The 72,089-nt window shown below is 33.3% G+C and overlaps 6 protein-coding genes across 11 annotated transcripts; 2 read left to right on the top strand and 4 right to left on the bottom strand.

Moving 5' to 3' along the window:
• Positions 1-37,383: 37,383 nt before the first annotated feature.
• Positions 37,384-43,490, top strand: LOC108479426 (respiratory burst oxidase homolog protein C-like). Of its 3 annotated transcripts, none has more exons than XM_053023105.1 (12): positions 37,384-38,292; positions 38,383-38,539; positions 38,627-38,675; positions 38,778-38,891; positions 38,972-39,397; positions 39,471-39,854; positions 39,947-40,042; positions 40,157-40,272; positions 40,432-40,477; positions 40,563-40,636; positions 41,808-42,364; positions 43,171-43,490. In XM_053023105.1, exons 1-12 carry the CDS (start codon positions 37,722-37,724, stop codon positions 43,278-43,280), a joined length of 2,700 nt encoding a protein of 899 aa, XP_052879065.1. In that variant the 5' UTR covers positions 37,384-37,721; the 3' UTR covers positions 43,281-43,490. The 3 variants fall into 3 exon arrangements, with proteins under 3 accessions (XP_052879065.1, XP_017637495.1, XP_052879066.1); XM_017782006.2 differs by having other exon boundaries at positions 40,375-40,477; XM_053023106.1 differs by lacking the exon at positions 41,808-42,364 and having other exon boundaries at positions 40,375-40,477.
• On the bottom strand, positions 43,343-48,862 carry LOC108479427 (uncharacterized). 3 transcript variants are annotated; one of them, XM_017782008.2, is made up of 12 exons: positions 48,478-48,862; positions 48,273-48,395; positions 48,065-48,188; positions 47,690-47,823; positions 47,464-47,608; positions 46,812-46,990; positions 46,501-46,741; positions 46,196-46,294; positions 45,821-45,966; positions 45,538-45,645; positions 45,126-45,214; positions 43,343-44,212 (listed from the first exon to the last, which is right to left on the bottom strand). In XM_017782008.2, the coding sequence occupies exons 1-12, from the start codon at positions 48,544-48,546 to the stop codon at positions 43,702-43,704; spliced, it is 1,968 nt and encodes a 655-aa protein (XP_017637497.1). In that variant the 5' UTR covers positions 48,547-48,862; the 3' UTR covers positions 43,343-43,701. The 3 variants fall into 3 exon arrangements, with proteins under 3 accessions (XP_017637497.1, XP_017637498.1, XP_052879067.1); XM_017782009.2 differs by having other exon boundaries at positions 48,273-48,383; XM_053023107.1 differs by lacking the exons at positions 48,273-48,395; positions 48,478-48,862 and having other exon boundaries at positions 47,690-47,837; positions 48,065-48,181.
• A 24-nt stretch (positions 48,863-48,886) lies between these two features.
• Positions 48,887-49,960, bottom strand: LOC108478622 (germin-like protein subfamily 3 member 4). Its single transcript, XM_017781093.2, has one exon. The coding sequence runs from the start codon at positions 49,803-49,805 to the stop codon at positions 49,149-49,151; it is 657 nt and encodes a 218-aa protein (XP_017636582.1). The 5' UTR covers positions 49,806-49,960; the 3' UTR covers positions 48,887-49,148.
• A 1,120-nt stretch (positions 49,961-51,080) lies between these two features.
• On the bottom strand, positions 51,081-53,239 carry LOC108476510 (inositol polyphosphate multikinase alpha-like). Its single transcript, XM_017778725.2, has 2 exons — positions 53,090-53,239; positions 51,081-52,189 (listed from the first exon to the last, which is right to left on the bottom strand). The coding sequence occupies exon 2, from the start codon at positions 52,159-52,161 to the stop codon at positions 51,244-51,246; it is 918 nt and encodes a 305-aa protein (XP_017634214.1). The 5' UTR covers positions 52,162-52,189; positions 53,090-53,239; the 3' UTR covers positions 51,081-51,243.
• A 2,531-nt stretch (positions 53,240-55,770) lies between these two features.
• Positions 55,771-60,261, top strand: LOC108479653 (uncharacterized). 2 transcript variants are annotated; one of them, XM_053022720.1, is made up of 13 exons: positions 55,771-56,095; positions 56,620-56,702; positions 56,801-56,897; positions 56,998-57,222; positions 57,310-57,392; positions 57,489-57,589; positions 57,852-57,975; positions 58,071-58,225; positions 58,405-58,541; positions 58,662-58,832; positions 59,044-59,268; positions 59,621-59,854; positions 60,012-60,261. In XM_053022720.1, exons 1-13 carry the CDS (start codon positions 55,781-55,783, stop codon positions 60,147-60,149), a joined length of 2,088 nt encoding a protein of 695 aa, XP_052878680.1. In that variant the 5' UTR covers positions 55,771-55,780; the 3' UTR covers positions 60,150-60,261. The 2 variants fall into 2 exon arrangements, with proteins under 2 accessions (XP_052878680.1, XP_017637863.2); XM_017782374.2 differs by lacking the exon at positions 56,620-56,702 and having other exon boundaries at positions 56,796-56,897.
• A 3,216-nt stretch (positions 60,262-63,477) lies between these two features.
• On the bottom strand, positions 63,478-67,961 carry LOC128285518 (uncharacterized). The gene is made up of 4 exons (XM_053022984.1): positions 67,796-67,961; positions 67,674-67,753; positions 66,830-67,094; positions 63,478-63,539 (listed from the first exon to the last, which is right to left on the bottom strand). Exons 1-4 carry the CDS (start codon positions 67,959-67,961, stop codon positions 63,478-63,480), a joined length of 573 nt encoding a protein of 190 aa, XP_052878944.1.
• Between the last annotated feature and the right edge of the window lie 4,128 nt (positions 67,962-72,089).

Here is a 72,089-nt window from a genome sequence, read left to right as displayed (position 1 = left end):
TAAAGTGCTAGGTACCCGTAATGATAAGGGAAGGATGAGTAATGTACTCTTAATGGACCTATAACATAAATATGTTAGAGTGTTATAATTACGGGAACACTCTTGATGGGATCTACCTATGTAAGTGGAAGTATGGCCACTTCTAGGAGCTCAAGGGCTTGGTTCTGACAGCACTCATGAAAAGAGGACACAGACATATGGCCATAATAGTGTCCCTAGATACTATGCATTGACCGATGTTGAAATCATTGTGTGAGATGTGTTCGGTTAATCAAATGAAATAGTTGGTTCAAAGCTTAGTCTACCATGAAATTTCTATTAACTTTAACATGTTTTCACTAAGTGAAGGTTCAATCGTAAGATACCTTCATTTATGCAAATTGATTTCTAAGAATATCAAATTTTAAAATATTTTTAAAATAGGGGGAGATTGTTGGAACATTTTCAAATATTTATAGTGTTCTAATAACTATAAATGAATGGGTGTAATTAATCAAAAGATTATATTATTTAATTTTTGAAAAGAATTATAACTATTTAAATAATTTTATTTGAATAGTTATTATGTGTTTATTTTAAAGACATTATTATTCGAGAAAGACACCTATTGATGAAAGATGTCTCTATGAAGAGACATGAAAATTTCTATAAATAGGAATGAGATTTCATTTGGAAATCATACCAACAAATTCTAATATTCTTTCTTTCCTTCCTTCATTTTCTAATATTATTAGATTATTCTATAAAGTATTACTGCAAAAATCCTTTATAGAAATTGAGTTCCTTGTCATACATTGCTCAGTGTGCAGTGGGCTATCCTCGTCAGTGCAAAACGCAAATAGCCATTGGCTTCATTGTATCCTCAGGGTTAATTTGCTTGAAACTCGTTTGCACACCGAAAATAGGTGGGGGCGAATATAACCTTAAAGATAGTGGCTTGATACACGCCTTGGAGCCTTATCCTATTTCTTCTTCTGTTCGAGTTCCGTTCGTGTGTTCAAGATTTTCCTCACCAGAGATTTGTACTAACAGTTATAAAATAAAGAAAATATGTGATATTCATATTCGTTATTATTATAATATTTTAATAAAAATTTAAAAAATAATTTTTTAACTTATTATTAATATTTCATATATAAAGTATAAATTTTAAATATTTTTAAGTAATTTATATAAATTTGTATTATTTAATTTAAATATATAAATTATATTTTAGATTTACAAATGGTTAATTTATAAGTATATGCTGAAAAGAATAAAAATTGAGAAATTATGCTATTTTTTTTTAATTTGCTAAACTATGTTGTTTTTAAGTGAGAAAAGAAAACAAGTCTACGGTGCACTTTTAGCCACGTCAGTTGAAAAAGCGTCTTACAAGACGTATTTTCACTAAAAATTAACAAATTAATTTTTTTGTTATATGATTAAATATTATTACTTTTGTCATTGAGTCTTGGGTTCAATTATTCTCCAACACATATTTTATTTTTTTATTTTATGTTGTTTTAAGTTTTTATATTTTTAATTAATACTTTTGACACATTAGTTATTTTGGTTAGACGGTTAGATTATTATGATTTCATCCTTGACTTTTAGTTTGATTCCTCTTATAAGTATTCTAATATGTATTTTATTTCAAGTTTTTTATTATTTTTAATTAATGCTTATAATTAATAAATATATATTTTAATTCATTTTTAAATTTATAAAATTAAATAATTATTGCAAATATTATTATTTTTAGTAAATATAATTTTATATAAGTAATATTTATCTTTCAATCTATATCATGGGTGTAGTAAATTGACATATTATCTAAGGTGTTATGGCGAATACTATAAGTAAGAAAGGATTGTATGAAACTGTGATTCTACGTCATCCCTATCCCTTTCCAATAGAAGAATGACAAATTAAATTTTTCCTCCTGATTTTTAGCATTTTCAGTTGGATTTGAATTTTTTCAAGAGAAAAATGTTGAATATAATGAGGAAAATCTAATTTATCAAAAATCTAATTTATCATTCTCTTATTAGAAAATAATAAGGATGACATGGAATCACAATTTTATACAATTCCTTCCCTACTGAAAATAAGAAGAGTTTGTTTGGGAAAATAGGGAGCCTTGAGGATTGTAACAATGAGCACTAATGGGTTTCTTTAGAATATGTCAAACCTGTTTGGGCAATAAAGTAATATTAAAATAATGAAAGTTTAATGATAAAGCATAATTTACGAAGAACTTAAATTTGAAACAATCATGAACCATAATTATGAACCACATCATTTCAAAAATGGATTGAAAATGTTTTTGGCCCAAATGGTTGAAAATTTTTGTGCAATAGGTAATTGTTTTAGGTTTTCTGGGCCCAGGTTATTGGATTTTAGGATAAATAAAAATTGTAATTCTATAAAAAGAATTCTTTTTTCATATTATAGCAAAATAATTTTATTCAGTTTTGGTCTCTTATATTTGAGATTTAATTTTATATTTTAATTTTAATATAATTTAGTTTCTATATTTTATAATATTATTAGTTATTTTAAATATTAATTATTTAGATTAAAATATGAAAAAAATTTTATAAAAATACTATTATAACAAAAACTTTTATATTTTTAACATTATGAGTTGAAATAAATGTTTCAAAAAATTCACGTCAATTACTGAAATTATTAATGGTGTTAATTATTTGGCCTAACTAATAAGGTTATAATAACAGAAGGAGAAATTAAATAAAATAAAAATGTAAAAATTAAATCATAAATTTAAGCATAATAGAGTGATTAGTATACTATAATATGACTCAAGACAATATGAACTTAACACAATCATTTATATATATATAGGCATTAAATGTATAATAAAAATTTAATATTCAAATTTTTAAAATTTTTAAAAATTTATATATATAACATATTTGAATTATAAGATTTGTTATTTTGTATTAATTCATAGGAATATGAGGTAAGAATATTTATTATTTAAATTTACTTTGATTTTAATATAAATATTTTGGATATTAGAATTTGCTACTCAGGAGAATAAAGATTTCGAATATTCAATTTCTACAATTTTATTTTTATAAAATAATTTATTAATATTAATATTTTCAAAATTTTATTTAATTCATTTTATTTTTCTTATATTTTATATTTAAATCTTTGAGTGAAAAGATGATAAAAGAAGTAATTGAATAGCTTTCATTTTAAGTATCAAACTCTAAAAAAGATTTAAGTCATGATTGAATTTTGTGTGCAAAGTAGGGGAAATAAAAAAGGGATGTTTTTTTCTTAATGCTAAAAGAATTTGTTGGTTGTTAATTAAGACAAATGTGAAAGTATTATAATCCACGGTTAAGTTTTCCGATCACAATTATTTAGTATTAGTATTTTCAGATGGGACTCCTATTTTCATATAAATAAGAGAAGAAATAGAATCGACGTTACCATAAGGAGGAGTACGATGTCGTGATGATGCAACGAACGACGTCCTGATAAGGCAATATCTCACGCCACGACGTGGCGACGTGTATTCAACTTAAATCCGGTTTCTTTTCCTAGTTAAATTTTATTATATTCTACCAGTTAAAATTTATTATTGTTTCCTAGTCATATTAAGACTTTAATATTAGTCTATTTAAAGATTTTTTGTAACCTTGTTTAGAGAGTTGACAGAATATCTCTTATATGAGATCTGATTAAGAGTTTTGAGGAGAGTTTTTGAAAGAGTTTTGTATTTGAGTGTCGAAACCATTTTCTATTTTGAAAAACGGGAATCGACTTTTTAAAACGAAAGTTTGGAGTCGCCACCAATCTTTTTTGTTTAGGTGTGATTGGATCACTTAACAAAACATTTTATTTTATTAAAATATTAATTTTGGCCTACGTAATTTGAGAAAACGGGTTCGGGGGTCGGTTACGTACGAGGAAGGATTAGCACCCTCGTTACGCCCAGAATTGGTACCAAATTGATTAAACAATGTCCTTATGTCTAAAATTTAAAAGATATTGTGATTTCATTTAAAACGTTTGAATAACTCGAATTGGACACTAAGATTTCTTTGTTCCGAAGAAATAGAATATCACATCCAGCAAGTTAGGATACGACAACTTAAACCCTCGAAATCAAAATCACCTCATGGTTTCCAAATCTCACGTATTGAAATTTTAAATGGGTATTCGGTTATTTGGTCAAACGGTAAATCGAAACCCAGCACGTTAGGCCACGATTTCGCGAATTTCCAAACACGAAACATTGCCTTGTTTTGAGGAGTTTCCAAATGAGCAATTATAAAACCCGTTCAAAATATATTTGTTTGGTTTACTTAAGGGTAAAAGCAATCGATGTTGAGCGAAAATTTGGAATTTAAAATTTAAAATAATAATAATCATACAAGCATAATATGGAGCATGAAATAAAAAACGTGGCAATAATATTACATGAATAATCAAAAGTAATAAGGAAATACAAAGGAACAAATTAGGGTACATGGAATGGCAACATATCATAAACTATATAAATACTAATATTAATACTCAAAGGTCAATGAATTAAAAGACAATTTTAAAAGAAATATTATGATACAAGCAAGATGTAACAAGTAAATAAATAAATAAAGGATGAATCATGTGAAGAAAAAGAAATTGGATATCATCTATATACAACCAACAAATTACATGTAAAAATTTAAAAACAAGTAGTATATGAAAAAAATAGATAAAAAATAAGGAAAATGAATAATATATCAAAGGGTAATGTATGCATGAATTTTAAAATGAATATTAGGAAAAAGAAACCAGAACACATTCTATATAATATACCAACTTAAATAAATAATTTGCATAAAATGAAGAAAGGCTTATTGTAAAAATATATGTATATGCAGAAAAAATAATATAAAATGTCTAAAATAAACAATAATACATAATGAAATAAGGTCTTTAAAAAGGGATAAATTATATATATATAGATTTTAAAAAAGAAAATACAAAACACAAATAGATTTATTTAAGTAAATATATATACACAAAATAATACAAAAACAAAGATATATACCCAAAATGTATAACATATTAATGCATAAAATTATTTAAAATAAATATCATATCAATTTTCAAAATAAAGAGATATGTATAAAAGAAACTTCAAAATACAAATAAAATTTTATAATAGAACAATTTAAAAGTTTACACAAATTAAAACAACGTAAGGTCTATGAAATAGTTTTAAAATACTATATCAAGAAAAAAATTTAAAACGAATAAAAATAATATATATAGCAAATTTTAGACGGAAAAAAAGAGAAAGAATTACAAAGAATAAAGCATAAACTAAAAAACTCAATTGAAACCAAAATAAATTTAAAGGAGAATTTACAAATTAAGAAAATTATTAAAACAAAGTCAAAGGCTAAAAAGGGATATGCTCATATAAACAAGGATTTAAAACGCAAATATCCCAAGTCTTGAGACGCAGCATTTAAAGGAGGACCTAGATGAAGTAGCGCATAAATTCCAGACATAATTTAAAAATAAATAAGATGCAATCAAGGCTTAATCAAAAGCCAGCGCAAATGGGAAGGGACCTAACGCAATAAACTTCCCTTTTGGTTTATGCATAAAAGAAAACTCCCCTTCCCCAAAGTTATCTGTCGTGAACCAAAAGGGAAAAAAAGTTTTCTCCCTTTCTATTCTGCTACCCTTTCTGCTCTGCTAGGGCACAAATGGATTAGCCCCCCTACTGTTAATCCGCCTCGATCTAGCCGGAGGAGCCACAACCAGGTATCTTCGACCCCTTTTTGCTTTCTTTTTTTATATATATTTTTTTTTTGAAAAAAACTTCAAACACTATGTCCATTTTTGAAAAAACTCAAAATAAACCCATGAAAAGAGAACATCAATAATAGCAAAAGAAATCTAAAAAAATAAACGCAACCTTTGCTTTTTGATTTCTCTGAATTCTTTTCTGTATATTTGTTGCCTTTTTAGATATGTATTCTCTTTTTCTGGAAAAGGGAAAGGAAAAAAAAAGGTCTCTTTACAATGAAAATTTGTAGACTTTATAGCCGAATACAAGGTGTATCTTTGCTATTTTCCTGCTCAAATCGCAGGTCGTGAAGACGTGGAGGAGGAGCCATTCATGGGTGTGCTAGCGTGGAGAGAATCCATTCGTGGGTGTGCTGGTGTGGAGAAAAGCCGTTCGTGGGTGCATGGTGGTGCTGAAAATGGCTGTGGGCTAGGACTAGGGAAATTGGGCTTTCTGCTTTGGGCTGTTTGATTAGGCCCGGGCAGAAATTGGGCCCTACAGCTGCCCCTCTTTGCTCGTTATCATGTAACGAGAACAGAGCAAAGACTTTTAATAAGGACCAATCTCGCCCGGTCTCACCGAGTCTTGACCCTTTTTGGTGCTTCTCTTTTCAAGTAGCCTCGCTTTAACCCACTGTATCCCCCTGGAACTTCAAGAAGAATGGAATTGGTAACTTCAACCTGTTCCACTGCAACCTCAAGGAGATAAGACTTGTATCTTGAGTCTGCTCCACTGCAACTTCAGGGAGATAAGGCTAGTGGCTTAAATCTGCTCCATTGCTGATACATGGAGATAAGATTCACCATCTTCGATCAATTCCACTACTGCTGAGGGAGATAAGATCTGTAATTTTTAGTCTGCTCCGCTGCCGCTTCAGGGAGATAAATCTTGAGCCTACTCCACTACAACTTCAGGGAGATAAGGCTAGTGGCTTAAATCTGCTCCATTGCTGATACATGGAGATAAGATTTGCCGTCTTCGACCTGCTCCACTACTGCTTAGGGAGATAAGATCTGCAATTTTCAGTCTGCTCTGCTGCAACTTCAGGGAGATAAGACTTGTATCTTGAGCCTACTCCACTACAACTTCAGGGAGATAAGGCTAATGGCTTAAATCTGCTCCATTGCCGATGCATAGAGATAAGATTTGCAATCTTTGATCTGCTCCACTACTGCTTAGGGAGATAAGATCTACAATTTTCAGTCTGCTCCACTACCAACTTCAGGGAGATAAGGCTAGTGGCTTAAATCTGCTCTATTGCCGATATATGGAGATAAGATTCACCGTCTTCGATCTGTTCTACTACTACTTAGGGAGATAATATCTGCAATTTTCAGTCTGCTACACCATCCTGTGAGGGACATATCATGTAAACTCGGTTTCGTATGCCTATGTTTATGCCAAATGATTAGGATGCTATGATCAAAATGAATCAAATGCTCCTAACCAAATGCGCTATGAATGATGTGGATGTAGAAATGTCATGAGAATGATTCCTTTTTTAAATGTTTAAAGTGTCATTACTCATTATTTATCAGAGTTTTATCACTGTCGTATTATATTGCCTTCTTGCTCGGCTAGTATCTTTGACAGAAAATCATCTTCCTCAATCCATCCCACTACAACTCAGGGGTATAAGATTTGCACTATCTTCTTCAATCAAATGAGCTGTTACACTCCTCTCTGGGTAACATGATTAGATGCGTATGCAGAATATCAATTTTCCTTTTTGGAGTATGATCCCATTTTAATGCTTGGGTGAACACTGCTCGTTATTCGTCGAGGTTGTATCACCGATGCAATATTTTGTATCTGATACTTTTGACAAAAAACTTAAGAGGTAGTCTCAACTTGGACCCTTCCTTCTCAAACATTCCTAACCCTTAGGTTTGGTAAGTTCTAAACAATAAACTTGTTTCAGGTTCCTATACCATTTAGAAACTTCCGGAATAATACTCAGAACCTCTTTTGTGAAAGTATTATTAGTCCATTAATCGTTATTTCAATACGAGCACTTGAAAAAGATTATAAAGATAAACAAAACTAAAATTTATTAGGAACAAAATTCGAAAAGAATGAATTAGTTAAAGAAAGTAAATACTGTCGAAGTACAAAAAGAGGTAAAGGGGGACAAAAATGAGTGCCCCAGATATTGCAGCCTGAGCTCCTCCGTACAAACTCTACGAAGACCATTTTGAGTTTTATCATGTGCCTAGAAGATCTAGAGTACTTTGTCGATACCCCAAGATGTATCATACTTCCTCTTCGTTAATTCCAGCATAGCAAAACTACCACATGCCTACCACACGCCTCATCTTTGGTCAAAATTTGAATTGTCCTTTATGGGTTTTCAATTCAAAACCCCTTTAGTCTCAAGGAGGCCTTTGTGGGTTTTCACCTCGACCTCTCCTTTTCTTTTTTAGGCGCCTTTGCGAGTTTTCACCTTAGCCTCCTTTTAAGCGAAGTACTTCTTGACTGAATCTAAATTTACTAGGTTAGGCAAGCTCTTACCATTCATCTCAGCTAATATCAGTGCCCCTCCAGAAAAAGTATTTTTTACCATATAAGATCCTTCCCAGTTTGGCATACATTTCCCTCTGAAATCTTTTTGCATAGGGACGATCTTTTTCAACACCAGTTCCCCTCATGGAATACTCTGGGCAGAACCTTTTTTATTGTGAGCTCGCATCATTCGCTTCTGGTACATTTGACTTCTTCAATCAAGTTCAGCTGATCATACCTGGATTGGGTCCATTCTGCTTCATCCAGCTTCAATTTTGATAAAATCCAGAGAGAAGGAATTTCAACTTCAATGGGTAAAACTGCCTCCATCCCATAAACCAAAGAGTAAGGTGTTGCCCTAGTAGAAGTTCTGACAGATGTTTGATAGGCATAGAGAGCAAATGATAACTTTTCATGCAAATCTTTGTAGGTTTCAGTCATTTTTCTCACTATCTTCTTGATATTTTTATTAGACGCCTCAACTGCACCATTCATTTTCGAGAGATATGGTGATGAGTTTTGGTGCTTAATTTTAAACTGTCTACAGACCTCTACTATCACGCTGTTATTCAAATTTAACTCGTTGTCAGATATAATCCTTTTTGGTATGCTATATCGACATATGATCTCCTTCTTCAAGAACTTACTGACCGTCGACTTTGTGACGTTGGCGTATGAAGCAGCTTCTACCTACTTGGTAAAGTAATCGATGACCACAAATATGAATCTATGTCCATTAGAAGCCTTCAGCGAAATTGGCCCAATGACGTCCATGCCTCACATTGAGAAAGGCTATGGAGAAGTCATGACATGAAGAGGTAAAGGAAGCACATGAATCTTGTCTCCATAAATTTGGCACTTGTGGTATTTCTTGGCATAATTAATGTAATCTTCTTCCATCGTGGACCAGTAATACCCGAATCTCATGATTTGTCTGGTCATTGTGAACCCATTAGCATGCGTCCCGCAGACACCTTCATGGACTTCTTCCATGATTTTCTTAGGTTCAACAGTGTCAACACATCTTAGCAGCACCTGATCTTTCCTCCTTTTATACAGGATCTCTCCATCTAAGATATAGTCACTAACCAGCCTCCTCAACGTTCTCTTCTCATTTTCAGTTGTCTGATCAAGGTATTCACGGTTCTTCACATATCATAGAATATCATAATACCAAGGATAATCATCACTCTCCTCTTCTACATCAATATTGCAGCAATGAGCCGGAGTCTCACAAATACTCATCTGGATCGGCTTCATATCCTCTCGTCCATTTACTTTGATCATAGAAGCTAACGTAGCCAAGGCATCAGCCATCTGATTTTCATCTCATGGGAGATAATAGAAAGTGATATCATCAAGCCCCTCAATTAACTCCAGGACCAGCTTCCGGTAACTAATCAACTTGGGGTCCCTTGTTTTCCATTCACCCTTAAGTTGATAGATTACTAGCGCAGAATCCCCACACACCTCCAGTACTTTGATTTTTCGTTCGATGGCTGCACGGATTCCTATGATACATGCTTCATATTCTGTCATATTGTTTGTGCAATCAAAATCCAATTTGCAAATGAATGGATAATGATCACCACTTGGGGATATTAGGACTGCCCCAATTCCATTACCAACGGTGTTTGATACTCCGTCAAAATTCAGTTTCCAAGGATGACCTTCTGGAGTGTCATCTTCAGTAGTTGCCTATTTCACAAAAGATTCTTATTGCTTCTAGGCTTTAAAACAACAAGTATGTTTTGAACATTACTCTGTATTAGGTCTAAAAACTACAGGAATTTCTTCCACAGTCCAGTTGTTCAAAACACTTCCAGGCTCATAAGGGCGAATGCTTGCTAAATCTCTTCCCATCACTTTCTCTTCAGATATGACGTTGATACTCAAATTTTCCATCAAATCTTCGGCCGTTACTTCTCCTGTAATCTTCAGTTTAGGATAGATAATTTCTCCTGACACAAATGTATTGGATATATGGGGAAAAGTCATTAATTACCATTTGACCTCTGCCCCACTCAACCGTTCTCTTCGTCTCTCCTACCTCATTTCCATATCCTTTCTCTTTTGCTTTGCATCTAGCCTATACCCTAAGCCAAAACGATCCTATTTATCAGCCAAGACCGGCACCTCAACTCGTTCATGAAGATACTTCCCAAGTTCTCTTCCAGGCAATTCCCCTTTTCCAACTGTTAATTGCAAGCTCATCCTCGTAGCTTTGGATATTTTTGGCATTGGGACCCTACTCCCTTCGATGATGAAGGTTGCATTTACAAATTCTAATAATCGAAAGGAACATTCTATTACCTCACTATCATTTTCTATATACGGCACATCACTAGTGAAGGATGCAATAATGTCCTCCTCCACATTTATCGTTATCAGCCGGGCCTCCGTCACCAACTTTAGCTTTTGGTGCAATGATGATGGTACTACCCTTGCCGAGTGAATCCAAGGCCTCCCCAATAAACAATTATAAGAAGGCGTGATGTCCATCACTAGGAAGTCTACCTCCTATGCGTTTGGTCTGATCAGAAAAGGTACTTCAATCCTTCCCATCCTTCCCATTACTTTCCTTTTGGTGCCGTCAAATGCCCTTACTATGTTCTGGTATATCTTCATATGAGAGTTGTCTATAGGCAACTTGTTCAATGTGGACAGGGGCAAGACGTTCAATGTCAGTCCATTATCAATTAATATTCCTGGTAATGTATACCCTTTGCAGTGAGTAGTGATGTGCAAAGCCTTGATGGATCCCATGGCCCCTGGCAGTATCTTATCGTCACTGAAGGAGATAAAGTTATCGGCGCTTATGTTGTTGACAATGCGGTCTATTTTGTTTACCAAAATTTATCAACAACATAGGTTTCGTTCAACACATTTATCAGCGCGTTACAATATACCTCCGAGTTTAAGAGCAAAACTAACACCGATATGCGCGTTAGTTGCTTGTGTAATTGTTCCACCACACTATACTCGCTGTGTTTTAGGAATTTCAAGAATTCATTAGTCTCTTTCTTCGTTACAGGCTCATTAATAGATAATTCCAGTTTCTCTTTCCCTTTTTCAATCACCAAAGATTTTCCTTTTATAGACTTGGCTTTTGTATTTAGCGTGCTGACCGGACTCCCATCTCCTAATGATGTCACATTGCAGTTATAATTTCAAGGCACCCTTTTGCTATCCTTATAAGGAAAAACCACGGGTTTCTAAATTACAACTCTAGGTGTAATTTTTGCTCCGGCTTCACTATTTCCCGGTCATGAAATGATCACCACCGGATGATTGACCTCAGAGACCTTCTCCATCGCCCCCTCCTCCGATGTGCATACATCTTCCTCTTTAGTAAATTCAAAGAACTCCAACTCTTGGTTGTCTATAAGACCCTGTACCAGGGCTCTAAATTCATTACATCTCTCAATCTCGTGATCTCTCTTATTGTGGAACTCACAGTAATTCCTCGCCTCTCAAAATTTGTTCCCCAAATCCTGCATGATTAACCCTCTTTCCACAATTTTCCTCCAAACCTCTCTCAACGGGGTTCTTACTTCTACAGTATTCAACTTAATTCTCCTCCTCATATTCTCGACTATCGTGTTTACCCCATTATCAGTATGATTAGGTAACAGATTTCCTACACCAGGTGCATCATCAAATTTCACAACACCCATTTTGATGAGCCTTTCAACTAACCTTTTGAAAGAGGTGCAGTTCTCTATCAAGTGTCCCGCAATTCCCGTATGATATTCACATTGAGCACTTGCATCGTACCACTTGGGGTATGGAGGTTGCAATGGTTTTAATTAGAAAGAGGATACAACGTATACATCAAATAGACTTTTGTACAGCTCTCGATACGTTATTAGACTGGGAGTAAACTAGAGCTTCTCCGTGTTCTGCTTTGTATTGGGCTCTTACCTTGGCGAAGCTTGCTGGCCCGTGGCTACTGTTTCCAGTTGGTTTACCATGATTGGTTTTGCATAACCCATGCTCACATTGCTGACTTTATTTTCTCACTTCTTCGGGGCCGACCCTTGGTGCTTTCCTCAGCCTTTATTTTTTCGCACCTTATCGTATTCTCTATCATTTCACCGGATATCACTATGTCTGCGAAACTCTTAGTTGCACTTCCTAGCATGTGATTGATAAAAGGTGCTTTCAAGGTATTAATGAAAAGTATGGTTGTTTCTTTTTCCAATAGTAGCGGTTGGACTTGTGTAGCAACTTCCCTTCACCTCTGAGCATATTACCTGAAACTTTTACTCAAATTTTTCTCCATGTTCTGTAATGTGATCCTGTCAGGCGCTATGTCTGTCACATGGCCATATTGCTTCATAAAGGCCTGTGCTAAGTCCTTCATGATTTAACTTGGGTACGATTCAGCTGATTGTACAATTTGGCCACAGCCCCAGTCAAACTGTCCTGGAAACAATGAATCAATAACTGATCATTATTGACATGACCAGTCATCCTCTGACAAAACATTGTGATGTGAGCCTCAAAGGGAGCTGGTTCCGTTGTATTTTTCAAATTCTAGCATTTTAAACTTCGGAAAGAGTACCAAATCTAGGACCAGGCTCAACTCCTTGGCATCCATTCCGCAATGATAATCAGCGCTTTCCAACGCCTTGAATTTCTCCTCCAGCCATTTGTATCGGTCTTCTAGTTGTTTTGGGAGTTCCGCTCTTGCCCTTCTTGTTTTCACTACATCATCGAAGTCAGGGACTATAGGATTTTCCCGATTGTCTTCAGGGTTGGAACACGAGCCCGTTTGAAAGTTTATCGGTGCCGAAGTGTTAGTCTGACACTAGGGTCTAAAATTGACAAACACCCTTTGAGATGGAGCTTGGGTATTCGTTGGAGTGAAACCTGGAGGGTAAGCAAGGTCCTTGTTGTCGTCCTCAGTATTGATCATGGGACTCTTCCCTTTTTCCGGCCTTCTAACTAGTAACTGGGTCAATTGGCTTACCATCTTCTTTTGAGATTCTAGCAACTGATCCTTCATATCCTGCTGAATTTTGGCCAACTGTTCTTGCATCTGTACTTGCAGTTGATCCTGCATCTCTTTTTGCATTTGCTCTAATTTTTTCAACCTTTGATCCATAGCTTTGGTTTTTTTCTGTGTAGTATTGATGTTCCAGGGTAACTATAATATGATTTCCAATTAATTAAGGTTCATTTGTGAAATTTAATGTACATGATGCGATGAAATGCAAATGCATGAGATGAATGCAAAACTAAAAAAGTCGTCGATTTTGATCCAATTTCATTTAGAAACTTAATTAGAAAACAAAAACCTTTACATAAAATAGATCATATATACGGCTTTGCCCTAATGCTCAAAGTTTTAACTCTCTTAAAAAGGCAGGCTAGCTCACGACCCCGGTCTAACTCTAACTCATATTACACTTAGCACGTCAGCCTAAACTGCTAAGGTCTGTACATGATCGGCCACCTCTTGTATCTGAGTTATAGCTTCTCCCATGACGTAATCCTTATCCCTGGCATTGGTCTTACGACCGACGGAGCTGTTCCTTCCACTGCTCATTATTCGACTCAAGGAATTCAATTCGAAGTTCACAATTCTGTAGCGCAGTCTCGAGTTCTTCTACCTTTTCTTTCAAATCCTCGATCCTGCTCAGGCTGGCTCTTAATTCAATATCAGAGTTATGACCACGATACTAATGCAGTGCCTTTTCTAACTTCGCTGCCCGAGCTACTAACATATCCTTCTCATCTTGGCCCTCAACCAAGCTCTTTTTTAGGACATTTTCGTGTGCTCGAGCATCATAGAACCTCTTCTCCCACTGATCAGCTTTAGCCTTTTCTTCTTGAACTTCTTGTCGCCACTGCTCTGATATCTTTCCCAATCCAGCAGTTCTCATCGACATACGCAGCTTCTTGTAATCAGTCTTCAAACTATCTAAGTCTTCTTCAACCTTTCTTTTCCCTTTTCTCAACTTCTCAGCCTCGAGTTTCTGAACATCGGCATCTAACCTTAAATGCATCTTTTCCTCCTCCAATCATTCTATCTTTTTCCCTAACTCCGAATTTCTCTCTTCGAAGTCCTACTTTATGATTTCTAGCTCGGAAGGGATTACTTGCAAGTATTCTTCCATCAGTCAAACACCCTTTGAACTCGACTCAGGGATATTATCATTAATCTTTTTATTCAACCACCCCTTGTATTCAGGAGTCATCATTGAACCTACAACCAATCTCTTCATTCAACATGTTTGCTTCCATGCATCAGAAATCTCTCAAACCTTCTTCTTATAATTGTCCCCCTATACGAGAACTCACTCTGAGCTAGCCCATGTGTCGCCGGTATAAACTACATTGATCTATATTGTCTTAAAACGAGCAAAGGGGCATATCCAACGACTCCCCAAATTCTAGGCAGATGTACCTAGTCAAAACTCCCACACCGATAGAGGATCTCGTCGGGAACCAACCAAGGAGCTCTCCACTCAACGTCCTCTTCTTAGAGATTTTGAAGGAGCGCGATCCAATTCTCTTCTGATATGTCATCTCTCCTGAGCGTGGCTGTTATCTCCTTTAACGTGGAGTAATTCTCGGAGAAAACATGATAGGAAACTTTATCCACCTTCTAAAAATAGTTATGGAATCAAGCCAACAGTAATTGCGCACACCATATAAATCTACCTTCACCTGCCCTCCGACATGCACTCAAAGATCTAAATGCCTCGGCTAAAATTACCGGCACCGGTGTGACCCGTTTGTCAAGTCGATCAAATAAGTCAACAACTGCCTCATCTATATGCCTTAAAGCTTTGGGAAAAATTACCAAACCATAGATACTCAAGGCAAAGACGTTAACTTTCTTCTTTATATCTGGATGTGCAACGATCAGGTCTCTCAAACTCATCCAAGGAATGCATTTACCATCACCCTTTTGCTGAATTCGGGCTGTAACCCACTGTTCACTCATCCCGATGATACTTATTAATTTCTTTACAAAGTTTAGGCCATTAGTAGCCCTAGAATAAGTTTTGTCGACTTGAACCTTTGGACAATGAAGCAAAGTTGTATACTCCTCCACAGTTGGCACCAAGTCCACCTTCCCAAAAGTGAAACAACTATATGCAGGGTTTCAAAACTGAGCCATAACCCGGAACAAGTGCTTGTCTACCTTGATGTTGAGCAAGTAAGGTAGGTCGCCGAAATTTTGGTAGAACAGTTGCTTAGTCTCATCATCCCAACGGGCTCATATATCCCTCAATTTCCGGAACTCATTTTGTGTCACACTGATATGAGTGAAGTCCCACAACTCCGACGTATACCCTTCAACTAGGCTATCCCTTTTCTCAAGTTGCACATTCTCTGACCACATACGGACAACCGCATTATCCTCTACTTTATCAAGAAATTCGCTCTCCATGACAAGCTTTCTAATTTAGTAACTGAACCGGAGTTGACACCTCTTTAATATGAAATGACATGCAATCATTGCCACAACAAAACAAAAAAAGTCAGTATCGAATAATAAAAATCAAAGGAAATAGAAAATAATCAAATACCTATCTGGGTAATCGCTAGGGTTCAACATAACTCTATCTAGGGCAGGCTCTTAGAGTTCACTATATGTGGCTCGGTTCTAAGAAGAGTACCTTAACCAGCAGATTCCTCAACCCTCACCCATTATAGGCTCATGTAGATCGAGTTCAGTTCAGGGGAATAAATTTCCCTATGGCCATGCAGAGGTGAAAACCTCACGAAGACATAGGTACAGATGTATCCCAGAAGCAGTCCACTAGCTCATGCGGAGGTGAAAACCTCACGAAGGCATAGTTTCTCACTCCCACTTAAAAGGTGTGACCGCAACGGTAATGCAATGCAATACAAAAGTATTCTAGCAAACATAAGAATCACAAACAAATGCAACAGAAGAATCATGATTTTCAAATCAAATTTTCAATTTTCGACAAAAGGACAGAAAATAATCAATTTTACGGCTTGACTCTCTTATTTAGATCCCCAGTGGAGTCGTCAAGTTGTTGAAACCATTTTCTATTTTGAAAAACGGGAATCAACTTTTTAAAACGAAAGTTTGTAGTTGCCACCAATCTTTTTTGTTTAAGTGCGATTGGATCACTTAATAAAACATTTTATTTTATTAAAATATCAATTTTGGCCTACATAATTTGGGAAAATGGGTTCAGGAGTCGGTTACGTACGAGGAAGGATTAGCACCCTCGTTACGCCTAGAATTGATACCAAATTGATTAAACAATATCCTTATGTCTAAAATTTAAAAGATATTGCGATTTCTTTTAAAACGTTTGAATAACTCGAATTGGAAATTAAGATTCCTTTGTTCCGAAGGAATAGAATATCATATCCAGCACGTTAGGATACGACAACTTAAACCCTCGAAATCAAAATCACCTCATGGTTTCCAAATCTCACATATTGAAATTTTAAAAGGGTATTCGATTATTTGGTCAAACGGTAAATCGAAACCCAGCACGTTAGGGCACGATTTCACGAATTTCCAAACATGAAACATTGCCTTGTTTTGAGGAGTTTCCAAATGAGCAATTATAAAACCGGCTCAAAATAAATTCGTTTGGTTTCCTTAAGGGTAAAAGCAATCGATGTTGAACGAAAATTTGGAATTTAAAATTTAATATAATAATAATCATACAAGCATAATATGGAGCATGAAATAAAAATACGTGGCAATAATATTACATGAATAATCAAAAGTAATAAGAAAATACAAAGGAACAAATTAGGGTACATGGAATGGCAACATATCATAAACTATATAAATACTAATATTAATACTCGAAGGTCAATGAATTAGAAGACAATTTTAAAAGAAATATTATGATACAAGCAAGATGTAACAAGCAAATAAATAAATAAAAGATGAATCATGTGAAGAAAAGAAATTGGAAATCATCTATATACAACCAACAAATTACATGTAAAAATTTAAAACAAGTAGCATATGAAAAAAATAGATAAAAATAAAGAAAATGAATAATATATCAAAGGGTAATGTATGCATGAATTTTAAAATGAATATTAGGTAAAAGGAAACCGAATACATTCTATATAACATACCAACTTAAATAAATAATTTGCATAAAATGAAGAAAGGCTTATTGTAAAAATATATGTATATGCAGAAATAATAATATAAAAGGTCTAAAATAAACAATAATACATAATGAAATAGGTTCTTTAAAAAAGGGTAAATTATATATATATATATATATATAGATTTTAAAAAAGAAAATACAAAACACAAATAAATTTATTTAAGAAAATATATATACACAAAAGAATACAAAAACAAAGATATATACCCAAAAATGTATAACATATTAATGCATAAAATTATTTAAAATAAATATCATATGAATTTTCAAAATAAAGAGATATGTATAAAAGAAAACTTCAAAATACAAATAAAATTTTATAATAGAACAATTTAAAAGTTTATACAAACAAAAAATAACAAATTAAAACAACATAAGGTCTATGAAATAGTTTTAAAATACTATATCAAGAAAAAAATTTAAAAGCGAATAATAATAATATATATAGCAAATTTTTAGGCGGGAAAAAAAGAGAAAGAATTACAAAGAATAAAGCATAAACTAAAAAACTCAATTGAAACCAAAATAAAATTTAAAGGACAATTTACAAATTAAGAAAATTACTAAAACAAAGTCAAAGGCTAAAAAGGGATATGCTCATATAAACAAGGATTTAAAACGCAAATATCCCAAGTCTTGAGACGCAGCATTTAAAGGAGGACCTAGATGAAGTAGCGCATAAATTCTAGACATAATTTAGAAATAAATAAGATGCAATCAAGGCTTAATCAAAAGCCAGCACAAATGGGAAGGGACCTAACGCAATAAATTTCCCTTTTGGTTTATGCATAAAAGAAAACTCCCCCCTCCCAAAAGTTATCTGTCGCGAACCAAAAGGGAAAAAAAAAAAAGTTTTCTCCCTTTCTATTGTGCTACCCTTTCTACTCTGCTAGGGCACAAATGGATCAGCCCCCCTGTTACTAATCCGCCTTGATCCAACTGGAGGAGCTACAACCAGGTATCTTCGACCCCTTTTCGCTTTCTTTTTTATATATATATATATATATTTTTGAAAAAACTTCAAACACTATGTCCATTTTTGAAAAAACTCAAAATAAACCCATGAAAAGAGAACATCAATAACAGCAAAAGAAATCTAAAAAAATGTAACGTCCCCTAACCCTATACCGTCGTCGAAACAAGGTTACGAAACATTACCAGTCAGTACAGTCCAATTTCAGTCATTAATTAAAATAAATATTCATACTCATCTAGTTTTAAGATGTCGTCCCTTTAATGGGCCCTCGCGGTCCAATATGGACAGTAAATTCAATTTGGAACTAATTTAGAATCAATACGATTTTTTTTTTATATTTCAAAATTCATACTATATACCGTTGCCAGCCATAATTTACTTAGTTCATCAATACTTTTACAACTTAAATGACTCTCATTAAACATCCTAGGTACATGCCATTATCAATACTCAACATACTTTACCTCATTGAATTCGGGATCGGCACGGAATCTTGATTGACGGTCTAGCCTTAACTTAACTGCTGCATACGAAACAAGCGATGCAGCGAGTATACACTCGATGGTATTTCTATAATCCGAACACTTGATAATATAACAATTAAACTTAAAATCACAATAACAAATATAACTATTCATTTATTTATTTTATAGATAAGTTTCATTTACTTACCATAAAAATTCTATACAAGCCATATAACAAACACAACAACATATTTGCTCAATTCTTTTCATTTGCTTACCGTATAAATTCTTTATAATATATTCACAATTCATTTGTATTCACACTTTACTTCTTAACAATATACCATTTTAATTCATTCTAACATCAATCATCATCCATTTGAACTTCATTCATTTCATGAACCTTTTGGTTCATGTTTTCAATCTCATATCTCAATTTCAATTCTCAATTCAATTTCTCATTTCATTCCAATAACTCAATCAATCAAATTCACTCGATTTATCTTTTCACTTATTTACCCCTATTAACAAGACTCGGACTCTGATAGATACGTGGATTCCTCCCAAACACACCAGAATATCCAACCCAAACACACCAGAATATCCAACCCAAACACACCCGGAATATTATAAATTCTCCATAACACACCAGTATATCATATCCTCCCAAACACACCAATAAGGCATTAAATGCCTCTTCAGATAAACCGAAGTATATAATAACAAAAACATCTTCTCGACCGAACTACAAATCTCCTCATCACATCATAGATCCAATGGCATGCCATTTGTATCCAATCTGGTCCGATACTGTTAATAAGGTATTCGATTCACTTTCTCAATTTAATAAATCTTTCATCAATATACCATTCTAATAATCACATATATTCACACATTTTCATAATTTCATATATTTTCATTCAATTCAACAAATATATTTCAATTATTCACATTAATTCATAATTCAATACAACTCAATTCACTTTTCAATATCAAATATTCAATTATCACAAATCTCATATATTCATATCAATTCCCTCATATTCCAATCAATATAATTTTTCAATGTAACATGCATTCAATATTCAAATTTTACATAAATCATATATATAATATATATTTCAATCAATATAAATTCAATCAAAATGATTTCAATCAATATAAATTTGATAAATTCATCACATACCAAAATCAATCCATTTCGATTGTAAAACATCATAATTCTAACACTAACAATTGTCATATGTATATAAATATAACAAATAATGACTGAGTCCGGATTATAGAAATACAAACCGTAATTTTCGAGCTAACTCCCGTCGACTTTGTCTTGTCCTTCCTTAGCCGAGATTTTCGGTACCACATTGACTATGAAATTAATACAATTCATAATCATTAATAAATTACTAATTTATATCTTGAGTTACAGAATTCTAAATTAAGATCCGTTAATTTTTCCTGAAACTAGACTCACAAATCTTCTTACCATAAAATTTTTAGAATTTTTGGTTTAGCCATTAAGTACAGTTCATTCTTTAAATTCACCCCTATTCTGCTATCTGACAGTTTCGAACCTTCTTCACTAAAAATTAATTATCTCACAGTACAGAACTCGAATAGTATTCCTGTTGATTTCTCCTAAAAATAGACTCATTAGGGATTCTAAAAATATAACTTTAACCGTCTAATTATTTTTCTCCAATTTTTTGGTGATTTTCCAAATTCAGAACAGGGGAACCCGAATTCATTCTGACCTTGTCTCACAAAATTCATTATATCTCATAATTTACAATCAATTGCTTAAACTGTTTCTTTTATAAGAAACTAGACTCAATAAGCTTTAATTCCATATTTTATTCATCCTCTAATTCAATTTCTACAATTTTTGGTGATTTTTCAAACTTAGACTACTGCTGCTGTCCAAAATAGTCTTAGTGCAAAATATTGATTTTCTACTTTTAATTTCAATTTAATCCTAACTAAATTCACTTACTTTTCTATCTTAATTCATACTTTATTTCTACTCAATTTTTAACCAAACTTAGACATAATTATCTATTTTTCATTATAAAACCATAATTTTGAAATTATTTCAATTTAGTCCTTAAAGCATAAAACTTATGAATCACTTTACAATTCAATCCTTATTTCATTTCTAACTTGAATTTCTATCAATTTAGCCTTTAATTCATCATTTTACTCAACATGAACAATATTTATAAATTTAATAACTTTCAAAATATCAACTTAATTTCATCAAAACTTTGTTCTAAAGCTTTTAAAACATCGAAATTAAGTAAAAAGGGCTAAATTAACATACCTATTAAAGTTTAAAGCTTCAAAACCTTGATTTTCACTTTTCTCCCTTTCTTTCTTTCTTTCCTTTCTTTCTCCCCTGTTCTTCTTTGTTTCGTTTGCTTTGTTTTTCTTTTTCATTTCTTTTATTTCATTTATTTCTTTATTTTATTTCTTTATTTTATTATTAAACTATTATAATATTTATTATTTATACATGTGTATATTTATTAATACACATATATTAAATTTTCACCTTACACTTGTAATAACTTTTATTTATTTAATTAATTAATATAAAATAATATTAATATAATATATTTTAATTTTTATTATTTTACTTATATAATAAGTAAATACACATGTATAATACATGTGTACCATTTATATTGTACACATTTAACTTATTTTAACCATATATTTGTCACCTCTTTTGGCTTATTTCTTATTTAGTCCCTTCACTTTTCTTTATTCTATAATTAAACTTTCACACTTAATTCAATTTAATCATTTCCACTAATTACTCTTAATTAAGCTAAATTTACTTAATCAAAGTCTAATTAACCATTTAATTGACTTCGTAAATATTTTTAATAAATATTTACGAATCTATTTTTTTAGAAATAGAGACTCGAAAATTCACTTTCCCGATAACCGTAAAATTTGGGTCATTACAAAAAATAAACGCAACCTTTGCTTTTTGATTTCTCTAAATTCTTTTCTGTATATTTGTTGGTTTTTTAGATATGTATTCTTTTTTTTTCTGGAAAAATAAAAGGGAAAAAAAAAGGTCCCTTTACAATGAAAATTTGTAGACTTTATAGCCGAATACAAGTTGTATCTTTGCTATTTTCCTGCTCAAATCGCAGGTCGTGCAGACGTGGAGGAGGAGCCATTCGTGGGTGTGCTAGCGTGGGGAGAATCCATTCGTGGGTGTGCTGGTGTGGAGCGAAGTCGTTCTTGGGTGCATGGTGGTGCTGAAAATGGCTATGGGCTAGGACTAGGGAAATTGGGCTTTCTGCTTTGGGCTATTTGATTAGACCCGGGCATAAATTGGGCCCTACATCGAGTTTTGAGTTTTACTCATTTAAGTTATTTTCTCCAACTTGTACTCTTCATATTTTCTCATTTAGTGAAGTCTCCTTTACCCGTAGTTTTTTTTTCCTTTTCAGAGAAGTTTTCTACGTAAATATTTATGTGTTTAATTTTTTATTTTACTTGTTCGTTACTTATATAGATCAATCCCTAACAATTATTATAATAATTCAAAAACAGATAAGCACATTAATGTACAACATTCTAAAGTAACCTTTAGAAGTGCACAATTTGACTTAACAAAGAACTTAATTCATAAGGTCTTTTAATCTTGATTAAAGTTAGTTTTTTTTTTTTATTCTATTATGCTCAGAATTTGATTGGCTCAAATTCAACTTTTTGGAAAAATGATTTTTCAAGTTTTACATAGTTTTGAAAAATGACGTCTATAGTATATTCTTAGAGAAGATAATAAAATTGTGGATTTTTTTAGCTAAAATATCTTTTGCTCGAAAGGAAAGTATCTAGGTGTTTAATGAAATACCTACGAAAGTGATAGATATTTTGAATGTTGAAACAACAAGTTCAGTTTCTTTACTTAGTACTTTGATATAATTATTTTTTACTCAAAAAAAGTCAAGTCTTTTTATTTAAAAAAAAAGGTAAAAGTTGTCAGCTTAATAATACTTATGTTTTCAAAATTTTTAATTGATATGCTATTATTATTTATTCATACAACACTGATTCTGAATTTTGACAAGTTTAAATTAAATATTATATTAGATAATAAAATAAATAAAATAGGCAAAGGACCAATGGGAGAGCGGGACACAGAAGGTTGTGTTTATTGATTTATTTTGAAGGGAATGATTTGTAGATTATTAATGGTTTCCAAGTTGGCATTGTTAAATTATATAATAATATCCAAATGTTTACTTTGGCTTATGCAAGCTTTTTGACCTTTGGGTTGTTGAAAACAACTCTTAAATCCTATAAATTATGCCTTCCTTTTTATTTTATTTTTGAGAATTGTTTTACCCATGTTATTGACACCAACTTTCATGTTGGACCTTTCTCCAAATTTCATTTTAAATAACACTGTAAACCAACGTTGTTTGTTCAAGTTAAATTAATGAAATGAAAAAGATTTTTTAAGATTTGTTTATTTTAAAATACATGAATCCATTATTTCGATTTTTTTTTGTTTTGTTACTGAATTAAGTTGAACGATTTTATATTTATATACATATAAAAAATAATTTTTGTGAAAAAAATAGTTCTTTTATATTATAATTTTTTCGTATACGTCTGCTTTGGCATTCTAAAAAAACTTTAATTTACTTCTTCTATAAATAAAAAATAAGAAGGATTTTTGGATTGTGTTTTTTCGTCCCGGCAATAAAGCTTTTATTCTACAATTTATTTCAGAAGGCTTCTGTAACGCCCCCTTTACTCGAGACCGTCGCCGGAGTCGAGCACGAGGTATTACTAAACTTATTTGAGCACTTAAACAAATTCAAACAATTTATATCACACTTTCCAGACAAGCTGTCCAACTGCATTACAGATGCAAAAAAAATCATATCTCGAGTTACAAAACTCGAAATCCAAATCCGTAAATTTTCGCCAAATCTAGGCTCATATATCTACTTACTAATTTTTCTAGAATTTTTGGTTGGGCCAATTAGTACAGTTTATTAGTTGAAGTCTCCCTGTTTCAGGGTAATTTGCTCGACCCTGTTCACTACTGAACCAAATTTATCCATGTACAGAATTCAAATAACCAAGAAGTTTATTTCTATTAAAATAGACTCAATAAGGAATCCATACATATATAGTATGACTCTAATTAATTTTTATAATTTTAATGATTTTTACAAATCAGAACAGGGAGTTCAAAATCACTCTAACCTTATCTCACAAAATTCAAATATCTCCTGATATGAAAGCCTTTTGCTTACACCGTTTCTTCTATGTGAAACTAGATTCAATAAGATTTAATTTCATATTTTATTCAACCTCTAATTAGATTTTCATGATTTATGGTAAATTTTCAAACTCAAACTACTGCTACTATCCAAAAACTGTTTTAGTACAAAATGTTGTTAACTAGATTATAACATCTTTACTTCATTTCATTTAATCTCTATACATGCCATATAAATCTTCAAACATAAAACAAAAGCTACGGAATTGATCTGGATAGTGTGCTTTGTTGTGTTGATCCGATCTACCCACTTCACTTCAAGTCAATCTACATAAAATATTAAACACACACAAGTAAGCTTATTGAAGCTTAGTAAGTTCATAGGTTAAAAGTAATGCTTACCAAACATAATATTTCCAAACAATACCAAAACATTTACTAAAGTTTCTGCGATTCACAACCATTGTTATAATAATTCACATAGTTGAGCTCAACAAGTAACAACTATTCAATCTCTTTCATTTGGATCACTTCTCTTTTATTTCTTATAATCAAATTAGGAAGCGGCTTACGAAATTGAGTACGTCGTTGCTCAATGCCACGATTCACAACTCAGTATGGTTTTCCTCATTGAAATACCATACCTACATTTTCAACTCGGTATGGGAAATGCCATACCTACATTTCTTAACTCGGTATGGATTTGATAATACCATACCTACATTTCATGACTCAATATGGATAATACCATACCTACATTTCACAACTCGGTATGGATGATACCATACCTACATTTCACACTTTGCCATGGAGCAGCCATGGTCTTATCCAATCAATTCATCACACGTCACGATCTGAACGTACTCAATCCTGCGTTTTTCCTAATTTGCATTTCCACATTTATTCTTTCATTAACAAAATCTACACAATCCCACAACAAATTCGTATATAATAACACATTATAAACTTGAATCATTCACAAATAAACATCTAAATTCAACCATATGAACTTACCCGACTAATTTGTAGAAGATATTGAAATTTAGGGACTATTCCGCAACTTTTTCTTTTCCTCGTTCTTCTTTGGATTCTTGATAGGATGTAAAAATATGAAAAACCAGCTTTCTCCAGACCTTCTATGTTGTTTTGGCTGAGAAAATATGAAGAAATGTCTAGATTTTTCAATTACATCATTATTTAACTATTAACTTTTATCTATTTCCAATTTTGCCCCTTGTTCACATTGTTTTCTTGCTTATTTCATACCCAAACCGTCCAGCCATTAACCTTTGGGTCTAATTGCTCTTTAAATCCATCTTTTTAAATACTTAAGCTATTTACTCACAATTTAACAAATTTTGTGCTATTTTCAATTTAGTCCTTTTTAATTAATTAGCCATCCAAACGTTAAAATTTTCTAACGAAACTTTAATACTAACTCAATGACACTCCATAAATATTTATAAAAATATTTATAGCTCGATTTTCAACTTTGAGGTCTCGATACCTCATTTTTGACCCGTTTGACCTAATAAATTCTTTTAATTCACTAATTTCACCATTTCACAAATTCTTCTAAATTCTTACTTGACTCATAAATATTAAATTACTATCTTGTTCAATCTTATTTGTCGAATTTAGTGATCTCAAATCACCATTTCCGACACCACTTGAAAATTAGGCCGTTACAACTCTCCCCCTTTAAAAATTTAGTCCTCGAAATTTGTTACTGAAAATAGATTTGGATCTTGTGATCTCATTGACTCCTCTGTTTCCCGGGTTGCCTCCTCCATACCATGTCGATGCCATAATACTTTAACCAATGGTACTCTTTTGTTACGCAATTCCTTAACTTCACGAGCCAAAATCTTCTTTGGTTATTCGAATAAGTCATATCGGTTGAAGCTCAATTTCGGTATGGGGAATTACGTGTGAAGGATCGACCTATCTTGCCTTAGCATAGACACATGAAACACATTATGAATCTTCTTAAGTTCGGAGGTAAAGCCAAGCGATAAGCCACAGGACCAACCCTTTCCACAATTTCATATGGCCCTATGAATCTCGGACTTAATTTTCCTTTTTACCAAATCGTAACACCCTTTTCCATGGTGAAACTTTTAAAAATACTCGATCACCCACTGCATATTCTATGTCTCTTCGTTTTAAATCCGCATATGACTTCGATTATCTCAGGCGACTTTTAGACTATCTCGAATAATCCGGACTTTCATTGGGTTCTCGAATCAAATCAACCCCAACTATTTTGATTCACTCAATTCGGACCAACACAATGGAGTCTTGCATTTTCTACCATAAAGAGCCTCAAATGGTGTCATTTTATACTAGGCCGATAGCTATTGTTGTAAGCAAACTCACCATAGCAGTAAATACCTTTCCCAACTGTCACCAAACTCAAGTATACAACATCTTAACATATCTTCTAAAATTTGAATCACTCGCTCTGACTGTCCATCTGTTTGAGGATGAAATGTTGTACTAAAATTCAATCTGGTGCCTAAGGCTTCTTGCAATTTATTCCAAAATCTTGAAGTAAACCTCGGATCCCGGTCTGAAATGATAGATATTGGAAGTCCATATAGTCTCACAATCTCTGACACATACAATTCTGCTAACTTATTAAATGAAAAATCTATTCTGACTGGAATAAAGTGTGCTGACTTTGTCAATCTATCAACAATCACCCATATCGAATCTTTCTATCTTGGAGTCACAGGAAATCCTGACACAAAATCCATTGAAATATGCTCCCACTTCCATTCAGGAATCATAATGGGTTGTAATAAACCCGTTGGCACTTGATGCTCTGCTTTAACTTGCGGCAAATCAAACATTTTGCAATAAATTCGAAATTTCTCTTTTCATACCGAGCCACCAATATGTCTTTTTGAGATCACCATACATTTTGTACTACCGGATGAATAGAATACATACTATTATGTGCTTGGAAAGAATATCATTCTTTAAATCGAATTATTTGGAACACAAATCCTATTATGATAGTGCAATATACCTTCATCATCAATCTTGAACTCGAATCTAAATTATCCGAACCATTTGCCGTTTCAGCACCAATTTTGGATCTTCATTCTCTGACACGAATTTGTTGAAGAAACATTGGTTTTACCTTCAATTCTACTAATACAACACCTTCTTCATTAAGAGCCAAATGAGCATTCATTGCGAAGTGCAAACAAGGATGACTTTCGACTCGGTGCATCGGCAACTACATTAGCTTTCCACGGATGATAGTCAATAACCAAATCATAGTCTTTCAGCAACTCTAACCACCGTCTCATCTTAAGTTCGGTTCATACGAGTCATTAAGTATTTCAAACTTTTGTGATCCGTATACATATAACACTTCTCACCATATAAATAGTGTCTCCAAATTTTTAAGGCAAAAACAATTGCACTAACTCAAGATCATGTGTAGGGTAATTCTTTTCATGTGGTTTTAATTGCCGTGAAGCATAAGCCACCACCTTTCCCATTGCATTAACACACAACCCAAACCACTTAAAGATGCATCATTGTACACAACATACGGTATACGATTACGGTTGAGTTAAGATGGAGCTTCGTTAACATTTTCTTTAAGCGATCAAAGCTCTGCGACATTCATTAAACCACATAAACTCAACATTCTTACGTAATAAAGCGAGTCATTGGTGAAGCAATCATGGAAAAATTCTTTATAAAGCGGCGATAGTATCCTGCTAATCCCGAAAACGCGCACTTGGTTACATTCTTGGTGTTTTCCAATTCACCTTCTGCCAAACTTTACTTGGATCCACGAATTCCTTGGTGATATAATATGACCCGAAATCCAACCTCATGAAGCCAAAACTCACATTTACTAAATTTCGCATATAACTGTTTTTCTCTCAACGTCGTAGTACAATTCTCAAGTCTTTGTGCATGTTGGGATTCGTCTTTGAATAGACCAATATGTCATCAATAAATACCACCACAAATCTATCCAAATAAGACTGAAAAATTCGATTCATTAAATCCATAAATGCAGCGAGGGCATTCGTTAAACCAAAAGGCATTACCAAAAATTAGTAGTGCCATACCGAGTTTGAAAAGCGTCTTTGGCACATCACACTCTTTAACCTTGGTGATAATACCGGATCTAAGGTCTATTTTTGAGAACAACTGCAGCACATTTCAATTGATTAAACAAATCATCGATACGAGGTAATGGATATTTATTTTTAATTGTTACCTTATTCAAGCGCACGTAATCAATACACAATCATAGCGAACCATCTTTCTTTTTCACAAATAAGACAGTCGCCCCAAGGTGATGTATTCGGTCGATGAACCCTTTATCCAATAACTCTTGCAAGCTGTGTCTTCAACTCTTTTAACTCGGTGGTGCCATTCTATACGGTGTTATTGATATTGGAGCTGCATGCGAATTACATCAATTGTGAATTCAACCTCACGATCCGGGGTAAACCGGTAATTCCTCGAAACACATCGATAAACTCATTAACAATCGACAATTGTTCCATCTTCAATTCGAACCCGAGTATCAAGAATATAAGCTAAAATGCTTCATTACCTTTCCGAATCAATTTTCGAATTGTAAAAGGTGAAATAATTCGACATCATTCTTTTATCCCCAAACTCATTGAAACTATTTCCCATCGACATTTTAAATCAATCCGTTTTTCTCTACAATTCACTATGGCATCGTGTTCAATCAACCAATCCATTCCAAGAATAACATCAAATTCTCGGAAAGGTAACAACATTAAATCGTGAGAGAATTCACACCTTGTATTTTCGGTGGACAATTCCGACATATTAAATTAACCAACACACTTTGCCCTAGTGGATTAGTGACTTGCAATTCAAGGTCGATGGACTCAACAGTCATTTTCTTTTTCGACACTAATGCGGTGCAAATATATGAATGTGTAGATCCGGGATCAATTAAAGCATACAGAATCATCAAAAGATAGAAATTACTAGCTATCACATCCGGAGCGAAGCTTCTTCCCTTGCGGATAGCATATGTACGTCAGGTACTCTTGTCTCGATCGAGTGCAGTATCTCTCGTTTCGAATGAACAGTCCAATGAGACTACTTTGACCGACGTTTACCTTTACGAGGAGTATTTGCTTGCTTCTCCCTTGTTCTCTATCTTCTTTTAATAATTGAGGACAATCCGAATAAAATGATCAGTTCCACCACATTTATAGCAAGCTCGCTCTTCCCCAACACTCACCAATATGAAATCTACCACAATTTTTACATCTAAGTCTCGGAATATTTTGCACACTACTAGTACTAGTCTTTGGTTTCTTAGTTACTCCGACATCTTGTTGAGTCGTTTTATTTTTATTCGATCGTTCGGGATTATAACAGTCGACCGAATCATCTCTGAACTTTTGGTAGGAAAAGTCGAAGTTGGTCTAGAGAAACTTCTTTTGTATACCTCTTTACCTCTTCTTTCTCTTTGCATCTTTACATTATACACTTCTTCCATCTTTTGAGCTCGATCGATGAATCACAAATTCCGAATCTCTGTACCTCCAATCATCATTCGATTTCATCATTAAGCCCTTCTTCAAATCTAATGCACATTTCTTTCTCTGTCGGTACAACATCCCGAGCATATCTCTTGAGATACACAAATTCTCTTTCATATTAGGACCTTTGTTTTATTCCTTGTCGAAGATCAAGAAATTCTCTCTTCTTCTTATCTAAATATCTCTTTCCCACATACTTCTTCTTAAATTCGTTTTGGAAGAATTCCTGTAAGTTTATCTGCGGTACCCTTTGCCTCAATGGTTTCCCACCAATTATACGCTTCTTCTTTCAATAGCTAAAGCACATCCCAAATAGTCCTCAGGAGAACACATCATCTGTTTAAAACTCTCTCCAAACTCTTTAACCAATACTCGCTTTAACCGGATCATCGTCCGATCTCCTCGAAATTCTTCACTCCAAACTTTCGAGTTTTTCAATTGGTGTTCTTTTGCTAGATTCATCTATTAAAGAAGGAGCAACCGGGGTTATGGCGGTGGTACAAGAGGGGAGGAGGAGGTTGTTGTGCTGACTTCTTCCTTGTATTGTTTCATGATACCACCGATTCATTAATCCAGTAAATCATATTTTTAAGTTCTTCCTCTCTCATCAAAGAAATCGAGACATTACCACTTGTTCCCCTTTCGAAGTCGTATTCTACTATTAACTTTCTCTTCCTAACTAGCACCATCGGGTCTATCAGACATCTTTACAATCTATAACAAAATTAGTAATTAGATCGGATCATTCACATCACACTATCACAGATTTATATGGCATGTATTTTTAAACACTTTACACATCAAATTCGTTCGAGAATCGACTAAACCAAAGCTCGATACCAATAAATGTAACGCCCCCTTTACTCGAGACTGTCATGGGAGTCGAGCACGAGGCATTACTAAACTTATTTGAGCACTTAAACAAATTCAAACAATTTATATCACACTTTCCAGACAAGCTGTCCAACTGCATTACAGATGCAAAAAAAATCATATCACGAGTTACAAAACTCGAAATCCAAATCCGTAAATTTTCCCCAAATCTAGGCTCATATATCTACTTACTAATTTTTTTCTAGAATTTTTGGTTGGGCCAATTAGTAAAGTTTATTAGTTGAAGTCTCCCCTATTTTAGGGTTTGGCTGCTCTGACCCCTGTTCACTACGAACCAAATTTCTCCATGTACAGAATTCAAATAACCAAAAGTTTATTTCTATTAAAATAGACTCAATAAGGAATCCATACATATATAGTATGACTCTAATTAATTTTTTATAATTTTTAATGATTTTTACAAATCAGAACAGGGGAGTTCAAAATTACTTTGACCTTATCTCACAGAAATTCAAATATCTCCTGATATGAAAGCCTTTTGCTTACACCGTTTCTTCTATGTGAAACTAGATTCAATAAGATTTAATTTCATATTTTATTCAACCTCTAATTAGATTTTCATGATTTATGGTAAATTTTCAAACTCAAACTACTGCTACTATCCAAAAACTATTTTAGTACAAAATGTTGTTAACTAGTTTATAACATCTTTACTTCATTTCATTTAAACTCTATACATGTCATATAAATCTTCAAACATAAAACAAAAGCTACCGGAATTGATCGGATAGTGTGCTTTGTTGTGTTGATCCGATCGCCCACTTCACTTCAAGTCAATCTACATAAAATATTAAACACACACAAGTAAGCTTATTGAAGCTTAGTAAGTTCATAGGTTAAAAGTAATGCTTACCAAACATAATATTTCCAAACAATACCAAAACATTTACTAAAGTTTCTGCGATTCACAACCATTGTTATAATAATTCACATAGTTGAGCTCAACAGTAACAACTATTCAATCTCTTTCATTTGGATCACTTCTCTTTATTTCTTATAATCAAATTAGGAAGCGGCTTACGAAATTGAGTACGTCGTTGCTCAATGCCACGATTCACAACTCAAGTATGGTTTTCCTCATTGAAATACCATACCTACATTTTCAACTCGGTATGGGAAATGCCATACCTACATTTCTTAACTCAATATGGATTTGATAATACCATACCTACATTTCTGACTCAATATGGATAATACCATACCTACATTTCACAACTCAGTATGGATGATACCATACCTACATTTCACACTTTGCCATGGAACGACCATGGTCTTATCAATCAATTCATCACACGTCACGATACGAGCGTACTCAATCCTGCGTTTTCCTAATTTGCATTTCCACATTTATTCTTTCATTAACAAAATCTACACAATCCCACAACAAATTTGTATATAATAACACATTATAAACTTGAATCATTCACAAATAAACATCTAAATTCAACCATATGAACTTACCCGGCTAATTTGTAGAAGATATTGAAATTTAAGGACTATTCTGCAACTTTTTCTTTTCCTCGTTCTTCTTTGGATTCTTGATAGGATGTAAAAATATGAAAAACCAGCTTTATCCAGACCTTCTATATCGTTTTGGCTGAGAAAATATGAAGAAATGTCTAGATTTTTCAATTACATCATTATTTAACTATTAACTTTTATCTATTTCCAATTTTGCCCCTTGTTCACATTGTTTTCTTGCTTATTTCATACCCAAACCGTCCAGCCATTAACCTTTGGGTCTAATTGCTCTTTAAATCCATCTTTTTAAATACTTAAGCTATTTACTCACAATTTAACAAATTTTGTGCTATTTTCAATTTAGTCCTTTTTAATTAATTAGCCATCCAAGCGTTAAAATTTTCTAACTGAAACTTTAATACTAACTCAATGACACTCCATAAATATTTATAAAAATATTTATAGCTCGATTTTCAACTTTGAGGTCTCGATACCTCATTTTTGACCCGTTTGACCTAATAAATTCTTTTAATTCACTAATTTCACCATTTCACAAATTCTTCTAAATTCTTACTTGACTCATAAATATTAAATTACTATCTTGTTCAATCTTATTTGTCGAATTTAGTGATCTCAAATCACCATTTCCGACACCACTGAAAATTAGGCCATTACAGCTTCAATCCGTATACACAAAAATAAGCTAATTCAACAATTTTTTGTTCAATTCCACGTGGAGTCAAATTCTCATCAGTACAAGTTAAGGGAATGACATCCTAACCTCTGATATCCATATAAAGGACACGATGAACATAAATATCCTCTTTAACTTCTATTTTGATGGACCGAATATTTTTCATTAAGAATCGTAAAAAGATGCAACGATTTTTTCCCCAGAAAACCCCAACGAAATATACATATTATTCCCTCATTTATATTGAATTAATCAAAATCATTGCCTACATTCCAAAAAATTTATGAACCACAAATAGGGACTAATAAAGATGTCTGCAATCCCATAGATAGATATCACTTTTTTGTTGAGACAAAAATAAATATATCAAATTCCTATCAAGATAACTAAAAGTTCTAACTACTAAAAACTCTAATGGACCAAAAAAAAAAAAAAGGATAAAGGCCCAACAAAAATTACTTGTTTTTTGATATCCCACTATAAATTCTATCCATATAGATTTTGATCGCGTCATACATATTAGATCCAGTTACATTTTGTTCGAATTGAAAGAATAACAAGAAAAAGATTAACTCTACTTTTTTTTTAAAGTAACTCTCATCAACTATGTTATAAAATAAAAGAGTCTTTTTTTTTTAAATAGTCTTATTTATTATGATAAGAAAGCGCTCTTGGTTCAGTTTGATAGGACGTGAGTTTCTAAAACTTAATGTCGTAGGTTCAAATCCTATAAAGTGTGATTCAGCTTTTGTTAGGTCGAAAATTACACCGAATTGAAAAAAGAAAAGTTGAACAACAATATAAATTAAATATGGATCAAATTTATTTAGTTCATTTATATGTAGGAACAAGTTTGTTTATGTTCACTTAAATTTCTTTCATTATTCAATTACTATATAATCAATAATATTATTATTGTCTGTGTGTTTGTTTTATTTTATAATATAATATTAATATTTAATTTTTATACCTAAAAATAAGATGTTTCAAATATGATTATTAATTGTTTGTTCGTGAAGATGTTCACAAATATGTTTGTTTAATTTAAATGAACCAACGTGAATATGAACATATATAATTTTAAATAAATGAACATAAATAAAATTTGAAATTTTAATGATAAATGAACAAAACATCAACAATCTCAAAAATAATTAAAAGAATATGAACAAAAGTTTGTTCTTTCAAGCTTAGTTTATTTATAGCCTTAGTTACGAGAAAGTTTTTTTTTTTTGTGAGGAGGAAAAATTAAGTTATATATTTTTATGAAAGTTAAAATGCAATTTCACCATTATATTAGTTTATATCTCTATGATTTTCAAAAGAACTTTATTGAAATATTAGCATTGGGGGCAATCTATAATTTTACCATATGTATTGACTTATAAATTTATAAATTTTGGGGGTTTAAAGCAAAAATTTTCCGTTTTAAAAGGGACCATGACTAAACCTGTCCATGGATTGAGCCAGACCATGACTTGATTTCAAAAAATTCAAGCTTAAGTTCGTTTTCGGCCTAGCCAAACCCACCCAAAAAACTTATTTCATATGTTCAAAAATAATAATATAATATATATTACATTTTATAATTAAATTTAAATTTATTTTTTATTATTTAAGTTGAATTTGAGTAAGGGCAAATTAACTCGAGAAATAAAAAATTTTATTCAAGTTCGACCTATGGACAAATTTTAGTTAGGGTACTTGCTTGCCCTTACCTTTGCCCCTTAAGTTACATAGTGTGAATTTGTTAATATTTATTTTATTATTTGGTAGCAAACCCAAAATATTAATCTGAAATATTTAAATGAAAAATAGAATTAACTCTTACATTTTAATTTTTCTTTTAATGTTTTCTTTTATTTGTATTTTTATTTATAATTATTTGTTGAAAGATAAGAAAAACATCTTTATCATTTCCAAAGTGTTTCTCTTCAATTCTAAAACCATCAACATCTAAAAACACTACAAATTCTAACTATATTTATTTTCTTCATGACAATTCAATTGTTAAAATTAAAACACAAAATGTTAAATTGGTGTAAGTCTTTTTATTTTTACCCATGCCACATAATTCAATTCTTCCATCTAAGCATTTAAAAGGTAAAATTAATAATAATAAAAAGGACTTGAAACTTAAAGATAAGGATTTAATAAAGCTTACTTTGCAGTTTGCACTTACGAAGTAAGAAGAAAACAACCCCAAAAAAAAGTAATATAAAGTTGGTATTGTAAACAAAGAGAGTTGATTGAATTTGTGTGGGTTAGAATGTGTGCTTTTTGTTTTCAAGTTTTATAATTACTTGTAATTTAATGTATAAAAATTAAAAGGTGTAAAAATTTCTCAAATTTTTTTTAAAAAGTAATTAAGTCTCTCTTTTTTTCACTCAATTGAGCACTTAAACTTTCAAAATGTATCAAAAAGACCCTCAAACTTTTTAAAAAAAAAAAACAATTAAGCCTCTACTTTTTTATTCACTCAATTGGGTACTTAAACTTTCAAAATACATAAAAAAACCTCAAAATTTTTAAAAAGCAATTAAGCCCTGTTCTTATTAAAAATTAGAAAAAATATAAAAACAATAAATTTATTAAAATTATATTTTTATAAAAATAAAAAAATAAAAATTGTAAATTTTAAAAAATAATTTAAAAATTAATGACCCCTAATTTTTTTAATTAAAGTCATCACGTGACACAACATGACATGACATGTAGCGAAAAAAGATAAGCAAAATAAAATCAATAAAAGTTATAGAAAAATTATAAAATGCTTCTTTTGGTATGATAATTTTTATAAAAAATTCTGAAATTTATATTTCTTCACATGTTGTATAGTTTTCTTACAATTTATAAAATTTTATAATTTTTTCTAATTTTAATATGAGCGGGGTTTAATTGTTTATTTGAAAAATTTTAAGGGTCTTTCGATGCATTTTGAAAGTTCAAGTACTCAATGGAGTGAAAAAATAGGGCTTAATTGCTTTTTTAAAGAAATTTGAGGGCCTTTTGATGCATTTTGAAAGTTTAAGTGCTCAATTGAATGAAAAATAAGAAGAACGTAATTACTCTTTTAAAAAAGTTTAAAGTTTTTTACACTCTTAAGCCTTAATTTATATATATATATATATATATATATATATGTGAATACGGTTTTATAATATGTAATCTTTTCAACGATTTTTATCTCATCAAAATATTGAGCTAAATGACAAAAATAATTATTAATAACAAAAAAATAAAATATATATAAAGAAAAAGGTTATGATGACCCTTTTACTTAATTATAAGATTCTCATAGCAGTTAAAAATAAATATATCATATATCTAAGTTAAATGAAAAGTAAAAAAATAATTATTAATAATAAAACGTAAAAAATATAAAAGAAGAAAAACTATTATCATCTATTTACTCCAAAACCATGAAAAATATAACGTAATAACTAACTTAATTAAACATATGCTACACATAAACCTAAATTTCTTTTTTAATTTGTTAGGATAATAAATTTAGATGGAGAGGTATTTATAATAAAAAAACAGAAAGTGAAAATAAAATATTTATAACTTATATTTAAGATAAAACACAAAATAATTGGAAATTTATTACAAAAGTAATTTTGATTATAATTAATGTATTGATTAAATTAATTACCCTTCTTTTAAAATATCAAAACACTATACCAAAATTAAAATACTATTTATCATAACAATCACGTATTAAATATTTTAACATTAAATTTCTAAAAGGGTTGTTGGTTTTTCTTTTGAATTTTGAGAGAAAAAATATAAATTTTAATAGTAAATGATAATATCCTATTTTTATTTAAAATAATAAATGATAATTATATCCCCTTTAATTTCATTGACTCGTTTAGAAGTTGGAAATATATATAACATATACATTAAATACAATTATAACTCAAAAAAAAAAAAAAAAAAAAAAAAAGAACCCATCGATTCTCTCAGTAATTTCCATTACCCTTTTAAAGAAAGTAGCCATTAAAGTTTACTCTAAACTCTTTAGGGTGGAAAAATGCTAAAAAAAAGAAAAGAAAGTAAAATAGAATGTTGAATGCAGGTTGTAGAAAAGCTAAAATATGAATCTTCCAAATCAGTTGTTGAACAGAAAAGTTTTAGATAAAAAATTATTACTTTTCTTCTAATCAATTCCCACAATTATGTAGAACAAAATAAGTTTCAATAATAAATTAACCTTTTCTTGTACCATACTTAAAAAAGTTTAGCCACAATTCCAGATAAATGCATTTTTATACATTTAAATTCCAACAATGTAATGTTAATTGAGTTAAGATTCCTATCAACATTAATAATTTGCTTTTTCAACTTATATCTCTTTTCTTCATATTGATATTTATATTGTTTTTCTATGCCACATGGCAGCTTGTAATTGATTACTTTTTAGTAAATTTTTGGTTTAAAGAACACTAAAACAATAAATATTATGATGAGAAAAATGAAATAATTTATCATTTAATTCTTACAATAAATACTAGATTGTTGAAAGTTATAGAAACTTTAGTTCAAATACTATTATTTGTGTAAAATATATAAAAATAACAAAATCGTCCATAAAATAATATAATTTATCTGTATTTGCATCTTTTATCTAACGAGTTTGTTTTCAAGCTCAAATGGAGATTACTATCAAGCCCATGCAAGTCATTGTCTGATGATAATGGCGCACCCATCTAACCGTCACAAAGGAATACATTGATCATTCCCTGGTCAAACTTTCATTTCTCTAGCTCAAGCCCTATATATACATATACTGATAAAACCTGCAGAACCCAGAAATAATATATATATATTCAGAACAGGCCAAGCAAATTGGAATTGTTGTGCATATTGTGTTCGTTTTCTTCCAGTTTTCAGATTGTTTATAGCTATATCATATCTAGCTGTCGAAAATATTGTACTGGCGAATTGGGAATCGAGGAACATGGAGAAAATGAGTTCTGAGGATGGAGACCGTTACCACCATCGACATCATTACTCTGATACAGATGTTTTAGGGTCCGAGAAAGTGCCCCATAGTGGTCCATTGAGCGGACCATTAAACAAAAAGGTTGCAGCAGGGAAGAAAACTGCCCACTTTAACATTCCAGACTCCAGCTCTTCCAAGGACGACCGTTACGTTGAGATCACCCTCGATGTTACTGCCGATTCGGTGGCGGTTCAGAGCGTAAAGGCTGCAAATGGTGGTGATTTGCAGGAAGATCCTGAGCTGAGTTTGCTGGCTAAAGGTCTGGAGAAGAAATCTAACGTGGTGAGGAATGCTTCGGCCAAGATTAGGCAGGTGGGACACGAACTCAAGCGCTTGACATCTTTCTCCAAGAAGCCAGCTCGGTTCGATCGGACTAAATCCGCAGCGGCTCATGCTCTCATGGGCCTAAAGTTCATTAGCAAGAATGAATGTGGACATGGATGGGAGGCTGTTGAGAAGCGGTTTGATGATATCACTGCTTCCAACAATGGAGTTTTGCCTCGTTCCCGGTTCGGCGAATGCATAGGTATGCAGATTGCTTTCAACTTTTTTTGAGTATTTATGATATGCAAGTGTTTTAGTTCAGTGAGAATTTTTGAGTGAAAATCAATGGCAGGAATGGAGTCTAAGGAGTTTGCGCTGCAGTTGTTCGATGCACTTGCTCGAAAACGAAAAATTCATGGTGATTCCATCGATAAGGCTCATCTGAAAGAGTTTTGGGATCAGATCTCGAATCAAAGCTTCGATGCTCGCCTTCAAACTTTCTTCGACATGTAAAGTTGTTAATTATGGTTTCTTACATAAGTTCTTTATTTAGAGTTTGGTCTTAAATCAAATGATTCACGCAAGATAGAATGCAGGGTGGATAAAGATGCAGATGGAAGAATAACAGAACAAGAAGTCAAAGAAGTATGGCATATGAATCAATTGCTTGCGGCTATTAAAAGTAATATGTTGATAGATTTACCAAGAACCTGATATATTTCTGAAATGTTGATTTACTTTTTACAGATTATTAGTCTCAGTGCATCTGCAAACAGACTCTCAAATATCCAGAAACAAGCTGAGGAATATGCAGCTTTGATTATGGAAGAATTAGACCCAGACCGCCTGGGGTACATCATGGTAAATTTCAAGCGCTGCTTACAATTTTTGTTTGGTTTTTAGCTTCAATTCCATAACCAGAAATCTTATGTTTTAAACAGATAAACAACTTAGAAATGCTTCTGCTGCAAGCACCAAACCAGTCAGTACGAGGCGAAAGCCGGAAATTGAGCCAAATGCTAAGCCAAAAGCTTAAGCCTACATATGACGGTAATCCAGTTAGGAGATTCTGCAGGAACACCAAGTATTTCTTGCAAGATAACTGGCAGAGAGCTTGGGTGATGGTTTTATGGATTGCAGTTATGTGTGGGTTGTTTGCATACAAATACATCGAATATCAAAGGAGGGAAGATGTATTTAAAGTACTGGGGAATTGTGTTTGCTTTGCCAAAGGTGCAGCTGAGACAATTAAACTGAACATGGCACTGATACTGCTACCGGTATGTCGTAACACCCTCACCTGGTTAAGAAACAAGACGAAACTAGGCGTTGTCGTTCCTTTCGATGATAACCTTAACTTCCACAAGGTAACAAAGAACATGTCTTTATAAGCTAAGTTGAACTATGAAGTTTGTTTTGATTGCTCTCAACATATTGCAGGTTATAGCAGTGGGGGTTGCATTTGGGGTTGCCATACATGGGATTGCCCATTTAGCATGTGATTTCCCTCGCCTGCTTCATGCCACTCCTGATGAATATGTACCAATGGAACAATATTTTGGTGAACAAGCCAAAAGTTACTGGCATTTTGTGGAGCACGTTGAAGGAATAACTGGGGTACTAATGGTGATTTTAATGGCCATTGCATTCACGCTAGCGGCACCGTGTTTCAGGCGGGGTCGGATCAACCTCCCAAAGCATCTAAAGAAACTAAGTGGCTTCAATGCCTTCTGGTACTCCCACCATCTGTTTGTCATTGTTTACACTCTCCTTATTGTACATGGAATTAAGCTCTTCTTGACCAAGAAATGGTACAAGAAAACGGTAAGCAATGATCAAAATCCCCAAACATCTCTGTTAAGGTAATTGATATTAATTTATCCAAAACTAATTTCATTTTTATTGGAAATGGACAGACTTGGATGTACTTGGCAGTTCCAATTATTCTTTATTCATGTGAAAGATTGACAAGGCTGCTTAGGTCAAGCATCAAGGCTGTTACAATACAAAAGGTAAGCAATCTATCATGATTACATATGATCGAACTCAAGTTTAACCCCAGGTGGCATTCAACAACTTTGCGGGTTCGAATTGGGGATTCCTAATATGTCGTAGAAAATTTACAGGTTGCTGTTTATCCTGGAAATGTATTGGCACTTCAAATGTCAAGGCCCCATGGATTTAGATACAAAAGTGGACAATACATGTTTGTCAACTGTGCTGCAGTGTCTCCATTTGAATGGTAATTTGCCTTGGCCTTCAAAACAGAACATATCCAGTAACTAATGACCATTTTTTGTCTGATCTTCATTAAAATGACATTGATTTGTCACATGAGAAACAGGCACCCCTTTTCTATTACTTCAGCTCCCGGAGATGACTATCTAAGTGTGCATATTAGGACACTTGGTGACTGGACTCGACAACTCAGGACAGTGTTTTCGGAGGTATGTTTCAACAACCATCTTGGAACATATTGTCAATGGCTGTCGCCTGTCAGGGATTTATGTTCAACTAACATTGTGCTTCCAGGTGTGTCAACAACCTACTAATGGAAAAAGTGGCCTCCTTAGAGCCGACTCCGTGCATGGAACTAACATCCCAGAGTAAGTCATTCAACTTGGCAATTTGATTTTATATCAACAAAAACATGGCCAACACAACAGTAACCCCAAAAAATAAAGAAGAAAATAGAATAAACAGAAGAACGTGATGTAAGGCATGTCTGAAGGAGTCAAGGTTAATATCGATCTTTAGGCTTAAACAATTTGGGGTTAATGCTGCATACGTGATAAGCATTATTTAGGTCAACAAACCTTATTAATTTAATCAGATTGAATAGGAGTTGTTCTATACAACTCCTTTTTATGCTTTGTTTAGAGAATCATGACACCTAACTTGTGATTGTTTTCAAATAATTTTACTCAATTTTTTTACAACACATATTAATGCTTGTCAATGGCTGAAGAAAAGCAAGCAAATTCTAGCAACTAATCAGAAATGAGATTTGGCAGTCTCTTGTTTGATAGAATAAAAGATAATTGATGAAGGTAATGTATGATAATAATTCACCTTACCCCATCACAACTAATCTGGCCCCACTCCATTTCATAATTGCGCTTCTTTTACAGCACATATGGACCCTTATGATCTTTTCTGATTAGCACAAAAGATAGTTTAATAAGGAAGTCGATGATCAATTCAGATTTTTATTTAAAACCCAAACTTTAATTTAATAATCTTAATTAGTTTTTCTTTTTTTACTATGGAATGGTGGTCAATGTTCATGCTCACTGACATTGGCTGCTTTAGAAATCTCTCTTCTTCTTTTTTTTCCGTCATTTCTCCTTGACATGTGATGCCATATGCCATATGAAATCAGAAATGACTTCTATATTTCATTAGTTCTCTCTCTCTCTTTTTTTATTAAATATCTGTCGGCTATAAGCAAGAAGACAAGAATCTCAGCATCAAGATCATAAAAAAGAATATAAATTTCAGCTTTAGGCTTCTAGCTAGGCCATTGAAAACTTGGATTTTCCTAAGAAAGCTAAAGACAACAATTTCAAAACTCTGAATTATGAACTAATAATCATTTGTTTGGTAATGAAGAAAAAAATTGGTAACATGGTGTCTATCTGCTTTAAAACAATGGAAACTGGAAAGTGTAATCAAAATGTCATTTTCTGCGCTTGGTGCTTGTGAATTTCACGTGACAAGTAATATGCTAAGAAAGAGAATGTAATACACTTCAATGTGATTGATGATTTTGAACAGTTTCCCAAGAGTGTTAATCGATGGACCATATGGAGCACCGGCACAAGACTACAAGAAATACGAAGTGGTTTTGTTGGTGGGTTTGGGGATTGGAGCAACCCCCATGATTAGCATTGTGAAGGACATAGTGAATAACATCAGGGCCATGGAAGAAGAGGAAGAAGAAGAGAAAAGTAGTGGTATAGAGAAAGGAAACGGGGTTAATAAAACGAATTCTACATCACCAAGTTCAAAAAGGAAAGAAAACTTCAAGACAAGGAGGGCATACTTTTATTGGGTGACGAGGGAACAAGGTTCCTTCGATTGGTTCAAAGGGATAATGAATGAAGTGGCTGAAATGGACCGTAACCATGTAATCGAGCTTCATAATTACTGCACAAGTGTGTACGAAGAAGGCGATGCTCGCTCGGCTCTCATTACTATGCTTCAATCACTCAATCATGCTAAAAATGGGGTCGACATCGTCTCTGGTACGAGAGTAAAATCCCACTTCGCCAAGCCTAATTGGCGCAGTGTCTACAAGCACATTGCTGTCAATCACAACAACTCTCGAGTGGGTACGTTCACCCACCACTTCGCCAAGCCTTTGTTTTCTTTTTCATACACTTAGATATTATCCTACATTAGACCTAATTAAAAATGCTTACATCAATGGCTATAAGCCTATAACTTAACATGGAATTAATTAACATACTTTTACATGAAATAATTGATAAAGTTAAAAGAGTTAGGGAAGAAATCACCTTGCTTTTAAAAAGATCTCCTCTAACTGTTAACTTTAGATACTCCATTATCTTCTATCTTTTTATTTAGCTGCTTTATTCATTAAAGCAATGTTTTGCTAGCTCTTTTGTCCCTTGTCTAAAAAACAATAAAAAGATATATACCTTTTGAAAATGAACAAAAGATATACTTTGCAAAAAGGTTAATATTAGCAACTGTGTTGCCATTGCTTGTTACAACTATGATATTAATATCTACTATGATTTTTCATAAATATAAATATTTATTTAACAAATAAATATTTTCACATTTATAATAATTAATAACTTAATTTATATTTTATTTAAAAAAGCTTGATTTATATTTTTATATTATTAATATGTAAATTAATGCTTTATTAGTGTATAGAACAACCATATGATGCAATATCAACAAAATTTTGTGAAAATATATAAAGTTAACACTGTTTTTTTAAAGGTCAAGTTAACATTGTTTTTAACAAATGAATATCACGTGATTTGTTGATATATTCAAAAATACATTGCTTCTTACATTCGCATGGGATGTTAGTGCTTTTCATGATAAAGATAAACAACACAACCAATAATCGGACAATAACGTTGCGGAATGTTATTGGCAGGGGTTTTTTATTGTGGGGCACCGGCGCTGACAAAAGACCTTCGCCAGCTAGCTTCAGATTTCTCCCACAAGACGTCCACCAAGTTTGATTTCCATAAAGAGAACTTTTAATCCCATGCCAGGGTCCCGGATAAGGAGAACCTAAAAAAGAAATGCTTTGGAGCTCACCAGACTCTAGAGACAGTTACATGCACCTTCATCCCACTGTGTCTCTCAATTGTACAAAGATCTTGGACCCCTCCATTTACAAATTGCTTTTCTTCTTTGTAATCTTGCATCCAAGTTTTCTAATCCAATAAATTTAAAATTTTCGCATGTTCATACTATTCTTTTTCAATATAAAAATTGCCTTTCTTTTCTGTTGAAAACAATTGAGGGCAAACAAACGATAGTGCGTTGGTCGATTGAGATTTAAAAAGAGATTCTGGTGTTTGATGAGAAGAAAGCACGTAAGCGTTTGTGCGTAACCCATAGTCACTTTGCACATCAAAACATGCTCTTTTTTAACGAGGGGCTTTAGGCGCTCTACCTTTTATTTGTGTTTTCGTTTTAGCCTCTGAAAACTGGGCCTGATTAGTTGGCTTGATGTCACGCCTTGATCAGCAGCCTGATTGGGCTGGAAAGTGATCAGAGGTTTCTTCATTGACATGTTGGCAACATCTAAGATTCTGCTGCTGTTGTTGCCGGGAGAGCCTTGCTTTGATTTTAACTGTCTTGGCAACTCCAGCCTCTCTAGTATCCTTGTCGTGTTTATATCGAGCTGCTTGCTGTTGTCCGGTGAGGATAGAAGTATAACCGATTGACCTGACTTGGGTTTGGTGGGAGAATACTTGACCGGAACTTCATTGGCAACTAGCCGCTCCCATTCTTCAGCAATTGAAGTTGGTTTTTTGCGTTCTTCAGCTGTTTGATCTAGCTGTGACATCTCATCGTATACTACCATGACACCGACTGATGAAATTGGTCGTGCATTCACTTCGGTTGAGTCAGGGTTGGTTGGGTTTGGTTCACATGTTGCATCATTCCGTTTAGGAGCTACACACCTAGAATATTCACGTCATCAATGAAACAAAATATCAGAAATCATTCAGCATTCAGTCATTCACCCTTCAATCTCACTCAATGCTGAATTGTAATACCTAAACTTTTTTTGTTTTTCTTTTAAAAAAATGCCATACACATTTTGATACAAAAATACAAATGAATACTCATACTTTTATCCGGTACTCAACCAGGTCCGGATAACATAAGTGATGAGTTGAGAAAGCTTAGATATATAGTTACGAAAATAAAGGAATTAGTTCATGTTATGGTGTTAATAAAAAAAAAATCAATTATCCGAATAATGCAATAATAACAGCAATTTGCAACACAAACATACTAAAAAATTAACAAATTTTGTATTCCAAGTAACACTCTAGGCAGGAAGCTGATCTAAAACAAGATCTTTGCTGAAAATGAGGCAATATTATGAAATCTTCTAGTATCCATGTAATGTAAAACCCACCTCGTTTTCCTTGCAAACAAAATTATACTAACATAAGGCATTATTCTTTCTAAAATTTATGATCTGAATGTTTACAGAAAAGATCTTTAACCACTATTAGGCCTTGATAATTACTCGCCATCTACTCTGAAGTTGTTAGAAATCTTCAACGAATAAAGTGGGGGAGAAAAATAAAAAGAGAAAAGATCTTGAGTCATAAAATGGGGAAAACAAATGCATGCATGTATGCATTTGTTTCTAAGCATGTTAAGACAGAGAGCGTTGGATACGAATATATTCAAATTTTTTCTAAGTATTTTCTATATTCTTTGGAGGGTCATACCACTATATCTATCTCCAAATATGCACCAGGTGAATATGAGTACTTCAAAAAATTAAACAGTCGGAACAACCTAGATTTCTAATGACCATGTATATGGGCAGTTCGAAGAAGATGCAAGTGAGATTACCCAAATTGTAAGCTTTCCTTTACAAGCAAGTTAAGTTTTTGATGGAAACCTCTATCATACAGGACTGGACTGTAGTCTCTTGATTCCAACTGCCAAAGAGTCAAAAATCACGAAATTGGAGCAAAATTTGAACATGCCAGTAATCAAATACTAACTTGGCAAAAGTAAGAACAACATAGAGTGTGTGAGTGCAGCTGTATCCCATGATACATCGAAAGTATTTACAGCTTCCATACCAAATCCAAGTGGCACAACTCGATATTCATACATAATATTTTAACTATAGTTGCTGAGATTCGGGGGTGAGTATTATGGAGCTTGAACAACAAAGAACATTGGCTCTGAACAAACGTGAAATTAAACAAATAAAAGAACGGGGACTGAAGAAAAACGTCAAAGGAAAACTTTTTACCTTGGATAAGGAGGACTGAATGGAAATCTCAATCTCCTTAGGCACTGAGTGAGCAACAAATCGATTGACGTCAGAAAAAGGCAAGACTTCCTCTGATCCAGCAAGGCGCTGAAAGTTTTAAAACATCAAACAACATAGTTACCAGCTGAGCTTAACTCTGTTCGCAAGAAGCAAAAAGTTATTTGGAGGATTACTGGATTACAATGAAGATACCGGACTACAAATATTATTTAGAAATGAACAGATAGAACATCAACTAATAATGAAGTAGATTAATGTGCACCCTGAGAAGCATTGGTCCATTATCTGAAGGTTGAAGAATATAATAGCAATTGAATGTCGCCTCCCTCATAGTTTCTACATTGCAATTTGAAGAGCATATCAAGCCTTGATCCATTGAATGTAGAGCACTGCAAAGCCCTTTGAAAACTGAAAAATTGTATTTGGATCAGGAAAATGAAATAATAAAAAGGTTGAAAAGAAAGGAAGAACAGTTTACATTAAAATTCTTTCTCACAATTGTATATAACAAGAACTTCTAATGGTATTAAAACTCGAGGTAAGTTTGCAATTAAGGCAAAGTCAGAAATCACAGAAAAACTAACTCACTAAACATTTACATTGCAGAATGATAGCAAACAAAAGGACTTCCACGCACCTTGAGCATTCAATTCTAGCTGATCCATTTCATCTGAAGCAGCTTCTATCTCTGGAGAAGCCGATGGAGTTACAAAATAGGGATTTCCAAATATAAGTCCTGTGTAGAATTCCAATAAAGGAGAATATGAACCAAGGCATCGTATAAATAAAATACTAGCAGCATTTCCATCAAGCTCCTATATTTCAGGGAAATTGCCTGGACCAGCAGTTTAAATTATCTAATAACCAAGAATCCTTTTAAAAGATGCAATAACTGCAAGATATCCACAAAGATGACAAAACGAACTTCATACTGAGATTTACCTTCACTCAAAGACCCTAAGTTGGTTCTGTCTATTATATTGAAGTTGACAGGTGAAGAAGCCTGTTGGAGTTTCATAGAGCTCTGAAAAGAGGGCATAAATAGGATAGCGTTTTCTCCAACCTTCACAGAATTTTGAATCACATCAAAAGTCCCAAGTTCATGGCCAGAGACTTGACAAGAAGGCCTTTCAATCCTAGTTTTTTCTGAATTGCCCAATGGAACACCATGGCACCTGCATGTCTATAGGTAGTGGATCGAAGGACTGTTATTCTGCTTGCTAAAGGGTTGAATTAAGATACATGTTGAGTACCTTACAAGGGTTGAATCCATCAATTATATGATTGACAGAAGCAGATAAATTGCAGGATATCTGCTTCACCGAACCTGCAAGGTTACTATTAAAGATAAAATGAGCTTGCAATGGCTCTTCCATGTCATCCCTTAGATCTTGTAGCCATCGTTTCACCAAGCCATGAAATACTTTGACCTCTGTCAAAGTTGATAAAATATTAAATCAAAGGTTTACATATTTATACGATAATCTAGTGTCTCAGTTGGCTTAACCTACTAAACATCTGATGTAGCTTGAAATTGTTAACAATAGTACACAATTGTTTTGAAATCAGGGTTCAAGCACAAGATGCAAAATAGCTCAACAACAATGACAGTGCCTGAAACGAAATCCTCAATCAGTTTTAAGGATTTCAATATTTCTGTGAAACCTGGTCAAGACTTTGAAAGATGCATTTGCCTCCAACTCAAGCTTCAATTTCACCACAGCAAGCATAATGGTGATTCAAGACACTTACGAAGATAGAAGTCCCATATTTTGTTTTAATTTGAATCTGTTATCATAAATGTTAAAGACTTGTTGAACTCTAAAGCTGATCATAAATGTTAAAACTTAAAACACCTTGAAATTTAGAGCCGATTTTCTAAATGACATGCAGGGGAAGAGTAACCTGGAAGGCAGCACTGAAAGGAGCAGTTATCAAGATCAGATATACATCTGGAAAAGGTATTGATATTCGCCCTTATATCACTAAGATGGTTTGATCTTTGCTCAAGCAAAATGAACTCGACAGAAACACACTTATCTGCAGCATCCTGGCCAGAAAACCGAGGTTGAAAGTGATTTCAACAAAACCAAAGGGATACAAATCCCAACTGTGGTAATATATTGCTCACCGTAAGAGTTTCTTTCAGGGCAGAGTCTACAGTTTCAGGTAAACATGAACTCAACACAATAACTTTTCGCACGATATCTCTTCCTCCCCACGAATATAGAACTTGATCACTCAAAACACTTGCAAGTTTCATATCTGCTAAATATAATCTAAGGAAAAATCAGCAAACACAAACAAAATTATACTTGATTTGAAATGAATAAATAAATAACATGTAACATTGATTTCGATATATTGCTTTCATAAAATTGAAATTTCGAAACTTATAGTTTTTAACTCTTGAAAATTGTCGTTACATTTATATCAAAACCTAATAAATTTTTCATTTCACTTCCAGTTTTCTAACCAAAGCATCTTGAGAGAGAGAGAGCTAGACCGTAGCAAGAGATAGATCCAGACTCATTGATCACAGGGGAAAACGAATCGGTGGGCAAACTATTAACAGCATGGTGAAAATCACGAAGACTATAGTCTCCTCTCGGACCATACGCCACCTTTAGCTGTTGACAATGCATCAGATTTAAGTCGAAATTGAAAAAAACATCTCATCCATTGGAATCTCCAATTAAATCAAAACGTGTTACCTCATCGGAAGAAGAAATGCGGTTTTTGATGACGTAGCACAAACCGATTCTATCTCTGAGAGAATCTAATTTATTCCTCCAATTCGATGAAATAGTGTAGAAATTAGCCATCTGTAACAGTGACTGCGAAAATCGCAACTAAATTTCTTAATTGATCGATTCAATTTAAAGCAAATTCCGATTTTCAGGTTGTGCGATCGGTTACCTGCTTTATGTCTCTAAGCAATGGAGGCGAGAGGCTTCGTAGATCCAGCAAAAAACAAACGAGAACCATTGACTTTTCTTCTGCCTCGGTTCTTCTTTCAGTTGATTTTCGGAGCTATGGTTTAGCGCGTAATATTGCTTGACGAAATGTCGATTTTGAAATTTTATTTTATACAGAGGATAAAATATTTCTGTTTCACCGCCTGAATTTTATTGGTTTTAAAAATATGGCTCTCTCTTTTTTCTTTTCTTTTTTTACGCATTTCCCCTCTTTTTCAGTTGTTTAAAAAAAACACTCTATTAATATAACTTATTTACCAAATATGAGATGATATTTTTATCAAAACTCTTTTCATTTTACATAAACTTTATATTTTCTTACATAATTATTTTCTTTTCGAATATATAAATTTTTCTTTAAAAAATCATTATTCAACACAATACCATTTCAAACAAATCAAGATTTAGAGACATTAATTATGACTCTAAATACAAGAGAAAATTAATACTATACATCGACTAAAAGGCAGATTCCCAAGAAAGAACTTTCTTTTCTACAAAGTGAAACATCAAATCACTCAAATAATTAAGCACTTTTTAAATCACAGGTTGCAATTTTTGACCTCATGCAGTAGAAAAACCATGTACTTAAAACACATGTTTCCAAGGCTTTTACTGGATATGAATTTTGGAAAAGTTAGCCATATTTGTTCCCCGAACAGAGATCAATCTTCTTATAATCTTATCTATCAGTAGTTTGTCAGTCTCAAAGACGGCGCCACCAATGCTCACCACACCAGGGTTCTGGCTATTCATCACAGAGAACGCAATGGCCGGCTCATAACCAGCGTTCATGCAAAAATGGAGCAGGCCCCTGGGAAACAAGAACACATCTCCTTCATTGATTAAGGACTCGAAGAGAGTATTGTTGGTGTCAATGAAACCTGCAAGAACGATGCCTTTGCGAACAAAGAATAACTCAGAGGCTCTGGGGTGAGAATGAGGCATTACCATACCATCCAGATCGAGGTCGGTTCGAGCGATGGATAGGCCGAGGGTGTTCAGGCCTGGGAAATCTGCAGCAGTGACTATATTTACTGAGGAATGAAGAAAGTTGTCTGTATCTCCAGCATGTTTTAGATTTGATGTCATGAAATCTGCAGAACTGATGCTTGAAGGGTTCTTGCAAGGGAAACCGTTTATGAACACCATTCGTGTAACTGTCGTGTTGGTCGGACAAGCATCCTGAAGATTATCATTATCTGCTAGGCAAATGCTGATGGAAGTACTGCATAAGATGATGATGAAGAAAACAAGAGTTGGATTCATACTTGGTTTTCTATTCTGTTTTTTCTCTCTTTTATGAAACTATGGATGTCAGCTTGTTTTATTGGCAGTGTTTGTATATATAATAACATTTAGAGGTTGGAAGAACTGAAAGTTATTCATTTAGGCTTGGAGTTCACTACTGGGTTTCATATGGATTTCATTTCAAGAAGTCCGTTGCTTTAAAGAAAAGATTATCTATGCTTCAAATACTAGGATGGGTCTTCTTTTCTGATAATTCCCTTCAATCTTTCATGAAAACAACAGCAAACTCTGGCATGGGCCCAATATTTTCAACTTGTCTAAACATGATTCAGATGTTAATTGACTCTGCAACTTTTCTTTGCCATAATGGGAAAGGAAAAAGAGTCTACAGGATAGCTTTAGGCCGAAGGTCTTAGCCTTAACCTCAGCCTTTGCCTTCTTAGTGCAACTTGCAGAAGCAACATGACATGAGTCTAATTATAATTTGTGGGCACTGGTAGTGAAACAATTTTAATAAGATGTGCAGTCAATTCTGGGAGCACTATATCTAGACACTTATGGCGTTACTAAGTCTTGGTGTCCTAAACTTTAAGCTAAACCTTAAAGCTTACTCTTTTATGTCCTTTATTCCTTCTGTTATTGACAGTTTCTTAATCATGGTAACTTAGAGGCCATTCAAGTCAAACCTGGCCCCATGAAATGGAAACTAATTATAAAACCGTCATGGTGCCTTGATCGCCCAATGTCATTTGGAGGTCTTGTTTAAATTCATTCTGATATGAATTCGAATATATTTCGGTTCTATGTTGAGTAGGTATTATTTATGACTCGTGATTCTACTACTAAATAAAAACCATCCACATGCCCTTATGTGTTAACATGGACAATTGTAGTGAAACATCAATGATAAAAGACTATATATCGCAAAACAGCTACTGGAACATCGCATTGTAATGATGGAAATCTTTACACATATTGCAGACTTTCATATCAAACATTGCTAGTACCTGTTAACCAGGCATTCCAGCAAACTTAATAGTGTTGACAGATAATGGACCATAGCAATGATGTTGAAACGAAAGTGGCATTGATTTACAGGAAAGGGAAAAAAAAGCGACTAAGTTATGGTATACGTGGATCATACTTAGAGGTCTCCACCGTCATGGCTTGTTAAAACCTTTTTGACAGCATTCCATCACAGTGAAGCATCTATTGGCTTTTAGCCTTTCCACCACTATCAATCTCCAGGAACAATAAATTGAATGTCTAATACCATGCCAAAAAGTGATACAGTTAAAGAGAAAGGGATCTGCATTTCTGAAAATTTTTATTGAAACATAAATATCGATCTCTAAACCAAAAAGAAAGAAATCACAATTTTCCCGGGTAAAAAAAACCAACACTCAAAACAGAGCAAAAAACAAACTAAGAACTCTGGAAACGGTGTCCTTCCAATTTAACTCTGTTGGCAATTTCCATTATCGGTACAAATGCCTGGCTTCTCAGATTCCACACAATCTTTGATTAAGGATTCCTTTGAATCAGAGAGAACTTCGGAAACAAACTTTATCAAAGAGCAGAGTCCACCCAAGAAATTATGATCAATAACACCTTTACCTTCCACAACATGAGCGAAATCTATGAGTTTAATTACAGGAACTGGAGTACTTCCCTTTGAAACAGATTCCTTATCAAACAAGATGAGAAGTGAACATGAATGAAAATGGTAAATCGTTTGATCCTCAAACCATGCTTTCAGCTCCAATAATTGTTCCAAAATCCCCGCTGAACCACCATATATGCTAGGAGCAAACGAACAATCAGAGCTCTCATTACCAATGGAAGAATTTGATGAAACAAATCTTCTAAGAATAGATCTGACATTATACACTGTAAAACTCTGGACTGCCCTCCTTCCTGGTCTCCAGTATCCTGATTCCTTTCCCTCATATAGCTGCAAACCAGCTATTCTAAAGCCTAGGGACACAGTGGTGGTTCTTCTATCCTTCTCAAGGCACTTCTGGATGTAGTTGTCAGATGCTTCAGGGTACCATGTTCTGGAACCAATCTTAACATCCATGATGGATGGATTGCGATGACTTGAAACTATATCTTGCAAAACAAGGTGATGGAGCAAGCCAGATCCGTTTGATGCTTCCAAAAGTTGACTGCCATAGCAAACAGGAAAATATTTGCGGATGTGTTCTGGAACCCGTGTATCAGAAGAAAAAGATTCATAGAAAGCCAACTCCTTGTTACCACGTCCATCACCCTGGAGAGGCTTGTAGAAACGTCCTGAATCATCTACGAGGGGACCAAGTTTTCCATCAATGGCTAGGTGACCTGCAACCTGATGCTCTGGGACCTTAAGCATGCTGTAGAAACTAGAATGTGCAATCGAGCTGATAACACAGATGAAATTTATTCTTCACTTAGTATTCCATTTACTCATAAATTGAAAAACGACCATCAGAATGTCAATCGATTTGGTTCTTAAACAATTAGGAACCCAGTCCCCAAAGGTGCTTCAAGGATAGAACTTTTAGAAACCAACTCAAGAGATAAGGAGTTATTTTCATAAAAGGCATAGATAAAAGACATTTTCTTACATTTACAGATAGTAGATCATGCAAGTGGAAGACAGCTAAAATGGAATGAGCAGCAAACAACCTATCCCAACTCCTAAGAGAACACTGTCTCCTTCAAGTTGTACAAACTGTTTAAAGCTCACTACTTATTTTATACATATACAAAGTCTTAAACTTCTAAACTACAATAAGAACCATTAAAAGAGAAACTTTATTCGCATGTTATACAAACACTCTTCAGCACCAGCCCCACTTAACCCAAAAAAAAGTGCATAAAGAAGTCAGATTAACAAAGGGATATTTGGCCAAAATTCAAGTTCAATTAAGCTAGTAATGAAGGCAGATTTCATCAAAGCAGTACCAATGCAATAGCATTGTTTTTAGGCGTTTTGTTTCTTTTGTGATGCTAATACCCATTCAATGTATTTAACAGCCCAAAATTCGAAGGAAAGAAATCAATAAAACATGGGCTACATATTTTAAGATCTAAAGCTAATCTCTCCAGAATCACATCGTTGTTCAAGAAATCCCAATCCTAGAATCTAACCGACTAATCGAAAACCTGGAGACCTTAGCTAATATCAACTACCAAGAATCGTTTGTACCAACAAAAAAAAAAACCAAGAATCGTACGAACCCAAAAAAGAAAAAAAAACAAAAAGAAAGAAATGAAAATCTGCACAATTGAAAGAGATCACCAAAAAAATAACTCACGGAGGGAGAGATGGAGGCCTTGGGAGGTTGAAATATGATAAGGACAAGTGTCTATTAATTTTAAGTGAGTTGCATTTAAATCCAGGTTGAAAATAGGAGAGAGGATCCGAGCGAGGCCGTTGTTTTGAAGTAATCCAGTGTATGAACGTGCAGGTTAGGCAGTTTTAAAAAAAATAAAAATAAAAGTCAAACAGTTAAATCTTTTATTTTGATTCCCAAAGTTCCCTTCCTTTTTCAGCTGAAATAATCCAGAAAGGTTGATTTGTTTTTGGGGAAACTAAATAAATAAATTATTTAATAATACGACAGACCACCAATTGAAAAAACTAAGTTCCAAAATATTTTCATCTTTGGTATAATTAACTTTACATGATTTAAAAATTAAACATATATTAAAATTTTATATAGTATGAATATTAATATTGTTGGGGAAAGCTTATTTTAAGTATGTTGCGTAGTATCAATGAAAGTGGCTATTGTAACTAACACTATGACAGATATTATAACTTATTGTGTCTAAAATTAATAATTTTTAAACAAATTTTTGGGCTATAAGTTCGGTTTGTATTGTGGAAATATGATAGTTTATCTCTGAAGTATAATCTATTTGAAGCAATATATTTTGAGGATTTGATTGTATTAAGTAATAAGATTTCTTAAATTATACAAGATTGGATTAAGATTGCATTGAAGACATATTTCAAGTGATCCTATTTTATCTTGTACTTTATTCTATTGTATATGTTATCTTAACTACATTTTAATTGAAGGAATTTCTTATACTTACCGAGTATGTTAGTAAGTCTCAAATTCATATATATTTAAAGGGATTTGTATAAATTTTGTATTGAAAATTTATAGCACTTATCTATTGATTAACGATCTTGAAAGTGTAAATAAATTCATTGTTTGATTTACAACATTAAGTTTTAGGAAGAAAACTTTAAACATAAATGATTTAGATATAAAAATTGAAATGATTACTATAAGGTGAAATTAGAATTAGTAATTTAAATTAAGTCGAAATTGTAATAGCGAGGAGGAAATTTTTATATATAATAGAATTTTCAAAATGGTTAACGTTTTCAATAAAAAATGTTTAACATTTTAAAATTAATAATTATAAAATATCAAATTATTTGTATATGAAGTATTATTTTAATAAATAAAAATTATTGATAATGATAATCTTATTTAAATAATATTTTTGTTCTTTATTTATAGTTAAGCTATATTACTTATATAATAAATATTTTATTAATTTATTAGATAAAAATAGATCTTATTTTTTAAGTTAAAAATTACTAACTACCATTATTTTTCAAAATTAGAAAGAAAAGACATTATGTGAAAAAGCTAGAAATATAATAGAAAATGGTAGAATAATAGTTTTATTCTATTTTATTCAACTAAACAATTAAATTAATGATTATACTCCATTATATTATAGTTCTATTTTATTACAATGAACTAAATATAATGTAATTTTTTGGCACTCAATTTTACCATAAAAGTTATTTTAGTATTTCGTTTAATTTTTCGTTTCTTTAAATTTTGAACATGCAATTTTTTTCAAATCAATTCAAAATGAATAAAAAAATTAATGTTTGTTAACTTCATGACGTAGCATACACATGAATTATCACGTGGATAACATGTCAGTATTTAATTAATTTTTAAATTTAAAAACATTATTTTTAAAAATAAATTTCATACTTTTAAATAATTTTAATAATTTTTAATTTAAAAAATATTTTTTTATTTTTATTTTAAAAATATTAAAAGTTAATTAAATATTAACATATCATTTTATGAAACAATTTGTATACATGTTACGTCGATAAAATTTAAAAAATAATTTTTTATTAATTTTAAAGTAATTTGATAAAAAATTATAAAGTTTGAAATGCAAAATAAATGGTTAAAAAAGGAAAAGTGAGAGTAGGCATAATGAAAATGACTTGTGGTGGTCCCTCTCTAATTGTTTCCCAACCCAAATACCATTTCAGTCCAATTAAAAGTGCTAAACACATCTCATTGAAACTTGCTGGGAATCCGAAGGGCCCTAATTAAGTTTTTCGTGCAAATTAAATAATCCACAGTGGCGTCAATTTCAAGCGCAATGTCGGTCAAGGAACATGCCAAGCAGAGGCAAATGAATTGCTTTAATCCATGGTTAAACGCCTTCACAGTTCACACTCCACCTACCATAATTAAGCTTAATTGAACCCATAATCAACCCAATTAAGTACTTTTTTCGGTTGAAAGCCAATTAAGTAAATAAATGCTCTTCACAGACACCAAATTTTTCAGTAACTTCTAATTACCATGTTGCACTTATAATTCGGGTTAGGCTGATTATTTAATTATATTAAATTATAGAATAAATATTTAGAGATTAAAATTTATTTTAATTTTTATATTTTAGAATCTAATTTTTTATTTATATTTTTAAGATTTTTATAATTTAAAATTTTATTTTTAAATTAGATTTAATCTTATAGGATTTTAATAAAAATTTAACGATATTAATTATCTAGATTAATTAATAATATTATAAAAATATAAAGATTAAAATTAAATATCAAATTGAATAATATTATAAAAATATAAAGATTAAAATTAAATATCAAATTTAACCTAAGAGACCTAAAATGTAAAAAAAATAAAAATCTGCCACGTGTGGACAAAATGGAAGGTCCCTTTTATATAAAGTTATGTAGATGCGAATTCAGTGGCTTGACGGTCAGTCGGTCATTGAAGAGGCAAAGCCCAACACCCGCTGGGAACACAGCGACTTGGTTTCACGACAAGTGTCGGAACATGTCATCTCGGCCTTCGACACGTTTCTTGGCCTCCCTCTTTTTACTAGTCTTCTATTCCTTGGCCGATTCTTTTGCAGATTTGCCGTCACAGTTTCAAGCCCAACAAGAGTTGACCAACATCAACAAGTCAGCTATTTTACCAACTTGTCCTTGCCGTCGAGCAGCCACTCTCCTAGAAATGGTACAAACCCTCGCCGTGTCTTCCTATAGCTGTTGTCATAAGCTAGTCAATGTCTATCTACTTGTAGAGGAGAGGCCGCTTGATGGATGCGTGCTTTGAATTTGATATTTCAAATTTATTCCCATTATGAACATAAATTCTGCCTTATAATTTTAAAGCATATGATTGATATTTGAACATAATACTTACAGTTGAAGGAGCTATAGTTACTGTCAGAATCTTCTTTTAGGCACGTCTGAATTTGCTATTTTATCTGGGTTCCACGATCTATTAAGATTTTCGAGAATCAAGCCTTTTTTAATATATGTCCATCCTAGATACTTTAACCCAAAAAATGAACTAATGAAATATAGGGGAAGTCATGAAAAACTGAGCATACCAATGTTAGAAACGTATTCATGTCGAACACTTGGACCTTAGTGCGAGAAACATAGATCATGATCATATGTGCTATGCTTTTTTTTTTCTCTTCACTCACTTTTATAGGAGATATTTTCCCCTTTTACCTAACATCTGTAAAACAGGTGAAAAACTATAAAATAATCTGGGATATGTTTTGTCAGAAAGTTATGGACCTTATGATTCATTCTCGTAGCCTTGCACCCAGGTATTGAAACATCACAAGCAAATGCAAGGCATTGTGGGTATGCTTTATTTCCTAACCTTATTTTTATGGGCATTTCACTTGTGCTTTTGTCAGGACAGTAAAAATGGCAATGAATGTCCGAAAAACATTACTGAAGCTTCACAAATTAGACATGGGTTGACTTTATTGGATGCTGATTTCTTTAACGATATAAAGGTGATGAATTTTAGCATTATGACTTCATTTCAGATAATCCTGCTTGAAGTGGGTATGCTTTATCTAATATTATCATCTTTAATTTGATTAATTCTTTCAGGTTCTTGAGATTGCAAAGGGTGCAAAAGAGTTCAATATTCCTATAATTAGAGCCAACAGGAAGTTAGTTGCTTCTATTAATGGAGGGCTGCATAACCCTTCTCCTCTGGTTTTTAACCCCGAGTGGAGCAAGGAGCAATCACAAGGCAAGGCCAGCAGGTTTAATCATCCTTCAGCTTCCGGCATTCAAAGGCCAAACAATGAAGAAGATATAGCCTTTATGAGTGTGAGTCAATTGATATAGCTTTTATAAAAGAAAACAAATGGCTTTGATCTGATTATTGTATGCGACTTTCCCGGTCTTTATTATCAGGTTCTCGAACTAGGAGAACTCATAAAGAAAAAACAGATTACTTCTGAGGAGCTTACGGGAATTTTTCTTAAGAGATTGAGAAGGTAGAAATAAAAAATCCGGTTATGTTTATGCATTTATAATGTCTAATACCCTTTTTTTCCCTCAAACACATTGATTCTTTATTGCTAAAATACCAGATACAATCCGGTACTTGAATCTGTAGTTTCTTATACTGAAGATTTAGCTTACCAGCAAGCGAAAGAAGCTGACAAGTTGCTCTCTCAAGGAGTGCATTTAGGTACCTTTTAAACAACTTGCCGCACTATACAATTATCACCTTCGGCCATAATGTTAATAACTTTTAGAATAAATTTGCTGCAATTTTCTACTTCTTTCGCTCACAATTTGTTCTTGTTCAGGTTACATTATTTTATCCAACTTTTTAGAATGGTGGCAAATGCTTGCCTGCTTAACGAAGTTAAAAAAAATAGCTCTTTTTGTATTAGTTTATTGTCAATTTTTTTATTGGTTTGAGAGTTATATATTACTTTGTATTTTAGGACCTCTACATGGCATCCCTTATGGATTGAAGGATATAATCTCAGTACCTCTGTACAAGACAACTTGGGGTTCAACAACTTTCAAAAATCAAATGCTTAATATTGAAGCATGGGTGTATAAGAGGTATTATGCATCAGTGAAAACTGAAATCATTGTGAGCTTATGGAAAGTTTTTTTAGTTAGATGACATTATTCACTCTTATGAATTGTCAATGCAGGTTAAAATCTGCAGGGGCAGTTCTTGTTGCAAAGCTTGTTACTGGATCACTGGCATATGATGACATCTGGTTCGGTGGTAGGACTAGGAACCCTTGGAACATTGAGGAATTCTCTACGGGCTCATCAGCTGGGCCTGCTGCCTGCACCTCAGCTGGTATTTTTTATTTTAAGTTCAATTTATCATTCATTTCCTCCAGTATTTATCCTAAACATGAAATAAGCCATACTATTTTTAGGTCTAACAATCTTTTTCATGATCAAACATGTTGATCTAGTATTGAACCTAAACCAGATGCACATTGCTTCGTCTAAGAAATTAAATTTTCATTACAGGTATGATTCCATTTGCAATTGGTTCAGAAACAGCCGGTTCCATTACTTACCCTGCATCTCGGTGTGGTGTGACAGCATTGCGGCCAACTTTTGGTTCAGTTGGACGAACCGGTGTGATGAGCCTATCAGAAAGCTTGGTAATACCATTAGGGAGAGGAATCTTCTTTGACTGAAAGTATTTAATTATCCAGCCCCCATTTTTGCTCCAGCCTCTGGGTGTGATGTTCCAATAACTTTCTATGCGCTCCTTTTAACAGGACAAGCTTGGTCCATTCTGTCGAAATGCTGCTGATTGTGCGGTTATTCTAGATGTCATTCGAGGGAAAGATCCAGATGATCTTTCTTCAAGAGACATTCCCTTTGGTGACCCATTCTCTGTTGATATCACAAAGCTTACAGTTGGTTATCTTGACGATGCTGACATGGAGGTTAGATTTCATAAACATCTGGCTAAAGCTTGAGTTAGTTATGCAACCGCAACAGATGCACAATAATAAATAAATAAATAAAACATATGTCAGAATTGCTATAAATTAATTGATTGAACTGCAATATTATATCTTTTTCTCTTAGAAATAACTTTGATATAAAGTAACTATTGAAGTAACTCTTAAGGTCTTGACTTTTTTCTAAAACCAGGTTGTTCATGTGCTTGAATCAAAAGGTGTTAAGGTGGTTCCTTTCAAACTGAACTACACTGTCGATTCTGTTCAAGGCATCCTAAATTTCACGATGGATGTTGACATGTTAGCACATTTTGATGAATGGCAACGATCTGGGAAGGATGATGATTATGAAGCTCAAGATCAATGGCCTGTTGAGTTACGTCGTGCACGTGTGGTTTCAGCTGTAGATTATTTGCAGGTCTGTTTTTTACTCTCTAATTATTGGTTGATATTATAGTTTGGATGAAATCATACAACTTTTGAAAACATTTTCTAATGAGCTATTAGAAGACACGTACTTCTTTTACTTTCAATTTTTGAGTAGGAAAACCGGAAACAGTCTTCAAAGATATGGAGATTTAGGATGTGGGACATCAGCAGGAATGCATGGAAATCGGGGATTTAGGTCTAAAAGTAGCCCGTCTGATCATTTAGCACTGGAGTGGATAGCGCTTAATCCGAAATCTAGAGAGAAAAGATAGAATCATTTTTCATTTTTTCTCGTGATGTTTTTTCCCCTCTATTTTCACTATTTTTATAAAGTTCCCCAGGCACAAAGAGCTCGTGGAAAGTTAATCCAAGAAGTGAAAGAAAACTTCAATGTTGATGCATTCATTGGAAATGCAACGGATTGGGAGCGAGTATGCATGGCAAATCTCGTAGGTTTGCCAGTAATTGTTGTTCCGACTGGGTTCAAAAACATACCTAATCCACCTCCAACTGGTACTCGTAGACGAACCACAGTCAACACGGGCATATATGCTCCTCCTAACCATGATCACATCGTAAGTTTCCGGATCCATGATCCATGGACTTGATCCACTTTTAGTTCTAATGTGGATTGTAGCATACAGTGGATATAGAAAGTAACTATAATCATCAGAAATCTCAGAATGCAACTGTTTTGTGTCTCATTTTATTCCTCCCATTTTCTCACTGCAGGCATTAGCCTTAGCAATGGCTTACCAGTCTGCAACAAATCACCATAAGCAGCGGCCCCCCATAGATGAGCTGGGACCAAACGACACAATATCCAATCCCCCTACCGTTCCCATCCCTCCTAGACGCTTGCATATGTAACAAAGTTTGTAAGAAACCCTTTAGTGCTTACCATTTGTCAAAGCCTGCTCCAGACTGTAACCTGTACCTGAGAACAATATCATCGTTCAAAATGGCAAGATTTGACGGATAACACGTCTAGTTTTTTTTTTTTTTTTTCCTTCCTTGTTTCTTTCGCCATATAACGATTCTATTAAACATCTGATTCAGTAGGCAACCATAAGATGTATTGAAAGTTTGAAACTTCAATTTTCAGCTGGAAGTTTTGCAGGTTTAATCCATCGTATTACTTACCCCAGAACTTCATTTCCTTCTTTAGGTCTAATAATTGGTATAATAATAACAATATATAATCGAGTATTTTACCGTGTTTACATTATACACATCTGAATTAACTAAAATATTGGGAATAAATACGCAGCATATTTTGTATTATGTTGAAATGTTTAGTGTGGATAAAAGTGTTAAAAACTTTTTAATGTTAATTTATGTTTTTAGAGTTGATTTCAAGATTAGATATTACCTCGCTCGAGAGGAAATCCATCTATTTGTATTATACTTAGCTTTTGTTGGAATACTGTAAGTAACTAATAGTTATTACTAAAAAAACTAATGAAAGAATATAAATAATAATGAATTGAGAGAAATAAGAATCTACATACATGGACTTGTGCAGCTAATTACTGTTGTTGACAGACGAACAAAATACAACTAACTTACACCAACTTCACTACTCATTTATCACATGCTTCATTTTCAAAAGTTTTTCATTATATTAACAATTATATCATTTGATTATTATTTCACTATTCTCTATACCAAAAGTTATATTATTTATTTTAAAAATATTTATGAAATAATTATATTTATTTAAAAATGAGTGTATCGAATAATTTATTTTTTTATAATGTTTATGTGTAGATACATGATAACTCAAAGAATTAAAGTTCATTTCCGGGATTTGAAAAAATTCAAAATCTATTTTTCTTTCATCTTTTATATAGAATTATTACATAAGTTATTTATAGAAATTGATGGTTTTGTTATACACTATTGATGCTTAGTGGATTGTTTTTATTAGTGCGAATGACTGATAGTGTAATGGCCTAAATTCAAAGTTATCAGAACAGTAGTTTCGTAACCACAAATCCGATTTAAAGAGAAATTTATTTCAATATTTTTGCATGAAAATTGATATGATAGGAAAATCGTATAAAAATATTGATAGAAAAAAATTTTACCGATTTAATGGTTAGTTAGAAAAAGAATTTATTGAAGAAATTGGGTAAAAACAAGGTATCGAGACTTCTATCTCGTAAAACCGAGTCAAAAATAATATTATAAATATTTATGAAATGTTATTAATGTGGTATTAAAAGTTTGTTAGGAAATTTTAATGTTTGGGTAGTCAATTAAATGAAAAGGACTGAATTGTAATAGGTGTAAAAGTTGCTAGAATGATTAAATAGCTTAAGAGTCTAATGAGAAAGGATTTAATAGGCAATTAGACCCAAAATTTATTTGGGCTGGACAGCAAGGGTATGAAATCAACAGAAAAATTGATAAATTAAGGGTAAAATTGGAATATTGCAAAATTAACTAAATAAAGCTAGGATTAAATAGGAAATATCTAGATTTCTCTTCATTTTTCTTCAATTCCAGCAGCTAAAAATGCCATAGGAGGGTTCTCTAAGCTGGTATTTCATAATTTTTGCACCAAATCCAGATGATTCAAATACGAAGCTAGATCGAGGAAAGGAAAAAGTTCGGGATTAGTAGATTTTTTGTTTACAAACAAGTATCAAGGTAAGTTCGTGTAACTTGAATTATATTCTTAAATGCTTGAAATGTATGTTATTGATGTGAATATAATTTGAATGTTCATTGTATGAAAATTGATGAAACATTGATATATTTGATAAAATGGGGAAGAAATCCCGGTTGAATGAAAGGAAAATTCGATGGATCTATGAAAAGGAATTGACGGTAAAAAGGATCTAACCCAGACGGGTGATCCTATTCTGATATAGCCCTCCCGAAGAATATGTGTAAAATGGATTTAGCTCGGACGGGTAATCCGAATTAGGGTCAATTTAGCTTTGGACGGTAATTCGGATCCAAGCTCATTAGAGTAATTGTCGTTCTGAGGATTTAGCTGGGTGGTAATTCCGACAATACTTCACGAGTTTATATTGCAGGGCATTTAGCCTGGACTAGTAATCTCGCTGCAAGGTTGAGGTTCGCGGGAGTGTGCTCTCTGAAATGGAAATGTGCGCACATGAATATGAATTGACGGACCCGGAATTGTACACTAAAAGTGTACCTCTGAAAAATCCAACGAAATTCCGATAAATTCATCGGGATAAATATAGAAAAATAACAATGAAATGGAAATCATGGTATTGACGAGCTCATCAATCATGGTATACATTATTGGTACATGGAAATTATTGTACTAACTTAAATGTTGAGTTTGTGCATATTAGGGTAATAATGCATTGAATGGATATAGGAATGTTTATTGTATTGTATTGAAAATATTAGGTAAGTATAATTCTTGTTACATGAGCTTACTAAGCACAAAATGCTTACCCCGTTTCATTTTCCTCTGTTTTGTAGTGTTAAGAGCTCGGAGATCGGATTTGGTCGGAGACACATCACACTATCAACTTCAGGACTTAGGTATATAAAGAAACTTTATTTTGGAAATTAATGGCATGTATAAGCTAATAAAGTAAATGATTCTATGAAATGAATATAAGGTCAGCCAATAGTATAGCTAACAAATATTGGTTTTGTTATGTGATGAGGTTATCTTATAAAAATGCATGAATCTATATTGAAAATATGTTGAATTGGATTGGTTGATTTGGATTGGTCTCGATATAATATTGCAGGGAAGTTTAGATATCTGTAAAGGGATTATATTGAGTTTTCCTAAAAAAATAATAATAATAATAATTCGTAAACTCCGGTAATACCTCGTACCCTATTCCGGTAATGAATACGGGTAGGAGGTATTACATTTATTGGTATCAGAGCTACAGTTTAGCCGGTTCTAGGACCGATGTAGTAAATACGGGATTAGCTATACATGCCATTTAAATTATTATTAATAGTGTGATATCTCCTGACCATTTAAAATGTGTTTTTCTTATAGTAATGTCATCCGACCAAGCTCAATCTGAAGAAAGTGGAGTCATGCTCAAACTTCGATACAAAGAGAAGAAACTAGCGAGAGAAGGCCGAGAGCAGAAGGTCGAGGGGAGGAGGCAAAAACAGCCTTCTTTCAAATGATGAATGAATAGTTTAATCAATACTTAAAAACTAACCCTGTAGTGCAGCAAGTTCAAGCTCCTCCTCCTACTCCTTCACCGGCTCCCGAGATCCCACAAGGTACAGGTACTGAATCTGTCAGAAAAAGGGAAAGCTCTAGTAGATAAAATTCTAAAATATGGGGCCAAAGAATTTCGAGCAGCAGTTGATGATGATTCTGAACGGGCTGAATTCTGGTTAGAAAACACTACCCGCGTTTTGGAGGAATTATCTTGTACATCAGAAGAATGTCTGAAATATGCCGTCTCACTGCTAAAAGACACAGCTTACCATTGGTGGAATACTAAAGCTTCAATTGTTCCGAAAGAAGAAATTACATGGGAATTCTTTCAGACCGAGTTCAAAAAGAAATATATCAGCCAGAGGTTTCTCGATCAGAAGAGAAAAGAATTTCTTAAGCTGAAACAGGGTAACAGATCTGTATCTGAGTATGAAAGAGAATTTGTTCGATTGAGTAAATATGCTCGAGAATGGGTACAGTTAGAAGCTGAAATGTTCAAACGATTCGAAAAAGGGTTGAATGAAGACATTAAGCTACTGATCGGAATTCTTGAAATTCGAGAGTTTGCTACATTGACTGAGAGAGCTTATAAAGCGAAGAATTGAGCAAAGAAAAGAAACAGTGAGAGGAAGCTCGAATTTTAGTAAAAACCGATGGGAAAATCCCGTTTTACGCTTCAAAGAAATTGAAGAAGTATCAGATCGTTCTACCTCGGCCATTGGGTATTGAGGCGAGAGCGAGGTTCTCAACGCACTAATCCAAGGCCTTCTACTCCATCAGTGACCAGTGTTGGCAGTGTTGGCACTCCTAAACCGAGATGCCAGTACTGTAATAAAGCTCATTTTGGTGTATGTCGATTAAAGAGCGGGGCTTGTTACCGATGTGGTTCTTTTGACCATTTCTCGAGATTGTCCGAAATGGGTGAAAAAGAAGTCGGCGGATATCGGTGAGTAATCCAGTTTCGAGAGGTAGACCACCTCGACCATCCAGTAATGTTAGTGGTAGTCGAGGAGCTACAAAAGATACTGCAGGTAGGCCTGAGGCACGAGCACCTGCTAGGACATATGTCATTCGTGCCAGAGAAGATGCCTCAGCACCCGATGTTATTATTGGTACATTTTCTTTACTTGATATTGATATTACTGCATTGATTGATCCTGGTTCTACGCATTCATATATATGTGTTAAACTTGCAATTACTCAAAATTTATCTGTTGAATGTAACACCCTCTAACCCCAAACCGTCCCCGGAATAGGGTTACAGGGCATTACCGAAAACAGACAAACTTTATTATTACAAACTTTATTATTACTGAATTTTCAAAGTCAGACCATTGCTACTTCCCAAAACTGTTTTGATGTAAAATGCTAATAACCAAGTTTATAACACCAATTCACACCTTATTTCTATTCAATTTCCATCAAAATATTCATATAACTATCAAATTTTCATCATTTTTCTATAATTCCGAATTTCTTTCAATTTAATTCCTAAAACTCAAAACTTATGGCTTGTTTTACAATTAAGTCCCTAATTCCATTCAAATTCAAAATTTTATCAAATTAATCCCTAATTTCATCATTTCTTCAACATAAACCCTAATCAAACCTTCATTAATTTTCAATATTTTCTCATGAATTCAAGAAAATCTTTCTCTAAAGCTTCAAAAATACCAAAATTAGAAAGGAAAGGGCTTAATTAACTTTCCAATTTAACTTTCCAGCTTCAATTCTCCAATTTTTCCTTTTTCTTTCTTCCTTTCCTTTCTTTTTCTGTTTCATGAGCTTCTCTGTTCTTTTCTATCTTTCTTTTTCTTTTATTTCCTTTTTATTTACTTTACTTTTAATAATAATAATTTAATATATATTTTAACACATAAAAATCTCAGATTTTTATGTTTATGCCGCCTCACTTAGGACAAATGGCATAATTTCCATTTTGGTCCTTTTTATTTAATTACTCTTAATTAAATTAAATTCACTTAATTAAACTCTAATTTAACTCATAATTATCCTCATAAATATTTTTAATAAATATTTACGGACTTAATTTCCTAAGACGGAGGCCCTACGACTCGTTTTTCCGGTTCCCGGGAATTTGGGTCATTATATTTCTCTCCCTCTAAAAAAAAAATTCATCCTCGAAATTTACCTGAGAATAGGTGAGGGTACTGAGTTCTCATAGTTTCTTCCGGTTCCCATGTTGCTTCTTCCATTTTATGACTTCTCCAAAGTACTTTTACTAAAGGAACTCTTTTATTTCTTAATTCCTTTACCTCTCGGGCTAAAATCTCAACTGGTTTTTCTTCGTATGATAAATTCGGTCGAAGCTCAATATCCTCAGTAGTTATGACATGAGAAGGATCTTATCGATATCTTCGGAGCATTGAAACATGAAAACATCGTGTATTTTCATTACTCGGAGGTAAAGCTAACCGATAAGCCACTGGTCCAATTCTCTCTACTATCTCATACGGTCCAATGAAACGAGGACTCAATTTACCTTTCCTGCCAAATCTCAACACTTTCTTCCAAGGAGAGACTTTAAGAAATACTTTATCGCCAACCGAATACTCAATGTCCCGTCATTTTAAATCGGCATAAGACTTCTATCTGTCAAAAGCTGCTTTTAATCTCTCTCGTATCTTCTTGACTGTTTCTTCAGTTTCTTGGATCAATTCTGGCCCAATCACTTTTCTTTCATTCAGCTCTGTCCAACACACGGGTGATCTACATCTTCGTCCATATAATGCTTCATACGGAGCCATTTGAATACTAGATTGGAAACTATTATTATAAACAAATTCAGCTAAAGGCAAATAACGTTCCCAACCTGATTCAAACTCCATAATACAAGCTCCAAGCATATCTTCTAAAATCTGAATTACCCGTTCAGACTGTCCGTCAGTTTGCGGATGAAATGCTGTGCTAAAATTAAGCCGTGTACCTAAGGATTCATGTAATTGCCTCCAAAATCTCGATGTAAACCGAGGATTTCGATCTGAAATTATTGATTCCGGAATACCGTGTAGTTTAACAATTTCTCGGATATATACCTCAGCAAGTCTCTGTAACGACCAATCTGTTCTAACTGCTACAAAATGTGCTGACTTAGTAAGTCTATCAACTATCACCCAAATAGCATTCTTTTTACTCGCTGACAACGGTAGTCCCGTAACAAAATCCATCGTGATACGATCCCATTTCCATTCAGGAATATTAATAGACTGAAGTAAACCAGTCGGTACCTGATGTTTTGCCTTTACCCGTTGACATGTAAGGCATTTACCAACATATTCAACTATGTCTCTTTTCATTCCGGGCCACCAATACAAATTTTGTAAATTACGATACATTTTTGTACCTCCGGGGTGTAGAGCAAATGAGCCATCATGTGCTTCTCGAAGTATTAGTTCTTTCAATTCAAAGTTATCTAGAATACAAACTCGATCTTGGTACCTTAAGCATCCATGTGCATCAATACTGAAGTTCTCTACTGTACCACTCTGTATCATCTCTCTTTTCTTCACCAACTTATCATCTCCCAACTGAGCTGCTCTAATCTGCTCAAATATTACCGGTTTTACTTTTAACTCGTCTAACAGATTTCCATCATTAGTGATACTGAGCTGTGCAAACATGGCTCTCAACTCAATTGCAGCTTTTCTACTCAATGCATCCGCTACTATATTTGCTTTTCCCGGATGGTAGTCTGTAACACAATCACAGTCTTTCAAGAGCTCGATCCACCGTCTCCGTCTCAAATTCAATTCTTTCTGGGAAAGAAGATACTTTAGACTTTTATGATCAGTGAATATGTAACATTTTTCACCATAAAGATAATGCCTCCAAATCTTCAAAGCAAAAATCATAACTGCTAACTCCAGGTCATGTGTCAGATAATTACACTCGTGTGGTTTCAACTGACGAGATGCATAAGCAATAACTTTTTTGTCTTGCATCAGTACACAACCTAAACCACTTAAAGAAGCATCACTGTACACAATAAAATCCTTTCTTGATTCGGGTAATGTTAAAACTGGTGCATCGGTTAACATTTGCTTCAATGTCTCAAAACTCTTCTGACATTGGTCATCCCATATAAAAGAAACATTCTTCTGTAGCAACTTAGTCATCGGCATGGCTATTTTTTAGAATCCATTTACAAATCTTCTATAATATCCAGCCATACCAAGAAAACTACGTACCTCATACACATTCCTTGGAGCTTTCCATTGAACTATGGCTTCAATTTTCTTCGGATCAACTTTGATTCCTTCCGCTGATACTACATGTCCCAGAAATACAACCTCTGATAACCAGAACTCACATTTACTTAATTTCCCAAACAATTGCTTTTCCCGCAAAATCTGTAACACTGTTCTGAGATGCTCATCATGCTCTGTTTCTGTCTTCAAATAAACAAGTATATCATCAATGAAGACCACAACAAATTGATCCAAATACGGCTGAAATATACGGTTCATCAGATCCATAAAAGCAGCTGAAGCATTAGTCAATCCAAATGGCATTACTAAAAATTCATAATGACCATACCTCGTACGGAAAGCTGTCTTCGGTACATCACATTCTTTTACTTTCAGTTGGTAGTAACCCGATCTCAAATCTGTCTTCGGTACCTCATCGGCAAAGCCGAAGCAATGTGGCTACCAAAGCCTCATCGAAACTATCCGAAGTAAATCTATGGCACACCTAGTGCCTCATCGACTCGAGGTCGAAGAATCTCTGAACTTTTCCAATCCTATGGCATGCCAATTATATCCACTAAGCCCGACTAGTTAATAGGGTTTCGATCATATTTCCATTTCCGAAACATTTTCACATTTCAATCAATTCTCTTATATTTCTCAATGTAATCACAACTAATCAACAATTCACATTCAAGTCATTTTCATGCACATTCATATATATATATTACAATTAAATATGCAATAATAAATACTATGAATTATGATAATACAAACTGATTTTCCCCGAGTTATTCCTCGACTACTTTCTCTTTCCCCTTTGTATTGGATGCCTCGGTTCCTTTGTTTGCTACGAAAATTAGCATAATTATAATTAATTAATATAATACAATCCAATTTAATTCATGAGTATAAACATGCAAATTTGACCATTTTTTTTTAAGATATATAATTTCACCATTAAGCTATCTGTTTGAGTCATTGTTACTAAATTATTTATATCTTGAGCTACGAAACTCCAAATTAATATCCGTAAATTTTCCTTGAAACTAGACTCATATATCTTCTCACCATAAAATTTTAAGAATTTTTTGGTCTATCCAATTAGTACAGTTTATTCATTAAATACTCCCCTGTTACTCCATTCGACAGTTCTGACCTCTCTCTACTAAAAATAAATTATCTCATTGTACAGAACTTGAATAAGGTTCTTATTTATTTCTTTTAAAACTAGATTCATTAAGGAGTTCACACATATAAATTATACTCCATAATAATTTTTTTACAATTTTTAATGGTTTTCCAAAGTCAAAACAGAGTGTCTCGAAATCACCCTGAACCAGTCTTACAAAATTTCAAATATCTCTTGATTCATAAATTCATTGCTTACACTGTTTCCACTATAAGAAACTAGACCCAATAAGATTTATTTCATATCTTATTCATCCTCCAATTCAATTCCTAAAATTTTTAGTGAATTTTCAAAGTCAGACCATTGCTACTTCCCAAAACTATTTTGATGTAAAATGCTAATAACCAAGTTTATAACACCAATTCACACCTTATTTCTATTCAATTTCCATCAAAATATTCATATAACTATCAAATTTTCATCATTTTCTATAATTCCGAATTTCTTTCAATTTAATTCCTAAAACTCAAAACTTATGGCTTGTTTTACAATTAAGTCCCTAATTCCATTCAAATTCAAAATTTTATCAAATTAATCCCTGATTTCATCATTTCTTCAACATAAACCCTAATCAAACCTTCATTAATTTTCTATATTTTCTCATGAATTCAAGAAAATCTTTCTCTAAAGCTTCAAAATACCAAAATTAGAAAGGAAAGGGCTTAATTAACTTACCAATTTAACTTTCCGACTTCAATTCTCCAATTTTCCTTTTTCTTTCTTCCTTTCCTTTCTTTCTCTGCTTCGTGAGCTTCTCGTTCTTTTCTATCTTTCTTTTCTTTTATTTCCTTTTATTTACTTTACTTTTAATAATAATAATTTAATATATATTTTAACACATAAAAATTTGATTTTTATGTTTATGTCACTCACTTAGGACAAATGGCATAATTGCCATTTTGGTCTTTTTTATTTAATTACTCTTAATTAAATTAAATTCACTTAATTAAACTCTAATTTAACTCATAATTATCCTCATAAATATTTTTAATAAATATTTACGGACTTAATTTCCTAAGACGGAGGCCCTACGACTCGTTTTTCCGGTGCCCGGGAATTTGGGTCATTACATTGAACCTATTGAATTTGTGGTTAAAGTCTCGAACCCCCTGGGCAAGTCTGTGTTGGTGGATAAAATTTGCAAAAATTGTCCACTGATGGTAAGAGATTATTGTTTCCCGGCTGATTTGATGTTAGTGCCATTTGATGAATTTGACGTGATATTGGGCATGGATTGGTTAACCCAGCATGATGCGGTGGTAAATTGCAGACAAAAATATATTGTGCTAAAATGTCAGAATGGTGAGTTGCTCCGGGTTAAATCTAATCAGACAGAGGGGTTATCTGATATGATTTTAGTAATGGCAGCACAGAGGTATGTCAAAAAAGCACCAAAGTATCTGAGTCAAAAATACAGGCAATTCCAGTGGTATGTGAATTTTCCGATGTGTTTCCAGAGGAATTACCAGGATTGCCGCCAGAAAGAGAAGTGAAATTTTCTATAGATTTGATTCCGGGAACTACTCCGGTTTCCATAGCTCTGTACCGGATGGCTCATACAGAATTAAAAGAGTTAAATACACAGTTGCAAGAGCTTGTTGATAGTGGTTTTATTCGACCGAGTCATTCACCTTGGGGTGCTCCGGTTCTGTTTGTGAAAAAGAAAGACGAGTCCTTGAGATTATGTATCGACTACCGGTAGCTTAATAAAGTAACCATAAAGAATAAGTACCCGTTACCCCAGATTGATGATTTATTTGATCAGCTGAAAAGTGCTACTGTGTTTTCAAAGATTGATCTTCGATCAGGTTATTATCAGTTACGGGTAAAATAGTCAGATGTGCCAAAAACAGCCTTTAGAACCAGGTACGAGAATTATGAGTTTCTAGTTATGTCGTTTGGGCTAACTAATGCACCTGCAGTATTCATGGATTTAATGAATCGGATATTCAGACCGTACTTAGACAGATTTGTGGTAGTATTCATTGATGATATTTTGGTTTATTCTCGGGATGAAGAAGAACATGCAGAACATTTGAGAATTGTGTTGCAAATTCTGCGAGAGAAGCAATTATATGCTAAATTCAGTAAATGTGAATTTTGGCTTCGAGAAGTGGGTTTTCTAGGACATATTGTATCTGCCGAAGGCATCAGGGTAGATCCAAATAAAATCTCAGCTATTGTTAATTGGAATCCACCGAAGAATGTATCTGAAGTTAGAAGTTTCTTGGGTTTAGCTGGTTATTATCGGAGATTTGCATAGGGATTTTCTATGATAGCTTCTCCAATGACTCGATTATTGCAGAAATATGTAAAGTTCGAGTGGACTGATGAATGTCAACAAAGTTTCAAGCGATTGAAAGACCTATTAACGAAAGCACTGTATTAGTGCAACTGAACCGTAAGGAATTTGTTATTTCTGATGATGCCTCATTAAATGGTTTAGGTTGTGTTTTGATGCAAGAAGGTAAAGTAATAACCTATGCTTCAAGACAACTTAAACCACATGAAAGAAATTACCTAGTACATGATCTTGAATTAGCTGCTATTGTATTTGCAATGAAGATATGGCGGCATTACTTGTACGGTGAGAAATGTCATATTTATACTGATCATAAAGCTTGAAATATTTGATGACACAGAAAGATTTGAATTTGAGATAGCGCAGGTGGCTTGAACTGATAAAGGACTATGATTTGATTATTGATTACCATCCGGGTAAAGCTAATGTTGTAGTTGATGCTTTGAGCCGAAAATCTTTGTTTGCTTTACGAGCTATGAATACTCGGTTATCATTGACTAATGATGGTTCAATCCTAGCAGAATTAGGAGCTAAACTGATATTTTTATAGCAAATATGTGAAGCTCAGAAGAATGATGATAAGTTACAAGTTAAACGGGCACAGTGTGAGTCAGGTAATTATTCTAAATTTTAGATTGGTTCTGATGGTTGTTTATTATTCAGAGGTAGGGTATGTGTACCTCAGAATTCATAGCTCATACAGAAGATTCAACGCGAGGCTCACAGCGATATTATGTCTGTACATCTGGGGAGTAATAAAATTTATAATGATCTGAAAAAGATGTACTGGTGGTCAGGAATGAAACGTGATATCTCTGAGTTTGTATCAAGGTGTTTAATATGTCAGCAAGTTAAAGCTAAACATCAGGTACCTTCAGGGTTACTTCAGCCAATTACTATACCGGAATGGAAATGGGAAAGA

This window comes from Gossypium arboreum, chromosome 12 (assembly GCF_025698485.1).
Source record: "Gossypium arboreum isolate Shixiya-1 chromosome 12, ASM2569848v2, whole genome shotgun sequence".
NCBI lineage: Eukaryota > Viridiplantae > Streptophyta > Magnoliopsida > Malvales > Malvaceae > Gossypium > Gossypium arboreum.
This window is presented reverse-complemented; position numbering and strand designations above follow the sequence as displayed.

Coding starts and splice junctions, on each gene's coding strand:
- LOC108476510 (XM_017778725.2), bottom strand. CDS start 52,161: ATGCTTAAGGTCCCAGAGCATCAGGTTGCAGGTCACCTAGCCATTGAT.
- LOC108479653 (XM_053022720.1), top strand. CDS start 55,781: ATGGAAGGTCCCTTTTATATAAAGTTATGTAGATGCGAATTCAGTGGC. Junction 56,703..56,800: donor TCTCGTAGCCTTGCACCCAG/GTATTGAAACAT, acceptor TTGTCAGGACAG/TAAAAATGGCAATGAATGTC. Junction 59,855..60,011: donor CTCCTAACCATGATCACATC/GTAAGTTTCCGG, acceptor TTCTCACTGCAG/GCATTAGCCTTAGCAATGGC.
- LOC128285518 (XM_053022984.1), bottom strand. CDS start 67,961: ATGGATCTGATGAACCGTATATTTCAGCCGTATTTGGATCAATTTGTT. Junction 67,754..67,795: donor GTTTGGGAAATTAAGTAAAT/GTGAGTTCTGGT, acceptor TGGGACATGTAG/TATCAGCGGAAGGAATCAAA. Junction 63,540..66,829: donor ATTTGCTCTACACCCCGGAG/GTACAAAAATGT, acceptor TTTTTCTGACAG/ATTCAGTACCTGTACCTTGT.
- LOC108478622 (XM_017781093.2), bottom strand. CDS start 49,805: ATGAATCCAACTCTTGTTTTCTTCATCATCATCTTATGCAGTACTTCC.
- LOC108479426 (XM_017782006.2), top strand. CDS start 37,722: ATGGAGAAAATGAGTTCTGAGGATGGAGACCGTTACCACCATCGACAT. Junction 39,855..39,946: donor AGAAATGGTACAAGAAAACG/GTAAGCAATGAT, acceptor GGAAATGGACAG/ACTTGGATGTACTTGGCAGT. Junction 42,365..43,170: donor TCACAACAACTCTCGAGTGG/GTACGTTCACCC, acceptor TGTTATTGGCAG/GGGTTTTTTATTGTGGGGCA.
- LOC108479427 (XM_017782008.2), bottom strand. CDS start 48,546: ATGGTTCTCGTTTGTTTTTTGCTGGATCTACGAAGCCTCTCGCCTCCA. Junction 46,991..47,463: donor CTTTCAGTGCTGCCTTCCAG/GTTACTCTTCCC, acceptor CAACTTTGACAG/AGGTCAAAGTATTTCATGGC. Junction 46,295..46,500: donor CTTAGGGTCTTTGAGTGAAG/GTAAATCTCAGT, acceptor AATTCTACACAG/GACTTATATTTGGAAATCCC.